The 72,089-nt window shown below is 41.4% G+C and overlaps 2 protein-coding genes across 3 annotated transcripts; one reads left to right on the top strand and one right to left on the bottom strand.

Annotated features, from left to right (window-relative positions):
- Positions 1-14,032: 14,032 nt before the first annotated feature.
- On the top strand, positions 14,033-61,906 carry col2a1b (collagen, type II, alpha 1b). 2 transcript variants are annotated; one of them, XM_084348730.1, is made up of 54 exons: positions 14,033-14,343; positions 17,738-17,947; positions 19,331-19,347; positions 19,766-19,798; positions 20,770-20,802; positions 21,211-21,264; positions 23,038-23,139; positions 24,331-24,408; positions 26,737-26,781; positions 28,490-28,543; positions 29,970-30,023; positions 30,857-30,910; positions 31,970-32,023; positions 32,131-32,184; positions 32,408-32,452; positions 32,572-32,625; positions 32,887-32,931; positions 33,096-33,149; positions 36,879-36,977; positions 37,212-37,256; positions 37,811-37,909; positions 38,034-38,087; positions 38,357-38,464; positions 38,622-38,675; positions 40,156-40,254; positions 41,393-41,446; positions 43,247-43,345; positions 43,630-43,683; positions 44,242-44,295; positions 44,666-44,719; positions 45,096-45,149; positions 45,560-45,604; positions 45,696-45,794; positions 47,743-47,850; positions 48,132-48,185; positions 48,372-48,425; positions 48,634-48,687; positions 48,867-48,920; positions 50,549-50,656; positions 51,086-51,139; positions 51,275-51,328; positions 51,818-51,979; positions 53,444-53,551; positions 55,100-55,207; positions 55,793-55,846; positions 56,361-56,468; positions 57,110-57,163; positions 57,389-57,496; positions 57,898-57,951; positions 58,086-58,193; positions 59,521-59,809; positions 60,079-60,266; positions 61,183-61,425; positions 61,639-61,906. In XM_084348730.1, exons 1-54 carry the CDS (start codon positions 14,253-14,255, stop codon positions 61,783-61,785), a joined length of 4,473 nt encoding a protein of 1,490 aa, XP_084204856.1. In that variant the 5' UTR covers positions 14,033-14,252; the 3' UTR covers positions 61,786-61,906. The 2 variants fall into 2 exon arrangements, with proteins under 2 accessions (XP_084204856.1, XP_084204857.1); XM_084348731.1 differs by lacking the exon at positions 17,738-17,947.
- Positions 61,907-65,043: 3,137 nt separating this feature from the next.
- LOC311254764 (leucine-rich repeat-containing protein 3-like) lies at positions 65,044-70,689 on the bottom strand. The gene is made up of 2 exons (XM_084348732.1): positions 70,445-70,689; positions 65,044-68,839 (listed from the first exon to the last, which is right to left on the bottom strand). The coding sequence occupies exon 2, from the start codon at positions 68,759-68,761 to the stop codon at positions 67,904-67,906; it is 858 nt and encodes a 285-aa protein (XP_084204858.1). The 5' UTR covers positions 68,762-68,839; positions 70,445-70,689; the 3' UTR covers positions 65,044-67,903.
- Positions 70,690-72,089: the final 1,400 nt, after the last annotated feature.

The raw sequence follows: 72,089 nt of genomic DNA, 5'->3' as shown, positions 1-72,089 counted from the left end.
ACATGTAAACCAAGAAAAGCAGTAAACTAGAAATAATATATTAAACAGTAGAAAATACTAATATTAAAATATATAAACTAAAATGAGTTCCCCTTGTGTGTGTGTATGTTAAATTACAGTAGTGCAATCAGAACAAGGTGATAACAACAGCATTGGTTCTTGAGATAATAATAAGTGTGTCATCATCAAACTGTCCATACTTTAAGCAACCTGTAATTTATAATCTCATGGAGACCTGTAGTAATTTAGAGTCATTAATGCCTGGATGGAAAACTTCTTCACCAGGAGCTTCCTTCAGTAACCAGTAGAGGAACTTAGTGGGCTGAGGGCCTCTGATCGCTGACCAGCCGAACATTACTCCTCCAGCTCTTCCCCTCCATGTCAGTAAGCTTAGTCTTTAGCGTCTGGTTCAACAAGCCGCAGGTGGCCTCCAATTCCTCCTGCTGCTGGTGAAGAGTCATGGGTTGTGTTTGGAGTCACCCACACATTCATTACTCCCTTGTCCTCCTTGTTAACAAGTGCTCAACCAAGTCCGCCAGCCAGCAGCTCTAATGCTCACTAATTCACACATTACTGTCACTGTTAGGTTGCCAGGCACTAATGGAGTTACTGCCCTGGGGTACATGACTCATTGAAAACCACAACTTGTAGTTGGATTAAAAGAAAATGTAACGTGTTGATTCCTGAGTCTTATAGGTGTTGGTAGGCTGATTGTTTTGTTTTGGTTTGCCAAACCAGGCTAGCTGTTTCCCCTTGTTTCAAGCCTTTTGTGCTATACAAAGCTAACTGGCTGTTATTGATAGCTTCATATTTATCATACTAACATTTGTTTCTTTTCATTTAACTCTGTGAGAAAGTAAGTGTGTTTCCCGAAAAAGGGCAAATTATTTCTCTGATGCCCACATTTTCTATTTTAGTTTTTTCCCTACTCTACTCAAATGATTTGGAATTTCCTTTTTTGGCCAAAACTTAGTTTTCCATGTGAAATTAGCATGTACATGATTGCACCACTACCCAGGACTGCCACCATCCCATTTCACAGGGCACTGAATGACTGGCATCAACTGAATACACACTCCCAACACATAACTTCAAGGGTAAAAAACAGGCAGTTCTTTGACTTAATGGCATGTTTTTGGTCAAATGTCTGTCATCTGAAGGGCTGGCGTGCTTTAACCCCACTATTACCCCGTTAAGAAGGAGACTCTGTGATTGGTGGATTACCCTAGCTACTGTAGGTTCCGTCGCATGACCCTATTATCAAAATATACAAGAATACTTGCCTCATTCAGTGGCTGGTGCTTTTTATAGGTCCCCCTGTTCAAATAAAGTTTGGTGAACACTGAAAGAAGTATTTATGTGTATACTGTATGTGTGTGTGTGTGTGTGATTGTGTGTGTGTGAGCTTTCATATGGGTGAGTGTGAGACAGAGAAAGAGAGGCAGAGGAAAAGATGGTGGGTGGGAGAACGCTCTGAATCTGTGTGTGTGCTTGTATACTGCATGTTCACTGGATCTTCACACTAATTAATCTGACTGACGGCTCTATAATTATTACCAAATGTAGGTGTGTGGAGTCAAAGCCCGGGTTGCTGTGACTTCCAATCATTTGATGGGTAATTTTATACTCAAAGAGGTGGTGGCGTTACTTTGATATTTTTCTTTTTCGTCACCATAATTGATAGCTTTAAAAAGATGCACTGACATTTAACGTCTGGGACTAAAATTAGATGCAGATGAAGGATCAATAAAGCAGAGAAGTACAGGATCTGGGAACGGTTGTCTTCCCCTCTCATTCTCAAATGTTTTGTTTCCTTGATCCTGAGCTTCCAGTAGTGACCCTGTCAAGAGTTTATCACTGCAACCTGTCAGAGGTGTGGAGTTTCTCCAATGGTCAGAGGAGCCCAGCTTGCTCAGGTCTGCTAAAGCAGCTGTTGCTCTAAAAGGGAGGGGAGGGACCAGGCCTGCTTTCTCCAGGGGTTCCTGAGGGCAAGAATGTGGATGAGAGAAAAGAGGCTAGATCATCATGCTGAGTTCAGCATAAGACTGCAGCTGCTGTCTCTTCTGTTTCTACCTGAGCACTGAACTTCAGACAACAACAATGAAGGCCCCATAATGCTTTAACTAAAAGTGTCTCAAAACAGAATCAGAGATGTTGTGTCTGACAATTTTTTTATTTTTGCATTTGGCCAGGTGCACAGATCTGAGGTCTCCTTGTTCAGTCTTCATACAACTACTTGCGTCTCTTTTCATGCAACAGCAAGAATGAGAGACTGACAGACATGCAATATAAAATGTACTTTACCATTGAAGTCAACCACATGTTAAAGCTGCTGTACATGAGATTTCTTTTTTTTAAATATTTGTTATTTGTTGATCTATAGTCCAACAGTAATCACTGTTATAGAGTGTTTGGTCAGTGACCCTGCCCACTTTATCCAATCAGGACAGAGTAAAGAGGCAGTCCTGTCTGCTCTTGAACACACGATCCAACTATCTTCCAAATTGCCCCTTAAAAGCATCTCTATCTTTTGTCATGTGACGTATTTCCAAATGAAACTGAATATGTGGCTGAGAGTTTAAGATACTTGAGATTTGACTGGATTGCACAAAATAGTGTTTACAGTGTGACACGGAGCTGAAGAGGAGTGTTGGCCTCTTCCCACATGTCCCTCAGGCAGAGGAAAAGAGACAAATTACTGAATAATAGTACAACCACACTCTCATGGCCATCCTAAAACAGTTTTTGCCACAGCCACAGCCGGTGCTGCTCAAAGCTTTTCTTGAGGGGCTTTAAATTCTTTATTTTCACTAAATCTCTTGACATGATGATCATAATTGACTCTCAGAGTGTTATATTACCTTTCAAAATCCTCAGTCTGCACAAAGAACAACACAACCTGCTTCAACTCATATTTCTCTTCTCACCAACTTCCAGATTTCACCACCTGGTTTCATCCACAGGACCACTCAGCTCCCATAAATAGGCCTATTCATGTGCCTAACCTGCAGGAAATGAGCTCCATACGTACAGGGCACAGAGACCCCACAATACAGTACCCCCTCACAAATATGGCCTCTAGTGTTTTGACTGTCTCACAACCATCAATTATGAGATGCATATCAACCAGGACATGTTTTTGATGTGTTTAACTGTGTTTCTTGTCCAGCCGCCACGGTGAAATATCATCTGGACAACGTATAATAGGGTTAGAAGGCCGGATTTCACTTGACATGTTCCCTTTTTTAATTTAAATAACTCAAATATATTGTTATAATCAAATTTTAGCTGGTGGTAAGACAACACTTGTGAAATTCATTCATTCAGTTCGTGGGTTTCTCAGCGAATAACATTTATGATGACAAAGTACCAGTGTTTAACGGAGGTGACTAAGGTCTTTCTCATTGAAGGGTGAAAAGCATTAGTTCCAACAAGGAAAAACATCCCTGAGGACAATTAATACGCTGCCAGCATCTCTTTAAATCAGAGCAATTGAATCGCTCCCAGATGGATCTCCAGAGTTTACGAGGCAGTTTGTCACCCGCCCCTCCTCGCTCGTCTTTGCTCTGATCGTTGTTTGGACTTTTATATATTGCGTACATCTTACCACAGCTGTCACTGATTAGCCACTCAACATGCAGAATATGTTCATGCACTAAGAAATCCAGTAAGAGGTGACATTTTCTAAGACATAACGTTTTCTGCATGACACAAATTTCTAACTTTTTTTTATATGCAGTATATTTTTATCTGGTTTAGTTTAATGAGGTCATTACAAGACTTTGAAGCCTTTGTAAACAATGCTACACAGGTGGATATTAGTTAGAGTTGCATGGTATTGGGTTGCACACGATTCCCCTTTTCAGTTTATTATTTTAGATTATTTTTTACTGTTGTGCCTGAAACTTATGCACCAAGATGACCGATATGTAAAATCATGTGTCAAAGTGTTGATTGTCAGCTCACTTTTGTTGCTAGTACTAATATATTTAATTGAAATTCAACCAAATATGACCAGTATAACAGTATTTATAACTGTGTTTATTTATAGTTTCAGTCTTCTCCTGTCATACACACATATTTTAAGACAAATTTCCATTTGAGAGTAGCACAGATTTGAACCAAATTCCCTGAAAATTGACAAAAGAAAAAGCAGATCAATGCGTGTTTCCATCCACTTTTCTAAAGCAAATATTAGAAGTTGGGCACATCGCCATAAACAGCTGGTGCAACTAATTCTCCAGCTGGTTGCCGTTGAACTACTGCAGAAGAAGAGGGCGCAACAAGATGACGTGATTGAAAGATCAGTAGTCAAACAATATGAAAAGTTTGATGCAAATATTGTATTTCTGTTTGTTTCACGTATTAATTTGAAGAACGTTGCAGTCTTTATACACAGTTCTGATGTTTTCATTACTATTTTTTGGCTCATCAGTGACAAGTGATGTTAACTGAAAAGAGTCATGAGATTACGTTTGTTGTGAATGGGCGCCATATAAATAAAATTGACTTAACTTCTAAAAGTCTCGGTCGAACAAGTTGTCTGATAAACTATATTTAAAGTAAACACTTGACATCCAGGATGTGAGACGAGCACAAAGAGGAAGGTAGCCGGCAGTGGACAGTTTACAGTTCAGCTGAATTCCAGCCCGTCAGATGGATGCTGTTGGAAATCTCAAGAGGCCGTTGAGAGCAGATGTGATGGATAGACACACATGTGAGATCACAGGTCTTCATGGACACTTTAACTGCCAAGTAGTCTTTCAACAAGTAACTTTATTACTGTTCACCATGATGGTTTCTAAATACAGCATCCCGGAGAAGCTGTGGTAGACTTTTAAAATTGAAAAAAAAACAGTTCAACCTCATTATCTTCAATGCAATACTCCAAAATAAAAGCTTTCAAGATGATTTAAGTGAGAAATTCATTTTAATTCCTCTAGCTTGTCAGTTATCTTTGGCTCATTGTGTCAGTGTAGCGACATGATACAATGTTCAGAGAACTTGCAGATGAAAAATACTGGACTTTTTGGATGTGTTTGAGGTATTGAAAACAGCTAGCGGGAAACCTGACAGCCCTGCAGGAAGGGGGAAAAAAAACCTTCCCAGATCCCAAAGCTGGAGCCGTTAGAGAGGTGGGAACACTGATCACACTGATAGACTAACCAGACAAATTCAGAGAAAAGGAGAGAGAGAGCAAAGGGAAAGAAAAATGAGAGGAGCTACAGAGAAAGACACTCGGACAAAAGAAAAAGTAATCAAAGCTTGATGTTTCTTTTTGGTTGAAACTGTATTTTTCTCATTCCTGAGGTGTTTTCATTGTCTCCCAGCCTTTACTGTCCACTAGATCAAGAAATCCAGATAAAGGTAACACTGCAAGTGCTTTTATTTATGAGAATGCTCATCGATGATCTCGGGATTATTATTTGACGATATTCTACTCTACTAATACTTTAAAAAAATACACTTTCTTTTAGAAGAATGTGAAGCAGTTCAATAATGTGTACGTCAGCATTCACAAATGCTCATGAAGTTTCCACTTCTTCCCCTCCACCCTTCTCCCTCATCATCATCGCTCCTCTCTCTCTGCCTCTCTTTTACTCTCCCTCTGAAAAACACATGCCCGGACCACTGAAACCAAGCTCTTCCAGAGATTTGGACTATTTCAGAGCGCTCCCCGCCCCCGACTCTGTGAAGAGATTTCCACAGATGCTGCCACATTCTGCTGCTTTCCTCTATTTTCCTCTCAATTTCTGACTCATCTGCACTGATCATGTGGTCAATATCTGAAATCTGTACCTTCCTTTTAAGCTATATCTCTTCTCACTGTTGTGTCTTATCAAAGATTATAGCAAGAGAAGGTTTTCTCTTTCCGTGGTTCTCATTTCTTCATTTTTTTAACTGGAACTCACACGTTGGTGCTAATTCAAATAGTGAGGACTTTGTGCGAGACGCTCATTGACTAAGGCAAACATAAATTGGGCCGTGTTGTTGACTGATGTGCTCCGAGCCAGACAGAGGGGTGTCTCTCAGGCTGAATCATCCGGTACACAGCGGTGGCCACACAAACAAACACACACATCAACACTCAATCACACATACACACCAATAATATGATGAAACAGCAGTGTAACTTTTTGCCCCTAAAAAACTGAAAATCAGCACATCTCAAATGTTTCTGGTGCATTATAACAGTTGAAAAACAGATTTTTTTTGTCAAAGTGGAGCTGAAGAAAAGTTAGAATCATAATATTTAAGATCATATGAGATCACATTCTCAGGTATCGGCTATTATCAATGCGGAGGAAGGATTTTTACATCTTGTGCAAAACAGGAAAACACTCAAAACACATCGCAAAACCCTCGTTGCTTACAAACATAATGAACTCATTTACTTTTAAGGCCATAACGCTCACTGCGAAATCAATAAACCACAGTTTGTTTAGTAGATACAGTTTATTTAGCCAAGCTGGAAAACCACAAGACTGCTAGTTCCCAGCCTGTTTCATGCTCCATCAATAAACATTGAAGTTCATATGACAAGACTGCAGACTTTATTGCCGCTAATTAAGGGGTGCTGGCTGATTTAGACATGATGTAATTGGTGGTGTAAAAACCAAAAGGTCATCCGAAGTCATTTTAAATGCAAAATGAGTTAAAGTAGAGAGGAATAGTGTGGCCATAAGTCCCCAAAAAACATTTATTTGTCCTTATAACAAGAATATCCATGTATAGTTTATTCCTCTGAGCCATAGAGCTCCATTGTTGCACAAAAACTATTACAACACATCAGTGAGCCACGCTGTTGCACAGGGTGGCATGTTTCTTCATTAAGATGAACAAGAGCACCACCAGAGCACCAAATCCACAGCTGAAAATAGTCCCAAACTAGAGACTATCTTGTGTCGCCCATTGACATGTTGATATTCGGACCCATGACTACTCAGCACTCAGTAGTCATTATTACATTATTACATGAAAACTCAGTACGATGGGTTGAACAACACCCATCTTTGAACTCAGCCTTCATTTTGATCCCAGCTACACATTTGTGAAGTTTCATGACCGGAAAAGAAAGAAACATCTCGCATGGCTGTGATGCTTAGTATTTATATTACAAAATCTTGTCCAGACAGACATATGAACACCTGCCAAAGTAGAGTGGTAGTTCCTGCTACATATAGGCGTGTCCGAGGCCACATTTTGCCATGATGACACACACACAGACTCACAAGGTGACCAGCTGTTTGATTTGATGCCTTTTTGTTTATACATTTCATGCGTATCATATCACCATTACTACATTGTCATTACATATATTGTCATAAGTGTCATATCACGTTCACATTAAATGTGTATGAGGTGTCTCCACCGTGGTGACCTGGAAGAGGACAGGCCAAACAAGATATTAAGCAAAAAATAAAAATCAGAATTTAAAAAGATTTCAATCTTTCAGAAGATATAAGGAGATAGTGTCTTTTAGGAGCGTCCTAAACAACGTCAGCAGTGTAGGCTGTAAATTGTGGCTATCCTCATTTGGCCTCGTAGTAGAAACCAGGCTAATGGAAGTAATGTTATTGTGGCTATAGGTAGTCTGACAGCGCGCTCTCTCACATCCAATGATGTCACGGCTTTTGTTATTTCAGTGGCGATCTCTCACATGGCCTCAGTTAACGCTTTCCATACTGTGTGCACCTCTCTCTCTCTCTCCCTCTCTCTCTCTCTCTCTCTCTCTCTCTCTCTCTCTCCTTCATCGTCTCCTTCCCACTCTCAGCAGCGTCCCACCCTCTCCTCCTCTTTCAGACGTTTCCTCCCTCACTCATGCATTCCATCTTTCCCACCCACCTTACCTCTCGCTCTCTTCTTCATTTTCTATTTTTCTGCTACTCCCCTCACTGTCTGCACCCCCCCACACTCCTCTTTTCTTTTTTCCCATACTCTCTGATTATCTTTCCAGACAGACTTCATTCCTAAAGAGCTTCAGACCTATATTCACATACTCTTCCCATAATTTTCTGCCTCTTTAAAGCGCAGGTCTTCAGTGTGCGAGCTGTAGGTTGCGCGGCAGATTGAACTTCCTGCAGCTGTAATTTGTCACCACATCGTAAATTCACAGAAAAATCTTGAGACTGCAATTTGTCGGAAGACGATCAGTGTTGATTAAAAGAAAACTTTGAAACATTTGGGAAAGTTTTTTTTTTTTTTTAAAAAGTAAAATGATCTTTTTTCCTGTCCTGATGTTGGCAGGAATGGTTCCTGAACTCTGGGGCTCGGGTGCTTTCATGACACACATTTGATACCTCAAGTGCCAGTGTTTATTTTTTCATCCTCTCTAAAGCATCAGGGACTCTGTCACCCTTCACCCCTCACCCTGTTGGAGGGGGACACGTCTGTCAGCTCAGCGCAGAGAGGCTTTGAAGAAGTAATCAAAATCCAGCCACAGGCCGTTGCAGTCCATCTCTTTTCCAGACATAATTGAGGCTTGCAGGTCTGAAACAAAGCAAAGTCTTGTCTTGACTCACTGACAGCGAGCGTTAATACTTAAACCATTCGTGCACTCTCACAGACATGAAGATGAGAAGTGCAAAGTATTGAAACTTCGCATGGACACAGGGTGTCGTTTCCTCTTCAAAGATGTCCCCTCAAAGGCATTTGTGGGCTGGAAGAGATCACACACACATGCAGCTCTACACACACCTCACAATAACTCCGTACTCACTGCTATTTCAAAACTGTTGACAAATTTACCATCCACTGGCTGATGTAGCCAGACTGCCAGTTGCAACCAGCAGTGAGAAAATAAGAAACTCCAGCTGATTTTAGGTCTCTAGCCTATGAATAGATAATTGGTGGTTAACTGATCCAGAGTCTTTGATCCCTGGATTGCACGGGGTTTATGGGCACGCCACATGATCACAAAGAAAAAACAAGTATAATGTGCTTGGATCCTCGCTATACATAGTCAGACATGTGCTTTTTGGGCAGAAAATGTCAGAATCTACGCAAAATTACATGTTGTACAATTTTCATGTAAGCTTGTAGAGGAGGAATTACATGTAAAACAAATGTTTGAGCGACAATTACGCAGAACAAACACACTTACATAGTTTTTATAAGAAAATGAAAAGTAAAAGACCAAAATTAAACATGAGTCAGCTTCAGTTTTGACCACATTTGACTCACAGAGTTGAACTAGTGTATTCAAGTCAAATTGTTTTGAGCCAAAAAAAATATTTTCCGCCGCTCGTGTTGTTGGTCCACTTGCAAGTTTTAGTGATTTGCATGTCTGCAGGTGTTTACAGCAGAGTATTTCACTGATTGGTCATTACTCCACTTGACCCTGGACTCAGTAAAAGACCCTCACAAACAAACTAACATGCAGTATGATTCGCCGACCCGCTGGACAACCACAGCTCTCCTTAGACGGCCGAGCGGTAGAGAATAGCGCTAATGCTGCACACTCAGGACGCACCAGCTGCTCCTGTTTCCAATAAAGTGTGAGAGGGTCAAAGGTCAAAGCTCACAGGTCACAACCTGCAGAAGGGTGAGCACCCTGCATAACTGATGCAACCAAACTGTCCCTTGCCTTTTATAATAGCTAGAGCTGTAGCCACGGAGTACGAGTGGCTGTCCGTGGCATCTCAGTGAGCACTCAGTTAGCTGCTGTGATTTATAACCTCAGCTACATGTGACAGGGTTAGAGCGGGGACAAGAGTGTCATTCCTGCACAAACTATGGGCTCAGTCCAGAGATCTGACGGGAAGATCAAGGCTGTTTGGTTTGGCCATGTGTTGCTTCTGTGAACAGGAGCGGGCCTGGAGATTAGCATATTAATGAGAATATAGAAAAGGATGTAGCTGCTGCTGCCGTTGTTGTTTTAGCAACAAGTAGCGCGAATACACTCAACTTTTACCCTCGATAACTTACTGTTTCGGCCACTTGGGGGCTAACAGGATCAGGTTATGAATACAACATAGACATATTGGCAAACTTGTTTGCAAACAGTTGCTTATGTACACATCCACCAGTTAAGGAGCAACAGTTGTCTGGTCATGAATTGAACTCCTGCATTCACTCTCCTATTTAGCTCTCTTTTCTAGTCTCCACAAACTCCTGAGGGAAATATTAAGGCTCTTCAGCCGCAGAGCAGGTAGTGATCTAAGGGTTTTCTAGCTGTTCTATTCACTGAGATTGTAAAACTGCTGCTCTTTGAAGACAAATTATGATACTTGCTTAATAATACACACAGCACATATGTTTTATTGTGTTCATACTATACTTACAAATGTGTTTCACTGAAGGGTAACTCCACCAATTTTCCCTATTTAAGTTTGTTCACAGGTTTAAAAAATTTTAAAAAGGGGATCTCTCTGGTTCTGCTGTATTGATTTTGATCATTTGTTTTGAAGCGCTCTAGGAGCGCAATGCTAGACCAGTCTGTTTTCAAAGCCTGGCAGCTACATTACCCACAATGCAATTTAGCCACTGAGTGACATCAGGGAAGGTAATTTATCAGATTACATGCATCTTTAATGTTGGAAGTTGCTGGAGTTAGATTAGAAAGTAGCCTTATAACCCTAATTTAGCGTTAAACATGGGAAGATTCTTTGTCTACACATTAGTTTTCGATCCACTGAAACTGTATCAGTTTATGACGAGTGTTAACAGTCACTCTCTGAGAACATGATGTTTAATAGTGAGTACACAAAGCCACTCCAAAGTAAAAATGTACTAGTAATGTACACTATAGCCTATAAATTACTGCTTTTTCATCACCAGCTTCATGATATCTGACCACATGTGTAGTCCTATAACGCAAATATACATTAAAAAAAGATTCTTATAATTAATATACATCAAGTTTCATGATGTTCTCACTGTCTGTTCATTATAGACAGTCCTGCAATGTCAAGCTCGCTTGTGTGTCGCAGCTGTTGTCCTTTAACATGCACACAGTAGAATTTGAAATGAGTGCAAAACTGACAATTTAACAAAATAAAGCCCTTCTAATGAAAATCCCTCCCTCTAATTTTGGACAGTACCAGCGAAACATTGGTGCTCACTGTCTTTTATCACACTGGATTAATAAACACACCCAACAATAACACACTGAAAATAACCTCCTTTGGAGCTCGTTTGACTCTGGTGACTGGATTATACCGTATCCTTGCAGGGAGAAAAAGTTCATTAAACTATTTCTATCTTTATATTTTTGGGCCAATTTTTAAAACCTATTCTTTCCCTCCCATCAAAACCGCCAGTGAGAGAATTTTTCGAGGTCGCAGCCACAAGGAGTAGCTCAAATGTGACTGCTGGAATCATTTGTCTGATCGAAAATCAGTGAGCGAGCAAGCTGCAGGAGGTTTGAGGAACCCTCTGTTCTTAAAGGCACATCCGATCTGACACCAGAGTCACAACACAACACTGTTGCGGTGGTGACGTGTGAAATACAGACACACAGGCAGCATCTCCTCAGAATAGTTCTGTCCTGAAACCAAACTGATACTGAGAGAAAACTGGCAATTGTAGCCCCATTCTGTCTACAGCAGGGACGGGAATATGACAGATCAGCTCTCCCCTCAACATTACTCCAGCTGTAAAGATCCATCGCACCATGTTAGGAAAGTATAAATCTAGTTAGCTCTGTTTGGAAGTCTGCGTGCTGCAGGCCTTCAACCTCAGCCACGGTCATCCTTTCTTTCCCACAGTCCTCTCAGGAATGTCACTGTACCCAACATTAGATCAAATGTCTCCCCTGAACTCCAGTCTGAGCTTAATGCACACACATTAGTTTTATTACATCCAGGAGAGTGACGACACAGTGGACACACCAGATGAGACACCTGGCTCCATCTTCTCTGACTTCTCTGTACTTCTTCAGTTTTAAAGCCAATGGAAAAAAAGGGGGGGGAAAAAGCCAATGCTCTGTTTTAGTTTAATGGTTTTGGCTCTTGGAGAACACAGGTGTTGTGCAGCTCACAGGTGTGAAAACAATCATGTATAAACCAGTGCTGCAAATGCTTATTTCATACTTTGAGCATCCAAAACAAGTCATTTCGAGCTGCAGCTGATGTTTATCTTCATTATCGAAGTATCTGCTGATTATTGCTGGACCATCTGATGAATCATTTAGCCTATTAAACATAGAAAATGTCCAGTTCACCAGGGCACAAAGTGACTTTTTTCAGACTTACATGTGTATTTATGTGTTACATGTCATTGGAGTTATTAATCTCACATAGCCACAAATATATACATTACCTCATCTCTAAGCATCCTTCAAACAGACGTGTTTAAAGGTGTAATTCGTGGGATATGGCCAGAATTCAAAGGTAGCTTTAAAAACAAAGGGCACAGCATTTCACCAGGGTAACTGACAATTGCTGATCTTTGCCAGCTACCTTTAGCTAATCAGCTCATGGCTCAATATGCAGTGTAACCAGCAGCACTAGAGTCTGTCTGGACCAGGACCTCGGATCACAGGGGGGAAAAAACAGTGTGTATTTCCTGTCTTGACATTTTGTGAGTTTATTTTGTTCATTTATAACACTAACATTTGGCAAAAATCTCCAAGCTGAAACTACAGGGGCTACATCACCTCTTGCAGGTACAAAGTGGTATTAAGTAACCAGCTAGTAGCAGTAGACATCAACACAACACAGTACATAGACGTCTTTGACATAACGTCAACACTCTTGTTTCTTCACACTCTGTTTGATATCTTAGTTTATTTTTTATTTATTTTTAAATGTTCTAAACAATTCTGGTATGTCTCACCAAATGCTTCTAAAAATAACATTAAAAATACTTGTCTTTTTTTATTTTGTCTCCAGAACAAATAGACACGCAATATAAATCCGATCTTCGAGAGGAGGCGGTGGTGCTCGTACTACTTTTGTCCACAGGGGCCGCCAGAATCAACAAAAAAGTGAAGTTCTGTGGAGCAGCTTTAACTTTCATAAATTGTTGGATCATTTAATGTGTAATAATAATCATCCCCTCGGTGTGTTTTAATACTGGACATTGTGCATGAGAATAAAATAGTTATATTGCATGAATTTTACTGTTATTGTGCCATAAGCTACATAAACAGTCTGTCTGAGTTTAAAGTGGCTTTATTTTACTTTAGGATGTTTTGGGGGTCTTAATTTGCCCCTGACATATCCCAAACATTATGTTTCTTGGCGTTTTTATTGTATTATATTGTATTTTCACATCCTAAGAACACTGTCTGGTGTTCATTATAATCTCGAGTGAATAACATTGTTAAAAAAAATGTTTTTATCACCAGAATAAACAAACATTAAAGTTCCTTGTAGCTGCTTTAACTTTCATAAATTGTTGGATCATTGAATGTGTTAGTTATATGACATGAATTCTATACTCTTGTTGTGCTAGAAGCTACATAAACATTTTAATATTACATTGACCGTGTCTGTCTGTCTGATATTAAATGAGTTAAAAGTGGCTTTTTAAGTTATTTTACTTACTTAAGGATGTTTTGGGTCTTTATTTTGCCGTAGATTTATCCCAAACATCATTTGTCTGGGTCTTTTTAGTGTATGTTATTGTATTTCCACATCCTGAGAACACTGTCTGATCTCAAGTGAATAATATTCAATCAGTGTCTGGTATTTTTCACAGAACTTTTTAAAATATGATCCCCTCTTTGCAGCAGGCTGTTTATCCTACACAGGTCCGGTGACACAATGAAGAAGCTCCCTCCATCAGCGTAACGAAGTGATCCTGACATCGCTATGCTTTCGATGAACAAGGCGGGGGTGAGAAAGTGGGAGGGCACCAAAGTTGGGGGGAAAAGTTTCAAGTTTTTTTTTTCTTTTTTTTTTTTTTTGGTTCAGTAGCAGCACGTGTGGAAAGGAGTGGTCTGGGACTGGAATAATAAAACCTGGGAGACAGAATGGGAGGGAAGCAGGGCTCAGATTACAGCCTGACGGGGGGCAAGGGGCCGGACTGATATTTGGGAATATACGAAGATTCATTGAAGGCAACGGGGACATAAAACTACAGCGTCTGGCCTGAAGCGGTCGGTGCTGAGTTTCTGCTGCAGGTCCGGGTCCTGCCGCTGGATTCCCCCCATCGTTTTTTTTGTTTTTTTTTTCTTGGGAAGGGTGAATTTCGAATGATTCGGCTTTTATAACCGGGGACACACACACCAAATACTGAAGAGAAGCCTCCGCTCCCTTCGCACCCTTGTTTCTCCCCTGTGGGCCCTGCATGTCTAATATTTAGACATGTTCAGCTCTATGGATTCCAGGACTGTACTGCTACTTGTAGCAACCCAAGTCTGTCTATTAGCCGTTGTGAGATGTCAGGAGGACGACCGTAAGTGTTTTTATTTCTCTCAAAGAGCTGTGAAGAAAAGTTGTCATAAGGTGCATAAAAGAGAGCAGGTGTCCGAGAGAAAAAAAAAAGGTTTTCTATCCATCATCTCAACTTTGGACAAGTTTAGAGGCTTGTTTTGGTGCTTGGAGGAGGTTTGGTTATCCCCTCGCAACTTTTACGCACAGAAAGTTCATGATCGTTTGGAGACTCGTTAAAAAAGTTATCTAAATGATGGTAGCTGCGGACCTTCCGTCTACAAAGAGCGCTGATCTGAAAGTATCTGTAAGGTGTGATAAAACTGAACATATCAGAGTTGTGGAAGTGCGTAAAAGTGATGCACTGGATGGAGAGAAGTGGCACGTTTACGCAGAAATAAGGCGCACAGAGCAGGAGCGGTTTTTTTCTTGCTTTTGTGAAGACATTTAAGTTTTCAGCATTTATTAAGTCTCGTTGAAGTTTAGATTCGTGGATTTTGATTGGAAAGTGAAAATCATTTTGTAAGATTCAGATTTGGATCCCCTGCCATGGAGCTCTACCTCCCCCTTCTTTCCCAAGTTAAGCTGCCGGACACCTGTGGGTGCTTTAGGGGCCTTGACAGGCTCTCCTTTAAACTGCAGATTCACTTAATATAGAGGGTGAGGGGGGAGGAGGGGATGGGCAAGAAGTGAAAGGTGGTCAGGCTCAAGGGCCTTTGGTGAAAAGTGTTCACATTCCATTGCTGTCAGAGGGCATCCAGGCGAATCCTGGCTTGTTGAGGCGGAAAGGTGCACTAATAACCCAAATTTCCATAAAATCATAATCAAACGGCTCCTGCGTTCATCTTCATACCTGCAGACTTTCTACTGTCTCTGCAGTTTTTTGGGGATTATTCATCATCAGTATTGATTTTAGTATCCACAAGAGAGTGAAGGTATGCCAGCAGATTGGGGCCAGAAATAATGTTCCATATGATTTCAGGCTTTCCATCTGCTTAAAAGATTACCCATAAGCAGTGACAGTCAGCCCAGAAAGTGACAGAGCCAAGGTGCAAGAGAGAGGTGATTGGAAAAATATAAGACAGGGGGAATTTTTATTGAGAGTCTTCTCAGTATACAATAGGTCAAACGTTTTCAAGCTTTTAAAGCAAAGGAAAGGTGTATTTCACAGATGAAAGTGGAAAAAAAGGGGGAAATACCAACACCAAAGCAATTGGAAGTCTCAGGTTACCCTTTCAGAGAAATATGCCCCTTGGATATAATGCGAGCCCTTCTTTCTGCTGCATTTTTCTGGGAGACGCCGAAGTGGCAAAGAGGTCTGAACGTGACCCCAGCACAGCAGGCTCAGTGGCCCTCAGAGGGGACAGGGGTCACTTCTTTAACTCTCAATATTGAAGCCACTGACTGTTCGTGTAGGTGAGGAGGTCATAAAGCCAATCAGACAGAGATAGAAGAGGGCTCAAAGTTACTAAATACACTGAAAGCAGAGTTGACTCGACTGTCCTCCACCTGGCTTCACTTTTGTTCATTTTCATTTTACTCCCCGGTAAAACAGTATGGCTGCCAACATATGGGAGAGGAGACGTACAAATTATCCCCAGTGGCGAAAAGCCAGCTTTCTATCAGCTCTCCAGCCTACAGAGGAGCCCTTGTCCCAAAATATCTGGGGAATCTTACATATCTGAGTCAATGAAAAGGACAGGTGCATTCCTTTGATAGAACGTCCAGGCCTGTAAAACTAAATGTCAGAAACCACAAGGTATGTGCCTGAAAGCTGACCATTTTCTTTTCTCTGATGTGTTTGAATTGGCATCTGACACAGCTATGGCTTCCAGATGGGGTTTAGAAATGCGCCCCGTGTTTATACAAGGCAATAGTTTGTGAATTGCCCACTCTGTCCCTTTCCAGAAAGACCTCATTCATAGCTGCTGAGGTCCGCTAGGTTGCCTAGACTTAAGCAGCGCTCAAAGGTAAATATAGCTACTGTACTTGCTCCTTCTCCTCTCACACTATCAGCAGCCTGTACCCCGAGGCCTTTCTTTCTTCTGGAGCGTCGACCACTTTCACCCCCCGGTCCAGGTTCACTGGCTCCAATCAGAGCATTTCTTTGAGCAACTGTTTGGCCTGCTGTTGACTTTTTCAGTGAGCTGCCAGACTGGAAAACGAAACAGGAATATGGTTAATTACTGACTTCATTGTTGCATTTCTTTGAGTGGTGCGATTTAGACCAAGTACAGTACCTGTATTGAAACATGCCCCTCCTCCATCACGTTCAGCGTCCATGCACCCTTTGCCGAGCTGTGGTCAGAAAAAATCCAAACATTTTTCATTTACTGAATGCAAAGTCTGTCCCCCTTTGCAGTAAATTAGGGAGTCTCCCGCAATGTAAACTCGCCCTATATTTAACTTGTCGAGGAATTTAGGCGCAGGGTCTCCAGCTCCTGTGAAGTTATTGGAGGTTTCCTGCAGGTGTTGCTCAGCCGCGCTGTGATTCTGTTATGTTACACTGCCATCCTGTGGCTACCGGATAGGTTGCAATGCTTTTGTATTTAGACTCACTGTTGGTTATTGATTAATGGAAGGATGGCACTAGATATTTTTTTGTTTTTTAAGATTATTTTTGGGACATTTTAGCCTTTATTTGGTTGTGTACAGACAAGTGGACAGAGAGAGAGAAAGTAGGAGCAGACAGGGGAGTGACGTGCAGCAAAGGTGCAACAGCGAGATTCAAATCAGGGGAAGTTGAGCTTTAGATGGAGCAGAGCTGTTACAGTTAGTCGATTAATCTGTTAGACAGTCGACAAAAAGTTAATCAGCAATTATCCTGGTGATCAATTACTGGTTTTAGTAGCTTTTCAAACAAAAATACCAAATATTTGCATCTTAAATGTGAAGATTGTTGCTTTTCTTTGTCATGTATGATAGAAACTGGATATCTGGAGTTTGAAACTGTTAAGGAATATCACTTACTTGGGCTGTGGGATATTATAACACACATTTTTCACTATTTTCTGGCATTTTATGGGCAAATCTATTAGTCAATTATTCAAGAAAATAATGGGAGGAATGATCATTAATGAAAGTAATTGTTTGTTTGTTTGTCATCCACTATAAAAGGTAAATGGCCACAGTTTGAGTCCCATCTGTTACCATCTGCCCTGCTGAACAACACAGCTCACTCTAACCCAGTGAAAGAAATATCAAATTCAAATGTTTTTTGGGTTATTTTTTTGTCTAGGTTTAAGAATTTCAACACCATTTTTAAGTATTAACACTTTGGACTACCTGTTAACGCACTGCAAATGTGTTAAATACAAACGTTGTTGTGTATGAGTAACATGTTGTCATACCTGATGCATAATCTCCTTTTTTCCTCCCACCATCTACCTGCCCGGGCCTTACTATGACCTCACACACAGAGGAAGATGTTTTTAGCTGTATGCAAGACGGACAGCGCTATAGCGACAAGGACGTCTGGAAACCAGAGCCTTGTCGCATCTGTGTGTGTGACACTGGAACCGTCCTGTGTGATGAAATTGTCTGCGAGGAGCTAAAAGACTGCCCCAAACCTGAAATCCCATTCGGAGAGTGTTGCCCCATCTGCGCAGCTGACCCGTCTCCGCCCATTGGTCGTAATTTATTTATCTCACACCTCTCATAAATAAATTACTCTTCACGAGATCATGTTGTTTAGTTTGGGGAGAAAATGACACGGGGAGTTTGGTATGAATCAAAGGTTGGCCCAGTTTAACCTCTAAAATCAGGCCTTTACGTCAGCCTTTGATTTCAATACAGTGTTTTGTCCCCAAAGCAAACAAATGATGAAATAAACGACAACAGTGATGCTTCTGAGCTGATTTCAGTGAAATGCTACCTCAACGTCATTTTTCCATCGCTGGCTCACCTTGGCCCCATCTTGTTTGAATACTCTCTCCTTCCCAGAGTATCATGAAAACATGTGGGAGTCATTAAGGAAATACCTCAGTCAAGCAGACACGGCCTCGCATTTCTACTCTATATCCTCTCTGTGGAGTTCTGCAGATCTGATGGCAAGAAAAACTGTGACACTCTCCACTGAGACTTTTTGAAGGAGCTATTCACCATATTTAAAACGGCCTCCTGATAAACAAGGAGCTCGTTGGCCAGCTTTGGAAATGTAAACAGAGTCAGTTGAGGAGCACGCGTGAAATCAGAAGTGTCACTGTTTGCAATGCATGCTTGTGGATTCAAATACTTTATTAAATGCTTTTCTTTCATTTAAGGCTAAATGAAGTGCTTGGTAAGAAGTATGCAACATGTACAGCATCATTTTAAGTTAGTAACTATCTACAAATAGGGCTGGATGTCGAACCTATATACATTTTTATACTACTTATACACGATGTGTCCAGATTACCGTCTATCAAAGACTGTCAAGTAATGAAAGTTGAAGATTCATCATCTTGTTAACTTATTTTTGGATCAGATAGTTTCTGATTTAAAGCCAAATTTTTCAAATTTTAGTCTATTTCATTGAGGCAAAGGTTTTGGAAATAGGGTAAAATGTAGGTTTTGTATTGTAACTAGAAAGATAATTTCAAACCTCATCGATACTCAGCCCTGCCGACAAAATATGCAGTCAACACAATAATCACAACAATGCTACTTACTGATGCTTATTATAATGCTACAAAGTATAGAAATGCCATAAACATAAGATTTGATGTTAATTGATTAACCCGAGGCAAGTTATTCCAATTCTTTTGCTTTTTATCTGCAGCCGCTTTGCTTCTGCTTTGAACTCTTAAGATGGTGATTTAACCAACACTTTTTCAATCCTGATGGGCTCTTCGGGTACCACAAACGTGATTTGGTGGTGGTCTTCAGAGTAGTTTAAATTAGGATGGTACAATTAGCCATCAGCACTTATAGACTCTCTTTCAGGGGAAATACTGTGCTACCTTCATGGATTGTTTATTCACTCGCTAACTGTGGTCTGTTTCTCCCCTCTAACCTGCTTGACCACATAACAGGAGCACCTGGAGCTAAGGTGAGACACTGTAGGATGTTAAGATGCTCTGCTGCTGTGTGTGTCTGTGTATGATCATCTGTGTGTGAATGAAGCTCGCCAGCATCTACAATTAAACCTGTATCCATCCCAGACTGATGTCAGTGCTGCCTGTAGTTTATGGATTTAGACTTTGATATGAAAGAGCTTCGCCAGACGGATGATTGTTATTTCCTTCTCGACACTGCGTGCCATATTTATGTGTCTAATGATACTGTAGAGGACATTTTGCTGCAGACCAGTTTCCTCAAAATTGCTGATTTTCCATCAGATGTACTTTGCAGACCCTGCCTCTTAGAGGCCAACAAAGAATAACTGGAAAATGATTTGAAATCTGAAATCTTTTTGTGCTTTTTTAATCCTAATTGGTGTTTTTTATGTTTTATCTTTTCAACATCAGGGTCAGAAAGGTGAACCTGGAGACATCACCGATGTAAGTCGACACCACAGTCTAAGACAACAACTAACCAACCTTTTCATTTGAAAATATTAATTTTGGAGTTTAAAATCTGAAGTGATCAAGATCTCTTTCATCCTGACACAAAATGCTTACAAGCCTCTATTGGTAGCCTGTAGTGGAGGAAGTATTCAGATTCTTATTAAATGTACTTAAAATCTATAAAGCAAAAGTACAAATGACCAAAAATTAACCATGTGGGTGTAAATCTATTAGATATTATATTATACACTCATCATACTCCCTGAATGTAAAATCTAACAAAAGCTGTCAAATAAACGTTACGGAGTAGTAAGTTTCAAGTAGCATAAAACAGAAATACACAAGTAAAGTACGAGCATTTCAATTACTTGAGTAAATGTACTTAGCTACATTCCCCCACTGTTGTTAGCATTTATTGCCTGGTTGTGGGTGTAAGAATAGTTTGTAGTAATGTGAGAAATAAGTAGAATAACCAGGACTTTAAGAAAGAAAGCAGCGACTCAGAGGAGGAGGAGGCAGGTCTGTCAGCCCACTCATCAGTGCGACAGCCGAGCACAATAAGGCCTCCATACGAACCTCCATAAAGATTCTTATAGGCCAGTGAAGAAGAAGAGGGAGAGAGTAAACTCCCCACTGCTGCTGCTGCTGCTGCTGCTGCAGAGCTGCACCTGGAAATGCTTTACAACTCTGAGGGAATACGAGTTCACGGCAGGAAATAAGAAGGCATTGTTTATTGTATGTTTCTTATAATGCTGTGCCCGAAGAGATTAGCAATTAACGGTAATGGTTCCTCCCCCCGAGTGCACAGAGACTTAAACCTCACGTGTGTAAATACATCTGGTTAATGTAAGCCTTAGTGTTTAGTTTGTGTGCTTCATATGCGACATTTAAACATGACTTCAAAAGACTGCATTTTATAAGAGATAACTGACATCTTGACTGTTTTCTTTCCTTTGCTTGCACAGGTTGTAGGACCAAGAGGACCAGGTGGCCCAATGGTACGCACACATTTCAATCATCTCTGCTGTTTGAAAGCTTATACAATCTTAATGTATGAATTCAAGATAGAAAGAGACTGCATCTAAGATAAGATAAGATAAGATAAGATAAGATAAGACAAGATAAGACAAACCTCTGTTGATCCCCAGCAGGGATAATGACAGAAAAAGGTACAGATAAATATAGAAAGTAAGAGAAAAAGTAAAAAAGGTCTATATAACTTTAATAAATAAAGAACACAAAATAGAAACCATACAAGAGCATTTAGAGACATTTCACTTGCCAGCCGCGGTGACAGGAAATGGAAACTGATCTGACATAACAGCAGCAGAGTTCAAAAGCTACAGCTGTTTCTTCTGAGGAAACACCTGAAGTCGCTGACTCCTTCACTGTCTCCTGTTCACCAGGGCCCACCAGGAGAGCAAGGACCCCGTGGATCAAGAGGAGACAAAGGAGAGAAGGTCAGTTTAAATTTAAAGAAAAAATAATCGCCTCTCTTGACATTTTCACGCCAAGAACTAAACCAACACGCTGCTGCTCCTTTAAGAGGTACAGTATGTCCTATTGAGTCTGATAGCTGCAGGTCTTCGGGGGGTGAGGTGGGTGGATCTGCTCTGGCTTGCAGGTTTGCAGAATGGTGGCCTTTCATTGAGCAGCTCAGTCTAACTAGTCATGTGTCGTTTCCATTAGGCAGTGCGGTCTGGGTTGTTTAACAGATGTGGGACTGTCGGAGGCTCATAATGTAAACCTCCGAGGCCTCAGTCAGCCGGTGTGGGAGATCATGCGCCACCGCATTCGCCTGTCTTTCATCATTGCATTAATGTAACAACACTTGGATGTGAAATCGGGTTCTGGCGAGGAGATTATGTCGTGTAGTTGTCTTTTTTATGCAGATTGAAGCACAAGGCTGATTTTGGCGAGCAGATGTTTGAGCAGCTTTTTAGGTGTTCAGCACATTCTTTGGCTCAGGATCCCCTCGCAGGGTAATTTGTCACTACATGCACAGAGGTATGCCAGGTAGTCTGATTTGCTCTGATAAATCATCAGTGGGGTTTACAACCTCTGAGAAAAAGCAAATGTACTTTGTTTTGTATTGTGTATTAATTATTAGAGCTCTTTTTTTGAGCTTTTTAAACCTTTATAATGTCCAGTTTGGCTGAAAAAGACAAACTTTCATCGTGATGGATGGCTATTTGCAGATCAGGTTTAGTCGTGTTCCCTCATGTAGACTTTCATCGCAGTTTGGAGAAGGTTCAAGTGAGCATTAGGCTTCTGTCAACAGTATCTGACACATGTAGTCCAGTGGTGCATCGTCTGCCAGCAGCTGTGTAATGATTTATCCAAAGTACAACTGAGCTCAAATATTGGCTCAAAGGCCTGGAATTAATCAATAGTGGCTTGTAACTAGTATTATTTAACACTTTACTGCGCTCGTACACTGTAAAACTAACAACCGAGTTATTTACTGAGTAAAGTAGGTAGATACACAGGTTGCACAGTGTGTGTGATTAATAGGTCTGTGCTTTATGTGTTTTTGTGGTTTATGTGGGGCTTGTTGATATAAAATAGGATTAAAATTAACGAGGATTTCTAGTCAAGTATATCTAATTTACAGTAAAAGGAATGGTGTTCTCAGTTGTCAAAAAGCACATTGCAGATAGAAAAATATAAATTTGAGCTGCATATTGAAGTAGAGTGAAATTGTTGTATAGAATAATCGATAGGTTGATCAACAGAAGATCAGTCGACACTATTTACAGTCATTTTGTGAGTAAAATTTGCGAAAAATCTCCTCAGATGTGAATATTTGGTGATTTTATGTTGTTTTCTGTGATATGAACTGAATATCTTTTGGTTGTCAGACAAAAAAAGACAGAATGTCAACTTGGGCTTTGGGGAATGTTTCTTTACTTTTATTTTTTTCCTACATTTTGTGGACCAAATGATACCAAAATCTGACAAAATCACTTTACTGAAAAAAAAAATCAGGTAAAGTAGACTAATAATTTTAAGTTTTTAAAACTTTTTAGCTCATAAAACTTAAATTTGATCGTCTACTTTACTTGGGAATGGTTTTCTGACTTTTTTGAAAGTTTTCAGTAATTTGGAATCAGACTGATCATTTGATGTTAGGTCATAGTAATCACACTGACCCAACATTGGGTAAAATTCTTGTCCTTTTAATAGATTTAATAAAAGATTTTATTAATTTTAATGTTATCTATCCATTTCAGGGAACCCCTGGTCCCCGCGGCAGAGATGGTGAGCCTGGTACCCCCGGAAACCCCGGCCCCCCTGGACCTCCAGGACCTAATGGACCCCCTGGCCTTGGTGGAGTAAGTATCCCATGACAAGTAGGGAGTTAGCATTCACTGCAGACACAGGGGCTGACAGGTCGAACACTGACGCAAGGCCGAGAATGGCTTCACTTCGGCGGCGTGGAATAAGCACAGAGAATGAAAGAATCCGAGAGCACAAAAGATGTGGGAAATCGCCGGCGTTGGGTGGAGGCAGAAAGACAACAGGGAGTAGATGCAGAGAGAGAGAATAGATCGAATGCCTCTCATTCTTTGCAGGAGAAAAGGAGGGAGGAGGTGGATTGAGAGGAGGGGAGGTGGAAGGGCAGGAGGTAGTATGAGTAAGGGGGAGACAAGGAGACTCTTTGTGAAGGCGAGAGAGATGAAAAGTGTTCACATGCCCTCTGTCTCTCCTCTGTCTGCATCAGGATTCACATAATGAGCTCTGCTGCTGACAATCTATGAAAAAAGCTGATCATCTCCCCTCTGCCAAAGTGACACAGCATCCTCCAAAATCAGTGACAGCACATCTGGCCTCCAAGATAAATCATTTTACACCATGAAACATCAGCTGTTAATTTTTTTGTTGGCCTTTAGTGTATTCCAACGAGATGCCTCGCCCTGCAGTCAATGTGAAACCTTCCCTTTTCAATTCAGCAGATCACGGATTAGTAAAAGTAAAAGGAGACAAATGTAACTTCGAAGAAGAAAGAAAACGCTCCCCAAGCACCGTACCCAGGCAGAGTCAGATAATAGAAAACGGCTGAAGTGGCCGTAAAATGGCAGATAAGTCCAGCAAAATGACTCAATTGAGCCATTTGGTCCAATAAAATTTGGAAAGTCCAGAAAAGCAGCACGATGAAATCATCATCAAGTTAGCCGGGCCCAAAAACGGAAGTTAGCCGTCGGCCCAACAACTTGAAAGATCTTGGTAATTTTAGAGCCAGAAAGTCGAGCCATTTTGGCTTCATGTGCCACTTAGGAATGAATGGGGCTCCGTCTCCAACACTGGTTCCCTGTTTTTAATGTAACATCCTTGCAGCTGACTGAGCTAACTAGCTAACGGCAGCTACAGTTAGCAGCAGTTAGCGATTACTTTAGCATCAAGTGAAGCTATGTGTCCATCAGGAAACTCTGTAAAAGCAAACATCTGTCTCGTCACTCTGCATGAGATTTTGGGAATTATCATGTAAAAAGCCTTAATGCTCCCTCTTCTTCTGCCTTTTCCAGAACTTTGCTGCTCAGATGGCTGGTGGATTCGACGAGAAGGCTGGCGGCGCACAGATGGGTGTGATGCAAGGACCAATGGTGAGCGAGCGATGATGAGACCTGCTGCCACTTATTATTTTTAACAGTCAGATGGTTATGAATCTGCTCGGATGCTACACTCTCGAAAGGAATCGAGAGCGAGGAGAAATGATTAGACAGACCGTCTTTCCGTCTGAAGAAGAAGAAGAAGGCCTTTTCGAAGTGTCTTTGAACAAAAACTCTGAATCCCTTCCGGTTCCAGTGCCTCTGCACTTTTACCTCACTGGAGGGGCACAAACAACCAGAGAAGCATCACATGGTTATCAAATATGAAAACTGCAAGATGGACACGGTAGCATCATCATCGTTCTTCACCAGGAGAGGAGATACCCATGTAGGATTTAAATTCATCACGGATGAGAGGAAACAAGGAAGATTACCGACTCAAGACCTGTGATTTGTAGCATCAGCTATGTTTTTTCCACTTTTTTTTGTTTTTCCAATCCATTTCCACTACCTGAACCGATATTTTCTGTATTTTGAGACTAAAATATCTCCAAACTAAGGACATGTTGGGTTAGCTTACCTGCAGACGGCCTCATGTCATGGCAGGTTTACCGTCCAGTGAGAGCTCTGCCTGAACGGAGTACTGGATATTATTATATATTAATAATTCATAAAAACACAAGTATGGAATCGGGATCTGTATCGGCACTCGATAATAACATTGGATCGGATCGGTCCTGGCCAAGTTTCTCTCCCTCCTCTGTTAATGGTTTTGAAGGAAAAAGTCAGGGATAACATTTAGCCTCCCCTGTGTTGGATAAAAAGACTAAGACGTCCTGATGGAAAGTAAACATCTCACACGGAGTACAGAGGGGTAATTTTCTAAACTGAGGAAACAGCCATTGATCTTTATTATATTTCAAGCCCATGAAAATGCACCGCTGCAGTCAGTTAGCTGGCATGGCAGCCCGCCGGAGAAGGAGTGAGGAGTGAAGAGCACACTGGGAGCTATTTTGGTTTAGCAGCTTGGCAACGACTCAGCCCAGCAGAGGTTTGAGACGCCAGGAGGTGGAAGGGGGGGGTAGGGAGGTGGAGTCGATTAGTTAGCAGCAGTCTGTGTGGCTTCGCTCCTACTGACTGTCCTTCCACATGTCTGTCTGGAGCTCGCCACAATACTGGCTCTTTTTGAAGCCGGTTTACTTTGGCGTTTACCAGCCTGCTGGGGGAGAGTACAGACCGGACTGATGTTAAATCACAAGTGAAGCTTATGCACCCCCTCAGAACCCTACACCTACATACCAGCCAGTCAAACAACGCTTTCACTCAAATGTATGCATGTCCCTCAAACACACACTCCGACGTCTTGGCGATATAGAGCCCCATTGATACGTTTCTGACCCGCTGTGGCGAAGGCTTCCCACACCCACTGAAAGGGGACTTTGATTCGCTTCTGAGGACCACTGTGTCGTGCTGTGACTTTTCTTTGGCTGCCATCCTCGATTTTTTTTATAAAGCACAACCATGATGCTAAAATGTGGGCTTATAAACGCAAGTCTACTGAAAGGAATATGTTTTTATCCGAGAGGAAAGCTGTCACAAGTAATCAGAATCAAGTCGTTTTGGAACTTTTTCGACACCAACTTTTAAATCGTTCCTTTTACAGCTGATCTTCTTTGTGCGTGTCTGCGCGAGGTATAAAGTCGCACGGAGGGAAACGGCAACGGGGGATTTGGCTCATCACCTTCACAGAATGTGATTTTCTCCTCTTGAGCAGTGATGCATGAAGTTGAAGTAGAAATTACTTTGGCGTGTGACTCCAACCAGAAGCTCTCGCAGAGAAGATTAACATTCAGCCACAGAGAAGAAAAAAATCTCACCTCCTGTTCTGATGCCTGAAACACTGAAGGATGAAACATTTGACGAAAACCAGACAGTTTGGGGTATAGTGTTGTTTTTCGTTCTGTGTCAAGGTGTAAAAAGTCATGTAGAGTTCAAAAACACTTAAGAGTACAGCAGTACTCCTGGTGACCTTTGAACTTTAGAAACACACAGCGGGTGGGAAAAAGAGCCGAGGGAAGAGGAGGAGGGAGTTGTCAGTGAACAGAGGAGGTTAGAGAGAAAAGTCTAAATGCCGGTGAGGAATTTCAAACGATTTATGGATTTGACAGGTAGAGCTGTTGAGTTTTGTGGAGCTTGAGGGCAAAGCAGGTGATCATTTTTGGGGAGCTTCTGACAGAAGTGGACAAAAATGGCTCTTTTCCCCTTAACACCTCCTAAAGAACAAAAAATAATTGTGATTCATGTTCGTGTTGTTTAAACTGTGTGTATTGGTCAACTATTTGTCGTTAGCCTGATGTTGTGTCTCTTGTCTCTTCCCATCAGGGCCCTATGGGTCCCAGAGGACCACCTGGCCCCACCGGATCACCTGTAAGTACCTCCTCTACACTTCAGACAGCACACAAGCCAGGTGCACCTGTAGACGAGCTCCTGTGCTCGGTCACAGACAGGAAACTCCAGGCTAAATCTCATAATTGTAATGTGCTTGATGTCTTGTGTGCACACTTCCTCCGAGTGTATTCAATAACAATAATGACCTCAAAATGACCAGTGACTTTAGCAACAATGCCGGCAGACAGCAGTGTTTACACACAGCCCTGTTTTCCGGAGGAAGGTGGCACACGGAGAATACTTTCGTCTCACAGCTGCAGGCTGCAGGGCTTTTTCCGATGCCACAACACGGACATACTGCAGCAACACCTGTCAATTTACCGTTCATAGAGCCTATGGGCTTACACCTCCACACACACACACACCCCACACTTTTCTGCTCTTGCCCACAACCAAGCTCCACCTGTAGCCCTTTGAGCCCTCCCAGCCTTCTGAGGAGAGCTATTAAGTTGGAGGTGATGCCAGCTGACTTGCCTCAACTTGATGGCTTTACTCACCCACAGTTAAAGAGACGTGCTTTCTCCTCGGACACCTTTGACTGCTTTTAGACAGGATTCAAACAAAGGAATGTCTGTCTCAACCAGATGACATTTGTAGGGAGGTAGCTGCAGATTGTAACGTAGACAAACAGACACAGGGATACAGTGTGAATAACTCTATAACTGTAGTTTTACTCAACACTGCTGCAGGTGTATATGTACCTGACTTTGCAGGCCTATATTCAAATAACTTCTCATTTTTTAAACTGGAAATTAAAGGTGCATTGTGTAGTTTTGGGGAAGAAATTTTAAGAGAAAAGGGGAAGAAAAGCATCAGTCACGACTGAATAAGCGGAATAAACAAACAATTTCATACTGTTTTACTTCAGGACGGCTCATTTATAATGAAAGAAATATTCCTGAATTTGTATTATTTTCTTATTAATATTGTGAATATAAACTTTTTAAGATTTATTTTCCAAAACTACATAGTGCACCTTTAAGATAGTAAAATTAGCTACAAATTACACAGATTTACTACATAACCGACCAATCCTTGTTTTCAGTTGCTTTGCTTATTTGATTATTCAGTGATGAATTGATTCTTTGGTCGATAAAATATCAGAGATTAACTGTCAGAGAAGATGATGAAAACCAGCAAAAAATCGAATTTAAGAAGCTGCAGCGTATTGTTTTGTAATTTTGCTTAAAAAAATCTTGGTGATTAATTTTCTGTTCACATTAATGACTTTTTAAAGTCGGGGCACCGCATGTAAAAATAGGTTTGGTTTAGTTTAGTTTTTTTATTTGACAGGGGCCATGCACAACACAACCTTTGAGCCAGAGTTAGCTGTAAATTTAATATACTGTATATCTATCCCTAGACAAGAAGATATAAAAAAGGAAAACATACAATACAGTAGAATACAAACAATATATTATAAATTCTCAGACTGGGAATTGAGTTCTGTTTATTTGCTGCTCTAATTGACACTGCTGATTATCCAAAAGCAGCCGAGCAGTCCCCTCTGGCTGCCGCCCTGGTCTCCTCAGCGTTGTCCCTGCAGAATGACACACATTGTTTAAGTGGTGAAGAATGAATTCATACACCAGGCACATATCTGCAAGACCAATAATGAGAGGAAAGAAGTGAAACTCTCTCTCGCTCCCTCTGATCTAACAGCTTCTGTCTTCTTTCTACATCCCAGGGCCCACAAGGTTTCCAAGGCAACCCAGGAGAGGCTGGAGAGCCCGGACAATCTGTAAGTGTCCCACAGAGTTCACACTACGTGGTTTATTATACTGTACATACTTTAAACCTCCTCTCCTTTTTTATCTTCTCTTCTCTCTCTCACCTGGCTACTCCCTCATGTCTGTTGGGCTCTTTAAAAGATATCACAGAAGCTGAGGCAAGACCACATTGTGTTTGTTCCTCTCTTCGTCATGTGGAAACTTCAGCCACTGTAGCTGTGCTACATTCCCAGAAAGTCTTCTAACACTTTCTAACCTTTCATTGCTCACCGCTAACTTCTATATCCTGCTCTATTTGACCAGACAGCTCCTTCAGTTTCAACATTTACAGCCCTCTTCAGTCAATGCTTACACTGTCTCAAAGCCAGTGTGCTGAGCCGGCTGTCGTGCTCACTCCTGTCGTGCTTTGTGGGGAGCAGATTAACAGGTTTCTCATGATAGTGCCTCCTCCTGCCCGGTTAGATGATTCCCTGCCAGATAGAGGACCATACTTTTAGTGCTCTCCCCCTTGCTGCCCCAGCTCTACCGCCCTCTCTAACCTTCCTCACACCTCCTGTAGTTTCCACCCTGACTCACCTCTAAAGGAAGCTTCCAGAAATCAGACTCCCCAGTAGACAAAGCGGGGTCTCCCCTCTGCTGTGTTAATCTGCTCCTGTGGAGTTAAGACGTGCAGCCTCTGGGGTCCTCTCTCTCTTTTAAAGGTGTTCCAGGACATCATTATGTGCGATTAAAATCAAGCTTCCTTCCAGAACATAACCTGACAGTTGCTGAAGGGTCACAATGTTGGCCGAGTGTTTGTGAAGAGCGGAGACAATTTTAGCCTTTGAAATCACGGAGATTGTGTTCTCCATCAGAGCATAAGATTACCAACAAGATGCCTTCAAGGAGCCAATTCAGATAAGAAAGAATATTGATATTCTTAATACACCATCCTTTTTGTTTTGCCTGCTTTGTAACACAGAGAAAGAGAGAGAGAAAAGTCATTTAGATGGAAATACAGTGGCAGGACCAATAGATATATCAACGCACATGAAGTGAGAAAGCTGAGAAAGAAACTGGCAGACAGAGAGAAAAAGAGACGGAAACATTTGAACTCTGTACTGAGGATTCTGGATACAGATACCGAAGCATTTGTTCCATCTTTTTGGCCTAGTCGTGCCTATAAATCCTGCTCATTCTGACGTCTTCTCATTGAAAACCACTGTGATTAAGAATCGTAATACTATCATGTCATGTTGGTTTGTTAAGTTTGTTAGTTCATAACTAATGCACCACTCACTTATACAGTTGGAAGGATAATTAAAGTCACGTGCCGATCTTTTTTATGCCGCAGCTCTCTGTTGGCTGTGACAGAGAGGTGAAGTCTGTAATGTCGCCCTCTGTTGGTCCGGACTGGAAACTGTGTCTCACCTTTGCTTGTTTTCTCTTCACTACTAGGGCCCCATGGGTCCCCGTGGCCCCCCTGGACCCTCAGGAAAACCCGGAGATGATGTAAGTGTTTCCGTCATTACTTGTCAAACTGTAAAGACATTTCCATCAAGCAGGGACTCTGACGAGGCTGAGACACAATGAAACATAGTTACTGACCTCATATTACCTGTTCTGGGTGTAAAATATATAGTGTAGTATAGTATCCTTTAAATTTGCATTATCATGTAAAACTTTTGCAAACTCAACTAAATAATTCTAGTTTACCACTCTATGATTTTGTATTATTTAACTCTGAACGTTAGTCTTTCAAAGCTGTATTCACAGTGAATCTGGTGGTAAGATACGTAGCACAATACAGGGATCATGATTTAATATATTATCGAGCACTATCTGCATAAAATGAAACCAAGACTCTCATGGTGCGTTCATGTATGAATCACTAACTGGAGCTCACATTAATTTCTCTTTTTAATTTAAGAAAGGCTCCTCGGTTCGCCAGCATTATGCATTGTGAGAAATATGAGAAATTGACACTTTTTTATATGTTTTTTATACATTACTATTTAATCCATCCATACATATATTTTATTATATCTACATTGTGTATCATGTATTATTTTTTCAGTGTTATTTTGTATTTGTGATGTTTTTTTTCTTTCTTCCATCCGTCTGTTTATCTTACTGTCTTTGAATGCAATTCGTACTTTGAGCCACATGATGGCAGCAGACATGTCATATCACAGTGTGTCCACTCGGAGTGCTCACTCTCACATCAGCCACATTCAGTTTAAAGTACTTTATTTTACATTTTAAAAGGAGTGCTTACTTGCATAGAAGTCAGGAATTGTGTAATAAACTTTAAGCATAATTCTTCCTCTCTGTCTCTGTCTCAGGGTGAAGCTGGCAAACCTGGCAAATCAGGCGAGCGTGGACCTTCTGGACCTCAGGTGAGATTTCTGCGACTGTTGATTCACTCTGTTTTTGAGTACTGAGCAGCTCACTAAAGGGGAGTCTCTCTTGATATACTGTGGGTTTTTATTTTGCTTGTCTCTCCTGTGGTCTGTGCAAGATGAGTTACTAATGGCAGCTCACAGACTGAAGCAGATCCTTTGGCTATAAATAATCTGATTTGGGAGAACTGCACAATCTTCATCTGAACTTTTATATAATGGACTTCACATACAGTTATAGTGGTGCTGTCACTTCAGAATAACACACTCAACTCAATTTGTCAGTTTAGTCTCACATTTTACTCTACGTTGATTAAACAGCAGCAGCTCTCGCCATGACTGACAGTAACGATGGATTAAAGGAAATTTAATTAAGAAAATTAAAGAAATTAGTCATTTATCATCTCGAGCCAAGAATAAGAGATTTTTTCTTTTTTTTTGGTCCCAAGTGGTCAATATTAGTTGGATCCAAATTTGGACTGAAAGGAAATTATTGCTTTGAAACTTTTTGTAACGCTTCAAGGAAACTCTGTGTTTTATATGTTCAGCTTCTTTCACTCTCCTGCAGGGTTGAGGGAAGTCAGTCACAGTTGAGGGTGCCGAGGGGTCAGTCTATATAATGACGTCATAGTAAATGGTGCCCGACATTCATGTTTTTTGTATTCATTTGATTGGCCAGGAAAACATTAACAAAAAACCTACACCGATTAGAGAACGTTTTGCACGACAGCAGATGGCAAACTTGAACACAAACATATTATAGGTCGAAGTAGCCACATCTACAGCGAAAAACAGCAAGGAGATGAAGAGGGAGAGAAATTCCCCAGACTCCCTTAAAAAATCGCTCAGTTTTGTGAGTTGTTGAGTGAGAAGAAACTTTATAAACTTTGTTAAGTGTTTCTGACAAATTTTTATTTATTTGGGTCTTCTCGTAAATTCGGCATATGTCACAGCCTCATTTTAGGGGCTGCTGCAGCCCCCTCAGTGCCCCTTTTTCCTGCATCCATGCCCTCCTGTATATTAATCTCCTGTATCATCTCTGCTGTTGCATCACAGGGAGCTCGTGGATTCCCAGGAACTCCTGGCCTGCCTGGCATCAAGGGACACAGAGTGAGTGTTTGTTGTCCAATAATGATCTCCGGGAATGTTACGTTATTGATTGAGTTCTTTTGATTGTTTTCCTAACTGTGCACCATCTCTCTACTCGTTCTTTAAAGGGTTATCCAGGTCTTGATGGTACAAAGGGAGAGACTGGAGCTGTTGGGTCTAAGGTAGGATTTTATTCTGTGTGTTTTACATTTAATTGGATACCTCTCCATGTCGATAATTGTTAATCAAGTTTAAAAGATGCAGCACAGCAAAATACAACATCAGTAACAACTGGTATGTGATGAGTTTTCATTGGGCAGTTGTTGCCAAGATGACCAACCATAGACTGTCTTTATTTATGATTGCCTTGCCGTGCTAACAGCTGCATGTTTTCCTCTACTTTAGGGTGAGGCTGGTGCTCCCGGAGAGAATGGCGCCCCCGGACCAATGGTGTGTAACACTGTATATCACAGCAACAACGCATGAAAACGAAAGAAATGCAAACCCACTCTCATTTATAACAGTAAACTGATTGTAAAGGCTATTTCACCTCTTCCTCACCCACACAGGGACCTCGTGGTTTGCCCGGTGAGAGAGGCCGTCCTGGACCCAGTGGCGTTGCTGTAAGTGTCGTCCTTCTATTGAAAACTAGGATTAGATGCTTCACTTTGCTTTATTAGTGTCCAATTCAGCGTTAGGGAGCCCAGAGTATGCTATTACTCAAAGGTAATTCCTCTATGTGTCAGGTGTATTCTATTACACCCCTGTACAAAACTCCTGATATAAATACTTTTTGTGTAAAAGTACTTTTATACGATTATAAATAGGAAAAACTAGGACCTAAGGTTTTGATGCCTTGTGCTGATAATGTGTTGTTCATTCAGGGCGCACGTGGAAATGATGGCTTGCCCGGTCCTGCTGGTCCCCCAGTAAGTATAATTTTGTCTCATTTGAATCATTTTTAATAATTTGGTTTGAGAAAGAAATACTGTAAAGGAAATCCTTCCCGACTCCTCCACACCGTCTGCTGTATGATAGCAGCCTCGTCGCCTGGATGTGTCAGTGTTTAACAGCTGTCTTTTCCTCTCTGCAGGGCCCTGTCGGACCCTCTGGAGCTCCTGGCTTCCCTGGCTCTCCTGGTTCAAAGGTAAGCCTCAATTTACCTAAATAGCTTCCTCTTAATCTTCCGCTTTGTTGTGTCCATTCTGTGATTGACAGTGATTGTCTTGTGTCCCTCCCTTCCTTTCTATACGAAAACTAATCAGCATAACTGAACTGTCCTCCGACTCAGTTTGGACTTGTCGTGTGAAGTTGTGCGTATGACAGGTGCAGAAACGTGGGTTTTCTGTATTCTGCATTGTTAGAATAAAACTTTCTTGAATCAAATAAAAAAGTAAATCTGTAGGAAAATGGCGGCACACAGCTCAGGGAGGATTTTGTGGGGACAAGTTGAAATGCTTTAGTGAAATCGGAGAAGACTGCTCTGCATTGAAAAGTGCTTTAAGCCTCCATCTGTGTGGAAAATTAGGGAGGAGGGGGTTTTTTAAAAGTGTTTTTCTCCCTCTCTCACTCCCTAGTACTGTCTTTTTTCTTTTCGTCTCTCTGTCTCTCTGCTTTGCATCTGATTTATTCCTCCTGCATGGCAGGCAGGCTCAGCACTGTGCTCGAGGGCCCAGTGCTGGTGGTTTGCTTTCTTCTTTGAGCCCCTTGATAGTTTGGGAAATCTTTTAGGAATTACAAGCGGAGTGTCTCTTTACAAAATCCAGGAGTTTCCCTTGAAGTAATGAAGGCAAACTCAGCTCGAGACGTGAAAATGTGCGACTGTGTGTGTGTGTGTGTGTGTGTGTGTGTGTGTGTGTGTTCATTTATGGTATCAACCTACATACATAAGCACTTTATGCTTGTCTGGAGAGTCTGTGAACCTGTGACTGAAAGTCTGTTTTTCTGCGATTTCTATAATATTCTAGGAAGTGTCCCATGGCGAGGAATGTTAATAATCTCATATTACGTTTTTGTGCTGTACCTTCGCTTGCCTGAGAGCTCATGAAATGCAGCCTCGTCTTTTCCTCTGCGAGCAACCTAACACAATAAAAACAACACAGTTACTGAACCTCGACTGAATAAACTGTGCTCCTGAAGATCTAACAGAGACAACTTTTACCCGGCTCCAACTGAGTCTCAGCATTGTGTTATTAAGCATCAGCCAAGCTATCGCTTCTGAAATGCAGAGAATTTTTTCCAAAAAACGAGCAGATGTTTCTCCCTTTGTCCAACGTTTTTATCGCAGTTTCAGAGCCAGTAAAACGTTGGCTTTGATCGCAGGCTGAGGAAAAAGGAAAGGTTCAAAACACTACATCACAATTTTTGTAAACACTTACAAACTGTGTTATGTCATACGATCGAGTCTGCAAAGTCGACAAAGCTGCAGCAATAGCAAAGGAATTCCATTCACCAACATGTTTAAAAAGGCTGCACACCACCAGTGTGGTGAAATCTCTGGCTGGTGTCCATCATTCCTCTGAACGGTGGCCCAAGTCCTATTTTTATACCGAACCAGATGGCCCGCAAGGCATGATCCACCTGGCTTCGGATAACACAGTTTATAACAGCAGTTAAGATTGGTTTGTTCATTTAAACGCTACTATTTTATAAGCATTTGACTCTAATTTCACTGGTTTACCACAAAGATTTGTTTGTGTGCACTGGTTTCTCTTCTGTTTTTTCTCAAATTAAACCAGATGCAATTTGTTGATTTTAGTCAGCCAGTTCACACATTTATGGTATGCATAGTATTGTATATATAGTAGTATGTATTTATATGAATTAATATATGTTGTCCCTGCTCTGCCCTTATTTGTATAACACTTAAAGGTACTATGTGTAACAATGTGAAGCAATTTATATATACGAATTGCTTCGTATTTCCAATGTCTGAACTAAAAAAAGATCTTCTCTGACTTGTTGGTTGCCTATAGCAGCCTTCTGAGCTCACTTTAGTTAGTGTTGCACACTGTTGGCACTGTAAGGGAGCGTAAGAGAGGCAAGGCACAAGGGAATGTGAATAAACGTCACATCTTTTGGATTTTCTTGAACAAAACGTCCCGAGTCCTTTGCATAAAAATCAGTACACAGGCTGTAAAAACAAACCAAAAAAGTTGGGGAAGGTCTTAGTTTATAACTTTTGTTACAATCCGTTCACGCTTTGCTAATACAAAGCGGTTAATACATATAAATTGCTTCACATTCTTGCGTATTGCACCTTAAATGAAACCCAGGCAGGTGAAAATAGAGCAGAATTTAATCACTCAGATGATACAGTCATCAAGTAGCAGGCAGCCTATCATTATGAAGCAGCATTATTTCTTGTGTGTGAAGAAAATGTTGATGCGACTGTTTATTATATTATGCGTGACAGGGAAAATCATTATGTGAATAAACGGGCTGCGTGCGAGATAAGTGGTGTGCTGCTGTTGCTCATGTCCCCAAAACAACAGAAGAAAGGAGAAGACGTGCCAGAAAACCAACATATTTCATTACTGTGTAAACCAACAGCATGACAGCCTCACAGTGCACACACCAAACAGCAACCAGCAAATAATACTTCATGCATATGAGCAGAAATTAGCAGCCAGTAAATAGAGCAATAATAGCTGCACTCATAAGCACACAAACTGGCAAAACAGAGCCAACCGACTTCCAGCCATGACATGTTGTACCCGACATGTTAGCAGAAGACTTGATTCCACTGGCCGTGTCTCTTACCTGGCGTTGTTTTGTTCCATCTGTCAGATTGTGTTTTTTTCGTAACTTTACCTTGATTGTTGCGCTTCTATTGTAGTAGAGTAGTCTACGTAGTTAAATCGTATCCTTATTTGTTTTAAGTGTGTTTATGTGTAGTTTTTAGTCCTAAAAGCCGGAAAGCAGTTAGCATTTTTGCACATCTGGTTCCCTCGTCTCAAAGTCTATACACCTGAAATAAGATCTGTGGTGACCTCAGGCTTAAGACATAACTAACAGGCTTAAACTATTATTAAACATTATTAAATGTTCCCACATTTGAATTATAAAGCGCTAACATTTAAGTCATGCAACCGCAATGTTGTCTGTTTATAGCCTAACATTAGCTTTTTACCTCCAGGGAGTTAATTTAACATTTGGAAATTGCAAAAGTGGTGTTCATCTTGCTGAACAAAATGTGTAAGTATCACATGAGTTTCTTTTCAGCAGTAATCCAAAATCCAATTCAAAAATCTCATAGGCTTTTAATCGCGGGAACCAGGGCGATGCTAACTTTCGGATTAGCCTACAAAAGACAAAAATACACCTAACCCACTCTACAGGGTCCGCCATGTTGCACAGCTGTGTTTATACAGTAACTCAGAAGAGTCAAACCAAACACTGGCTCTAGAAAGGGCCTTTTGTGTTTTTTGCGGTCAATGTAAGGGAGGGCGAGGCGAGGGGTATTAAGTTGGTTGCAGTGTTTGAACGACGCCGCTAGATACCACTAAATCCTCCTCACTTTTATATCCCCTCAGTTTAGGTAATTCATCATGATTGACTAGACTAGTCTGCTTGTTAAATGCTACATGAGCAGGTTTAGCATTAGCATACATGTATATAGCAAAGTTAAACAATATGGAAGTGGGATAAGAAAGCATAACAGTGGACCAGTAGCCATAGAGTAGATGAAACTGTAACTGTTGGCTCATTCATCTATCAGAGTTCAAGTTTGTTTTATCTTGGACTGCACTTGTGTTTTTTGTGATTGACAATATGGCTTTGTCTTTTACTTTATATATATATTTAAACTTCACAAGATCCTTGCTTACATATTATTTAATGTCACCTTTCTTCTTCATTCTGTATCGCTAACCAGGGAGAAGCTGGTCCTACCGGTGCTCGTGGACCCGAGGGTGCTCAGGGACCTCGTGGAGAGTCTGGCACTCCTGGATCCCCCGGACCTTCAGGCGCTTCTGTAAGTGATGCTATGAATGAATATTTAAAAGGAAAAAGCTAGTGTCCTATAGCAAAGTGTTCCTTAGAAGAAAATACACAGTACAAAGTACTTTGAGAGTGATGTATACTTTTTAGTGCATTGAGAGAACTTAGCTGTAGAAAGGCTGTTAATCACTTCCAGAACAATAACTGAATCCAGACAGGTTATGATCACTGCAGTGAACTGACTTGTTTTGTCTCTTCTTCTCTACAGGGAAACCCTGGTACTGACGGTATCCCCGGATCCAAAGGATCAGCTGTAAGTACAAAACTAATATTTGTCTGCCACCTAGTTGCCACTTATGTATTTTTCCAAGTAACTGTCAAACATTAGACGTGCAGGTGATGGTTTTCTTATACGCTCAGTTTCAGAACTGATCTGGAACATATAATTTGTATGTCTACAATTTTCTTTTAAAATACAGAAAGCGACTGCATTGTCAGTGAAACTGCAGTTGGTGTCAGATCACCAAACTACAGACTCTACTGTCTTAACAGAACTGGGTCAGCCAATGAAATATAAAAAAGTGGACAGCCAAATTCAGAGGCGCTGTAGATGTATCTGTCCCATGAGCAGCACAAACTCACTTTGAGCTCCCTATCGCATCTTGAAACTTGAGTTGAGACTCTTTTTAGTTTTCCTCCAACATTGTAGTCGTATTATAGTTATAGTGCAGAATTTATATCAGTTCACCAGCAATTGGCCAGAATTCAGTTAAATTAGCAGTGATGTATTTCAGACTACATCCACTGAGATGGATGGTTCACTGTTCAAGTATGTCAATCTCTCTCCCGCTCCTTCTTCCTCTGTAGGGTGCTCCTGGTATCGCTGGTGCTCCTGGTTTCCCTGGACCTCGTGGGCCTCCCGGGCCTCAGGGAGCAACTGGACCTCTCGGGCCCAAAGGAACATCTGTATGTTTTCACTGTATCTTTCATTAATTAATCATTCATTTCATGTTCTACATGATAAACATATAGATATAACCTGCTGCTTTCTGTCTCTCTCTTTCTTGTCTGTGTGTCCATTACTGTTTAGGGAGACCCAGGTATTCCAGGGTTCAAGGGAGAGGCTGGACCCAAAGGAGAACTTGTGAGTTTGTTTTATTTTCTTTGCTTCTCTCTGTATTTCCTGGTTGTTCCCACACTCAGCTAAAACCCAACAGTTGATATTTGATGTAAAGACAGTATCTAGCCAGATGATAACTGAGGATAGCAGTCACTTCAGAGGGTTTCTCATGTGGTGTAAATAGTATTGGGCTTTTCTCCCTGGAAGTCATCAATGTGTATTTAATTCCTCTATATTTTGAAGTCTTTCATTCTTCCTGTAATAACCTGGTCTGTTACTGATGTGTTCTCCAGGGACCAGCTGGTCTTCAGGGACCTCATGGCCCACAGGGAGAAGAAGGAAAGAGAGGACCCCGAGGTGAGCCTGGTGCTGCTGGACCACTCGGACCACCTGGAGAGAGAGTGAGTAACATTTCAATCATCAATTTTAAGATTTTTTGACACTTTCTTTTCCTCATTTTATTTGGCACCCGGTAACCTGTTTAAGGACCGATATGAAATTCAGGGACTTAGATATCGCTTTCGTAATCATAACTCTGGTTTTGTGTTTTCTCTCCAGGGATCCCCCGGTAACCGTGGTTTCCCTGGACAAGACGGTCTGGCTGGTCCCAAGGTGAGTTTTAACAGTCAACAGTTCAAGTCGTTCCTGACAAAATTGCTTTATTACATCTGTAGAAAGAGAAAGCGAACATGAATGCTTTTAGAGGACGCAGGCAGAGGAGGGAAGAGACAAATAAATGAATGCAACTGATGCGTCGGTAGTCATGGGTGTAAATCTGTGAAACTGACAATTAATGTTTTCCATCTGCTGCCTTATTGCATTTGGAAATTGCTGTAAAGAGTGACGTGTGCCAATATTCTCACTGGTTTTCTGTTTGCTTTTGACTGCTGCAGAGAGAAAATAACATTTCTGAATCACCTAATCACAATGTTGTCACACACTGTAGGACTCATGCCACAAAAATTAAATCACCACAGCGTCTAATTCAATTTTACTCTGTTTGACTCGGTAACCTTTAAATCCAGCCATGGAAAAGATACTCTTAACTGTAAACCTGTCTAACATTGTAAGTCTCTGCACAATTTGACAATTGACATTATGCAGCTGTAGCAGACGGTCAGTACTCCAAGATTTTTAAGGCACTTTTGTTTTTCACTCAAGTATCTCCTCTAGATAGTTACAAACTGACCTAAGGCGATCTTTATATAGTTTTTAATTTGAATGCAGAAACTGTTTTGTCTCATGAAATTGTTTATACTAGTCATGAGATATTTGGCAGGTCTTCATAGCCGACAAAGTTTCACTATTTTCTGCCATGGATCGCACTGTCTGCCGTAGAAGCTTTTCAATGTATCTGTAATTTAGCAGTGAGATAGTTTATCAGCACTCAGGGGAACAACTTGGCCTCAAGAATTTAGGAATGACTTGAAAGCGTGAGTCGTTAGTCACATCTGACCACCGTGTGCTTAAAAGGCGAACAAGAAAACTGAATAAAGACCTTGACATAATTTTGGCAAATGATTTCACTGAGCATTTTATTGACTCATCCCCCCGAGGGCGTATCCAAAAGTATAATTTCACACCTCATTAAGTCCTAATAATTTTTAAATCAAGCTAAATTGCACAAAGTGTTGTGCCTTTTTGAAATAATGTGTTTGATCAGGTGTGAAAGTTCACACTGAACTCAGATCAGCATCTTTACTGACGAGTTAATGAAGGACATAATAAATCATATTTCCAGTGAGGACACTTCCTCTGAAGCTCATGTGCAGGCAGCAGTGAGACATGTAACTCCAGCGTGTGGCCACAAGATGGCAGCATTACTCAGAAACCCGTCACGCACTACTGACCTACATGTCCCGCATCAGCAAAGCCAGTATCTCATTTCACATTATCTCCACCTGGACAATTTCATTTATCCTAAAATGAATCTGTCAGAATTTAATCTTCTCATCTCCAGCAGTTCAATAAAACTCCTTCACACTATTAAAAGGGAAACTTATTTCCTCTGAGCTTTGAGAATTGAAGTGTCGCCTTCTAAGTGATTGACTGACTGACCGACCGCTGTTTTATTCTCTCTCTCCTAACACAGGGAGCCCCTGGTGAGCGTGGACCTGCTGGTGCCAGTGGTCCCAAGGGTGCCAACGGTGACCCTGGCCGCCCTGGAGAGCCCGGTCTGCCTGGTGCCAGAGTAAGCACTAATCTTTAAGAGTATTGATCTGGATGTTGCCGATCTAAGGAGAGTGAGGGATTTCTAGATTGACTCAAATATATTTTTACCAGGTACACTTTTTTAACCCGACTTCCTTTTCTTATTAAGGATAATATGTTTCTGGTAATATTAAACACATCATGATGTAGCTGAAGGTCAGGGACAGTCCTGATTTGTTGCTGGAGGATGAGCACTTACACAAATCAATGGATTGTTTATTCCCCACAATGCAAACAACTGCATTTTTTCCCATTAGATTCTACCTGAAAGAATAAACACCCTCATCTTTTAATTTCCAGTTTGCAACCATGGTATCCTGTTAAAGGTGCAATATGTAAGAATTGGCCGGCTGTTGAATTCCCATTCCAAACAAATAGGGGGCAGCATGTAAACAGAGTAGCCTGTCTTTAGCTAGATAGCTTAGTTAGCAGTGAAGCTAGCAGTCTGGACTGGGAGTTTGGGTCAACTCAGGTTGGTAACCTCCTACATTAGTTAACCCTTAATTGGTTGTATTTTCAACCTTTTTGACAAAGATTTGATTGTTATTGGGTGAAAAGAATCAAATAAATGTCCAGCGATTACTCAAATATTTCACTACTTTTAGTAAGATTAGTTGATAACTACTAAAATGCTGTAGGCGTGAATGCCCTAGCTTCAGCTGATGATGACTAAAGCTACACAGCCAATTCATCAGACTTTGCACAGCCCTCTCTGGAACCACAAAAGAATAAGAATAACCTTTAGTCTTTAGACAGAGCTCCTCCAGAGCCACAGAAAACATCAGCTCATCCTTTGTTCTATCTGAAAAAGTCACAGTTGACTTAATTTCCTCAAAGCAGCACAAGTGGCTGTTAATATTTGTTTACAGTCACTTTGGAGGAAGTCATAAAAAAGCCCCTGTAGAGATTCTATTAACATCTACATCCTGACGTGTTCGTGCTCTCATTCATGATTTAGTTCTTATTCATTTCCATCAGGAGGTGTTGACCTGTTGTTTGATACACACAGAGCCAATCAGAGGTGTAAATTCCCACCATGCCATATGTTCCCACCTTTCTCAAGCACACATGTCTGCATATAGATGTCCGATGACTCATCTGTCTCTGTTCTCTGACAGGGCCTGACTGGACGCCCTGGTGACGCTGGTCCTCAAGGCAAAGTCGGACCCTCAGTAAGTGCACTTTATCTTGCGCCTTTGTGAATCGATAAAAACAAACACGCAGCATGTCTCCTCACCCAGCATGAGCGGCTGGGGTTTTTTTTTCTTTTTTAATATCACACGTGGACTAAGCCGGGAGAGGCTTGTAATTTTAGTAAATGCGCTCTCATCACGTAATGACTGATAAATGGTTTCATCAAATTGAATTGCGGGAGATTTATCCACCCATTATCCTGCAGGCTCAGCCCCAGTGGTGTTTGTGTTTCTAACAGGCTTGAATGTCTCAGCTTTTAGAGTGACACAGTCAAAAGCACTGGCGTTTTCTCATCTGAGTTGTCTGTCCAGGCTCCTATTGTTCGTAATAGCTGTTAACCCAGGGTTTTCAGTCAAAACCCAGAGTATAAAGTCAGAGTATAATCTCCCTCCAACCCGCCCGCCATCCAGGTGACCACCATCAATGTTGTTCATTAATATAACAAAAGTGGAAATGCAGAGATGTATGTGTCCAAATATAATAGCAGATTAATGAAAATAAAGATCTTTTAACAGAAATACAGACCAAATAAATAATAACAGTTACAGAGTACATGACAGTCATAATATATAGTCATGTAGTCACAGTCACAAATCACTGCCAGAGTTACATGTTTCCTTTTATCTGCATCTGTCAGCTGTCATGGGAGAGGTAACTTTGGGACATCCATAGAAAATGATGATCAGGTTTTGTTATATTTGAGTTATATTTATATAGTTATATTTGTTGTAGATATTGTGTTAAAATATTACTTTGGTAAAAGTGAAAGTCCCTCATATGAATAGCACTTGAGTAAAAGTCTTCAAGTGTCTGATATTAAATGTGCTTTAGTACTGACAGTAATTTCCTGCCAATGAAAGTATCAAAAGTACAAATAAAGTAAACTATATATAAAACTACATGTACTGTGTATATACTGTATAGTGTATACGATGGGTCAACCGGTAATTGGCCTGTCTGATTATTGGATCCCATACTCAGCTTTTTTTAATTATTGGAATCAGGGTTTTTTTTGTTTCTGAGGCAGCAAGTAACTAAAGTGAATCTATTAATGTAATCGAGTAAAAAAGAACAGTATTTTTCTCTCGAAATGCAACAAAGTTGAAGTATAAAGTAGCAGAAAATGGAAATATTCAAGTAAAGTAAAACGTATCTCAAAATTGTATGGTACTCACTAAATGTACTTAGCTACATTCCATCACTGACTTTGCTTCCTTCCCTCTAATCCATTTTTTAACTGAATGAAAAGTCTTTTAAATACATTTACACACATGATTACACTTTTTATTTCATATTTCATGTTCTCATATCAGCTATCTGAACGTACATTTACATATTTGCTTTTCAGGGACTATGTCTCATTAAATTAAAACATTCACTCACTGACAGTTTAAGCAGGATTTCATGTTTCGAATGACTGGCGGCCGGTCAGACTGATAATGATTGATGGACTATTTCATCTGTATTTCTTTCCTGCCTGGCTTTCCCAGTTTAGCCCTGAGGGGTTTATCTGGTCAGGAGCAATGAAAATTTCAACAAATTGAGAAACTGTTGCATACCCTTGGGCCATGCTGGACATTTCTCTGCTAGAAACAAATCTAAACCTCCAGACCCAATTCTGACCAGATCCTCGAAGCAATTACTCCTCTCCTTTTCTGATTTCAGTAAATCCAACCGTGGATTAGCATTTTTCATTGTTGGAACAGTTTACCCCCCCCCCCACTATCAGACACATCTGGTCTTGTAGATTATATAATTGTATTGTTATTTTTTTCTAGGGAGCTCCTGGTGAGGATGGTCGCCCAGGACCCCCCGGCCCACAGGGAGCCCGTGGACAGCCTGGTGTCATGGGCTTCCCCGGACCAAAGGGAGCAACTGTGAGTACTAATATAAGTAGCATGTGACTGCATAACCAAGCTAAAATTGTTATCTGTGTAGGCACAGTTTTCCGCCTTTGTTGTTTTCATTGTCCGTACTAAAATATAAGTCTGTGAGTCAGAAATAGAAACTACAGACCTTCAACAACCACTGCTGAACAATTTAATGCCATTTGATATGCACCATCTAATGCACCCTCGCTCCTCCTGAAATAGATGCAGGACTGAACCAATCAGCCACGGTCCTGTGACTAACCGCTGCATTTTGTCTCTGTTGTGATTAGGGTGAGCCCGGCAAGTCTGGCGAGAAAGGACTGGGTGGAGCTCCTGGACTGAGAGTGAGTCATTGCACCTTTCACTGCCTTTTATTATCTACTGTAGACACCAACATGAATCTTTCATCTACTTTAGTTTAAAAATACAAAAGTCCTGCAGTTGATTTCAGCTTGTTTCCATTTTGTACCATTATAAAGTCAACCATTCGCTGATTGACTGTACGAAAGATCTCAGTGATAAACTGATTTCAAAATATAAATAGTCATTTACAGATTTAACAATAGAGAGAAAACACTACTGAAAGATCAGAAAAATACAGTTAGCTGCAGAAGTCGCATCGACATGTTTTCATGTTAATTATAATATCCAAATGATTAACCAGATTAAATTTAATCTTTTCTTCGGTTGTTTTTTATTCTCTGGTTGCTGTGACTCACGACTGATCTCCTGTTATGTCTGTGGTTGAGCTTCCAGCTTGTTCAAGAGCTCAATTATAGCTATCAGATGTCTGTCTACTTAATAGCATCACCTTTGGCTTAACTGTTGATATCTATCTGTTTGTCCTGCCTCCCCCTCCCCCCTCCTTCCTCCTTCCTCGATCTCTTCCTCCCTCTCCTCAGGGTCTGCCTGGCAAAGATGGAGAAACCGGACCTGCTGGACCCCCTGGCCCTGCTGTACGTATCCCCGCCTCCCCCCCGTCCCACCTTTGTATACCTTCAACACTGATATTATCTCAGTCTGCACTTCGGTATCTCCATTTCCCAGACTGTCTCGATGATAGCTCTGTCTAAGTCCTTGACACACATGTCTGGACGTTGTGAGATGTCATCACTGACTCACAGTTGTTTTGAAGTTTGTGTTTAAACACACACACAAAAAAGCTGTTTAACCTGAAATTATCCCGACGTTGTTTACTGGTATCAGAGACACATACATGGACACAAATATAGATACTTCTTCCCACAATCTCACACATCAAAATGTGAAGTTCCTTACGTTCAGTTTATGACAGAAGTTGATTGTGATTATGTTTTTTCTGTTTAGGGCCCTGCTGGAGAGAGAGGAGAGCAAGGACAGCCTGGTCCCTCAGGTTTCCAGGTGAGTCTGTCCTTTACCTTAAATCACCTGTTTATGAATGACCACAGCTGTTTGTCTGACTAGAACTGTAAGTGTGGTTGTAATTATGTTGCTGTTTTGACTTTTTGAAGTAATTTAATTAGTCAGTTTATCTCTCTCACTTAGCTGACTGAAGGTCAGTACAGACTGACCTGATTCTTGTATTGTGACTGTTACATATTTATTTTCAACATTTTTATTTTATTCTTCATTACATTCACATGAAATGGAAATTTGTCTTTGGAAACATGTCATATGGGACAGCCTACAACATGCACATCAATACATACACAATACACAATAACTGAACATTAAGGTAAGATTCAATCTTAAAGTGACTTTCTTTCCTGTGCCTCAGGGTCTACCTGGACCTCCTGGCCCCCCTGGTGAGGGAGGCAAGCCTGGAGACCAGGTGAGTGCACTTTTTAGGTGAAATGTGTCTTTAAAAGTACCATAAACTCATTGTTCTATCACAGCTGTTACTAAAAGAAGCTGGTCCTAAGTAATTTGATGGACGCTGTTATCCGAATGATTTCACAATGTAAAAGCATTGTGCTTTAACTAGCTGTTATTTATTTACAGTCATCTTACTGTTCAGATCATTTCCGTAAAACTGTGACTGTAAAAGTGAGATGTTGTTTACCAGGTCCATTTTCTCGTAAGTGTCAGTCTATGTTTTTATAACAAAGCCTGAAAATCTCTCCCTCTCACTAATAATTTAGCGTTAACTTGGCCGCTGCTGTTGCCCAGTCTATACTATAACTAAACATATCAGCAGTACAGCTTCCTCATTTATTCAAACTCCTCATTTTCTCCTCCCAGGGTGTTCCTGGAGAGGCCGGAGCTGGTGGTGCTACTGGACCCAGAGTAAGTTGAGAGTCTTTATTAAACCTCACAACTCATTATGCTGACTGATTATTAGACCTGCTGCTGATTGTCTGGCCGTGTCACCGTACAGGGAGAGCGTGGTTTCCCCGGAGAGAGAGGAGCTGCCGGCCCTCAGGGTCTGCAGGGACCACGAGGTCTGCCTGGAACTCCCGGAACTGACGGACCCAAGGTGAGTCCAGCGTTTGGTCTAAAACAAAGAAAAGACAGATTTTGAAATCTGAATCGCCTCACACCACTGGCAAATGTGCTGCTGCGGGACTGCAGCCAGTTTTCTGATTCAGTCTTATCACATACAGCGGCAACACATTAATGCAAGCGTATGATTAAATAATAATCACCTCAGGTGTCTGTGAGTTGAGCTGTGTAGACAGCATCCAGTGTTTACTGGAGATGGTAAGCCACCAAGATCCATTCAGTTAGTAGATAGCATCCTGTATGGTATTTGATGTATGAAATAGCTTTTTCTGAAGGTAAATGTTGTGATGTTGTAGGTGCACTGGTGGCCTAAGTGGTTTCCCAACCTAGGGTCCGAGACACCCAGAAGGGATCAGAGGTTTAATCTGGGGGGTCACAAGATGACTGCCAGAAGTGGAAAGCAAAAAAATGTTTTTCTGTTATGTAAAATTTGACTATTTTCAGGACTTAAGAACTTTGTTCAATTAAGACAACCTAAGAAGAAACTGAGAAACCACTGGTCGAGGTGTTTGGACCATGAACTTAAACGTCTCTGGTTCAATTCTGTCTCTAAAAAAGGCAACCTAAACATTTTCTTTCCCCTGTTTTTATTGGTGCTAAGAAAATGATAAACATACAAATGAACATACAGTATATACCTAGTATCATGTATATCAACTTGCACTATCATATATAGTACAAGCATACATACTGTGCACACACATCTGGATATGGTATTATTATAGGATTTTGTTGAATAGTATTCATTTTTCATGATATTATACTGCATATTATATGGGATACAGTCTTGATCCCCCCAAAAAACACTTTGGGAAACCCTGTATATTTATAATTTGAATTGAAGACTGCATTATTACCACAATTTGACTCTTCACCTGCATCAAATACTATATTTTTAAAGATAAATACTATATTTTTACACAACTGGCAGCTCCGCATGGTTCCTATCCAGCTACAGTAGACAGTCACTTGCTTATCAGCTATCACCAAACTCCAGCCAACTGCACTGTGAGTGGAAGGAGAACTCAAAGCGGCTTCAATCCTCACTTTTGGTTTGTTATCTGGTCAGATTTTAATCCCAGTCAACAGGTTTCTTTTCCCTTAAGGTCAGACAGGAGCGGATAGAGAGGATGAGGATTAGAGAGCTGACATGAGTGTGATGGAGGAGGGATGAGCAGACAGTTTGTGGAGGGTGAAGCTCGATTCTGAGCAAGATGCAGGACGATTTGTTACAAGGAATAAATTCCACATGTGCCCCCTTCAGTAAAAAACCCAGTTTGAATGAATTCACAGCGAACGTCATGGCTGTGTGAGCCCCGTGGTTACAACTTAATGACTGCAGATGCAGCAGCAGGAGCAGCAGGTGGTGTTTTTGTGCATCTCATCTCCCAGTCTGAGGCTGATAAGCCCGACACACTTTGACCACGAGTGGGCCTGCTGGAGCCACTTAAAAAAATCAAAGTCGGACTTTCCCCCCTTTATCTTGTCTTTTGGATTTGGAATAAGAATTGTGTCATGATAAAACTCCCATTTCTACTTAAAATGCAGGATTAAAGGTGGAGACGTAAAATCAAAAGGAACATGTCGAGCACTGGTCGATCAGCCCTTGTTCATTTGCAGTGTAACAGTCCTAACCTCAGACAGAGCATGCAGAGACAAATATGAGATTTGGCCTCTTTTGTTGAATTAGTAGACGCCTTCTCACTCTGACAGCACTAATTTTGTGTTTCTGACACGTGTATAAATAAACACAAAGCGATCTGAGATAAGACAACAGAAATATTCACAAATGTCTCGGCTGCTTCTCCAATCTTTAGTTACTGCTTTCACAGTTATTCAGTATACAATAACCCTGAAGTGCCTTTTCTGTTTGTTACTGTCTCTGTATAACATCCTCTTCATTTATTTCTGCTCCATAACAGGGAGCCATCGGACCTGCTGGCACCGCCGGAGCTCAGGGACCCCCTGGCCTGCAGGGTATGCCTGGAGAGAGAGGAGCCGCTGGCATTCCTGGACCCAAAGGAGACAGAGTAAGCCACGATACGGACAAAGTCTTGAATATTTATACAGTTGATGCAACTATTAATTAATACGTGTCAAACTAGTGGTACAAAAAAGGACCCAAATGTGACACCGAGGCAGGAAATCGTTAAACTGACACCTAAAAACATGACGGGAAGACAATCATAGTTATTGTTAAGAACATGTTACTTACGTGGATGCTAACAAGCAACTAGTTAACGTCTTATTGAATTGTCTCTACTTGATGTGAAGTGACTGACTTGTATTTTTTTTTTTTTTATCCTCATAGGGTGATATTGGAGAGAAAGGACCCGAGGGTGCTTCTGGCAAAGACGGTGCTCGAGTGAGTGATTTTCAGCCATTTTGTTTTTCTCAAGCAAGAGTTGTCAGTGTTGAAAATGGCAGAAGTTATCAGAAATGTTCAATCCTTTTAATCTAAAGAGAGATGATGTCCTTTGGTTTTTACAAAATAGAAGCTGATCTCAAACTTTTGCACGTCTTTACACTCTTTTGCTGTTTCCTGTCGCAGGGTCTCACTGGTCCCATTGGTCCTCCTGGTCCTGGTGGTCCCAACGGCGAAAAGGTGAGTGTTTTATCATTTAATTGTAATGGTTTTTGGCAAGTTATCTTTAATGTGCTTAAAAGGTTGTTAATTAAGAAAGGTGTTGAGTTGAATTGAAATGTCGTGCCTGTCTGAGCTTATCTGATTTCTGTATTTATTTTGTTTTATTATTGGGATGTATCCAGCTGTGTTCATCTGTGTTGCTGATGTTACTCTATTTCCTTTACAGGGTGAATCTGGTCCTGCTGGTCCTTCTGGAGCTCCTGGTACCCGCGGTGCTCCTGTAAGTGTCACAGAAATATGAATTTAGTGCATTACTGTAACTTGTAATCGCCTTCTATCAGTCAGTTTGACGGAGCATTCTTTTGAGATGGAAAATAATAAACTATAGTTTTTGCTTTCGAGCACTGCCACCTGAACTAACCTCTGAGTTTTTCCTGCCTCTCTTCCTTCCTCTTTCAGGGTGACAGGGGTGAGACTGGACCTCCTGGGCCTGCTGGATTTGCTGGACCCCCTGTAAGTAAACATAACAACACTGACCAGCTCTTAGCTCTGCAGGAGTCTGAAGAGCATGACTCCAGGGCCATTGACTAAATGTCTGGACATGTACTCTGTGGCCCCGGAGTCATGTCTCATGTCTAGACTTGGTGGCAAGGTTAAGAGAGGTGAAATTTGATTTTTTTTTTCAAAGGAGTGTTGGTGTGATATTTATGTCTACATGTGTCTCTATCCAAAAAGCACCTCCAGTAAACTAATTTAAGTCCAGAAGGCGCTCCTACCCTTGGCTGAATAACACTCATATATGTAGTTAAAATCCACTTGGAATATAAAATAGACTTACATGAACTGAACCTTAAAATACAAAAAGTCACACACTTTTACAAACTAGTAAGTTAGTCAGTGAAATATTAAGCACAGCCGTTAGTAACTCCTCCGTTATTGAAAATAAAAAAGATCTGATACACAATTATTGGATCAAAGCACATTAGATACACAAGAGATAACGTCAACACGTTGATAATAATCAAATCAAGTTTCAGTCAAAATGTAGCTATTTTATTCTCTACATTATAAAAGGGCACCAAAACCAATTGGTGTTTTGTTCCCTGAAAAAATGAGTCTGAAGCTTTGAAAATCTTTCAAATCTCTCTATCACCACTATCTGGAAACACTTTGATATCTAATTGTCTGTACCTCTGTTTTACACCGCTGTGAATCATTTTTTATCTCAATGCGTGTCTTGTCTCCTCTGTATTATTCTGTGGAAAGAAAATGAGTGCGCACAGTCGGCAGTCTTTGCATCAATCATCCTTTTAGTTCCTCCCAAAGACTCCGGGCAGACATCAAATAAATGTTTTTAATAAGCTGCTTCCTTCCAAAAGGATCTTCGTCAATATTTCTGTGAGACAACACGCAATTTATCAAACTTTCTTTCCTCCAGGTTGTGCTGTGATTAATTATTGAATTTATGTCAGGATGAATAACACTACAAGGTGTCTGAATCATTTTTGGTTCACAGCTCAGAGACTGTAACATCGCAGCCTGACACCACACAGACTGAAAATAGACACGGGTGCTACATAAAACATCAGCAGCTCTTACTAAATATTGTTAAATCTCAGTTTGCTCTTCTACACTTTAATTGCTGTTGAAGCAGTGATGTTTTGTGTGAAAGAAATGGAAGAAGAAGAAAAAATAAGGCTTTTTCTTTATAGTTTATAATATGGTTTAGTTGAGTATAGTATATATAAGATATATTTTAATATTGAATGGTCTTTTTGGTGCATTAAAGCAAGTTTATAACGTTTGCAAAACATCAGCCACTGTGACCACAACTCACATTATATTGGTGTATATATATTTTATGTGCTTTCTCCATCTTAAAGGGTTACACCAGTGCAAATATTAAAAAAGAGCAAAAGATATCCCGACTTTTAGTCCTTAGTATAGGTCAGGCTCCAAAAATGCTGGATCCTACATTTCCCATAATGCAACTCACAAGCATCTTTGCATTACATGTGACTGGTAAATGCACTAACCTCTAGTTTGCAACGCAGGCTTCCATTAAAAATTCATTGTCAGACAATATAATTGTTTTTATATCATGAGTAGTACTAAACAACTGTTTCTGTCTCTTCTCCCAGGGTGCCGATGGTCAACCTGGAATCAAGGGAGAGCAGGGAGAAGCCGGACAGAAGGGTGACGCTGGTGCACCTGGACCCCAAGGACCCTCTGGTGCCCCTGGACCTGCAGTGGGTGTCTTTCTAGACTTTTTAACAAGAACCCAACAGTATTTTTTCTGGCTTTTCCCAAGTCCATAAATAATGAGGAGCTCGAGCTAAACCTTGGATGTTTACAGCTTAGTGAGGTTTTTGTACGACAACAGGAAAAACACTGAGTGACAGTATTTTTGATGAGCAGAGAAAATTGTTACCCATGAACAAATCAGCAGAAAATTCCTCTAGTTTTTTCATCCCAACATTTGTGGCGGAGTTAATGTCAGGTCAGAATGAAAGCTGTCCTTGTCACAGATTGTGGCACATTCGGCAAAATAAAAACTAGCAGAGGCAGACAAACCAAACTTCAGAGCAGCTGAGTGTGTTTTTGATGAGTTTATATTGTCGCTTATACAACACAAAATAAATGTCAAACAGTAACATGCAGTATCTGTTCTGTTGCAGGGTCCTACAGGTGTTTCTGGACCTAAAGGTGCTCGTGGTGCTCAGGGACCTCCTGTAAGTGGCCTTTTTAAATCCCTTTCTATTCATTTATGGTTTTATTTTTTTATCTCACAGTAGCACATGTAGCAAACATCTTTTTGTTCCAGAGTTTTTTTAGAGGCTTTGTCTAACTTAATCTTTCTCTTTCAGGGAGCCACTGGTTTCCCTGGTGCTGCTGGTCGTGTTGGACCCCCTGGTCCAAATGTAAGTTCACAACTACAGCCTTCAATCACTTCGCTGATATGGTCTATTATATTTTAACATAAAACTTCAGAATTATTATAAAGTCACCCAATGTGAATGTGGAAATTAGAATGAAAATTGGCTTGATTTATGTTTTACAAGCAAGAAGCAGGTGCGGCACAACAGATACAGGAATGTTTTCTAAATGCCACCTGATTTACTGTCACCTATGAGTCCTTTTTAATTTGCACCTGTACGTTTTACTCAGCTTCACACCCACACAAGTCAGTGTCTCAAGTCAGAGTGCTAGTTTGTTTTGAGCATTTGTACAGACTTGCTAAAAGGAAGTGCAACACATTGTGAAAAACAACCCTGATCCTGTGAGACTGTTAATATGAGATAAGTGTTATTGAAAGTTATTTAAAGATGCACAGATGTCCCCTGGCTCATATGAATAACTGAGACTATTCCACTGTTTCATTTCATGTATGTTTTGTCATCCTCCTCTAGGGTAATCCTGGACCTGCTGGTCCCGCCGGCCCCCCTGGTAAAGATGGACCCAAGGGTGTGAGGGGAGATGGTGGACCCCCAGGAAGACAGGGTGATGCTGGGCTCCGCGGTCCTGCTGGTACTCCCGGAGAGAAGGGAGATCCTGGAGAGGATGGTCCCCCTGTAAGTTTATTTTGATCATATTCCTTCATAGAAAACTGGGTTTTTTTACATAATATCTCACTTATTGACATTGGGACACTTGAAAAACCACTTGATATCTCTTTAGCACCCACTCTCCAGACTGCCCATCTCCTTGAACACCGTCAAGGTGAACGCAGGTGTCCGTTATAGAGAGAAGAAAAAGATTAAATGTGTTTGTTTTCTACATTTCTGTTGACTTTTACACAGCTCTGTCAGCCCAAAGAGCCAATTTCACCAGTAATGGACAGCCGCCGAGCACACTCTCCATTAATACACAGAGCTGTCAGTGTCCATCACGGACTGTAATAACAGACCACGACATATGACAGCACAGGGCAGCACAAGCCCAGTGACAGGCTAATGACAGGACCCCGGGCTTTTACCTCTCCCTTGCACTCACAGTGCGACACAGAAACCACGACGCATGACGACAAGCCTGTCAGCATAATGACACATCACAGATGAATTGTACTCAAACATGAAGGTAGACGCGGTGTCGAGACCCATCCTACCTATGGATTGCATATATTAAATCTTAAACGATGTATCATCACATCAAAGTCACTGTCAGCTGAGTGGTGTGTCTGAAGTGTCACTTGGAGTCAGGCGTTTATTGTGAGTGTGAGCTCTCGCTGTTGCACCGCAGCATATGTGACTGTTGTGGATGAAGTAAACCAGAGAGGTGATGGAGAGATCGATGTTGGTCTGTGTAACTGCAATAAATCAAGTAAGGAAACGTAGAAATAAAAGAATACAAACGAAACTTGCGAAAGCGAAAACCATAAAGACGCGAAGGCGACAAAAGTCACTGCCAAGAAACAGTCTGGCACATAACCTCCCCTATAAAGCCATAGTTTATCTAATTGGACCAAAAAATCATTATTCTAGCGCACACCACAATACCACTGACCCTGTTACAGTATATTAACAATTACGTTAAGGACATCAAGGCGAGCTAGATGTTTCTCCATCAGCTTCGATCTGTGCTTGATTACCATCCGGTGTTTCTTTTAATAATCAGGTGCTGATTAGCAGAGAAGCTACTGCATTTACATTTCCCCAACACACTTTAAAAAGTCAACAACAATGGGCGTAGCAACCACTGAGCTCGCCCTGTGAATTAGCCACGGAGAGATGTATCGTCTGATATTAGCTAATTGCAGATGTGTAGTGAATATCGCATCTGTGTCAGCAACAAGACATTTCAGTGCAGAGATTATCTGGTAATAAGAAACAGTGTCACTGTGTCAGTTCAGAGCAACACTGAACACCAGAGAGCTCTGACAAGTAATTTTTTCAGCTCTAAAATCTTTCCACTCAGTACATCTTAGTAACAGTTCTTTCAAAATGTAAGGATCCTCTTCAAAGATACCAAATGACTTGGCTCCTGATACCCTGACCACACATTATTAATGTTTTCATCCTCTTCTTTTCCTCTCTTAGGGTCCTCTGGGTCCTTCAGGTCCTCAGGGTTTGGCTGGTCAGCGCGGTATCGTCGGTCTGCCTGGACAGCGTGGTGAGAGAGGCTTCCCTGGTCTGCCTGGACCTTCTGTAAGTAACATTGTTCACATTGTAGCTTTTGTGACTCAGTACAAGAGAAAGTAGAAAACCCACAGACAGGCTCTGGACTGTCGTTCTGCTGTGGACTAATTGGATCACATTGAAGTCACATCTCACAGGGCGTCTCTCCTGCTGAACTGACTCCATCTGATGCTCAGTACGACATGTGACAAGAAGGCTCGCCTGCTTACATCTCACACCATTTGATATGTGACATGAGCCATGTCCCCCACTTATAGCATCTCAGTGGGCATGTCCTGAGCATTAATTATTTATCAGGACGGATGAAACGGGAGCCAAGAAGGAAGCGGGAACTCACACAGTAATATTTCAAGCAGAGAAAATGCTTTTGATATCAGAAGTGACGCATGAACTGCAGATAGTTTATGTGAGCATCTGTAGTTGTCTTCAAGTTGGATCCCTTTAAGGCAGCAGCTGCTCAGAGTTTGAACCAGTGCTAGTACCAGTATTACTGCATTGACGCAGTGTTTCGTGCCATATTTCAATGTTTCAATCCTTAAATTTGATCATTTTCATCAAAAATCTAAAAAAAATAATTCAGTTTTCAAACAGTATGAAGATAAAATAGTTTGCGGTCATTTGCCAGGTAACTCATTGTCATCTGGTTTAATGGTGGGTGTGAAATTAGAATTTCAAGTGGACTATGTGATAGATAATTGACTCATATTCCCAGGGCTGTGATTGGTCTTTGCTTCCAGTTTTATAGCTGATAAAACACAGCGGCCAAAACCATTTTGTAAACAACTCTGAGGACAGTAATCGGCCGAGCATTTGCAAAATCATGCTCCATTTATTTATCTATTATCTATTTATCTATTTTTAAAGAAATTACATCTGACGAACATCCGACCGAGATTGAAATAGATTTGTGTTTTGGTGTCAGTGTGCAGCTGCGGCTCTTTTCATCAACGTTCTGGAAACTTTGCCAAAACTATTGACCAGATTCAGAACAGTTCCTAAATAAATCTGAGGAGATTAATGGGCCAATCAGTTGCAGGAGCATGCAGCATTGAATAGCTGCAGCAGCTAGTGATAGCTGTAGCTAAAGATGAATAGCTGTTAACAAGGTTTGGCCGTCTAGAGAGGCACGTCTGCTGATTGATCTGCTACCCACAGTAACTGACTGGTCTTATTCGATATCTGAGTGGTTGTTCCACTTTTGATTTTGCAGCAAAAACAATGTTTGTTTTGAGATAAATGTAATTGTTGTTCTTGTGGGAAAACCCTCTGAAGAGTCACCACTGATTGTACAGAATGCACCATATGAGAATGGTTTTAAAAAAGTCTGCATTTCCATATAAGAGCTCTGCACACAGTATCTGATTTTAACTGTGCCTTCGCTGGACCGGATACATCAGCCAATTTCTCAGGTGAACGGTGATTCACTGGGAGGCTAAACTGAACATATAATTACAGAAGAGTGAATGAATGTACTAGTGGGTGAATTACATGATGAGATGTAATGCATTATGCCGTATCATTTATGGGGTAGTAATGAGTCATCTCCTCTCCTCTCAGGGTGAGCCCGGAAAACAAGGAGCTCCTGGTGGCAGTGGAGACCGTGGACCCCCTGGACCTGTCGGACCCCCTGGACTCACTGGACCTTCAGGAGAGCCTGGCAGAGAGGTCAGAGAGTGGCAACGCACAGCATGTGTGTGTGTGTGTGTGTGTGTGTGTTAGGAGTCACATCTGCCACACCGCATGTAGCCCATTACTGAGACGACAGAATCTTAGTCTGGAGGCCAAGTTGATTAAAATGCTCATGATTTAGCGCTGGTCCTCTACTAATCTGAAGATCGATGGTTCGATAGTTGCATGTCGAAGTGTCCTTGGGCAAGATTCTGGACCCCAAATCTCTCCCAATGGCTGTTCGATCAGTGTGTGAGGACAGAGATATTGTAGCGCTCCTGATGATCAGGCCTGATGGCAGCCTCAGCTATCAGTGCATGAATGTGTGTGTGTGAAGAGGTGAATGTGGCGCGTGTTGTAAAGCACTTCAATTTATTACTAGACAAGGGAAGCGCTATTTAAATTTAAAAGTCCATTAACCAGCTATTTTTCATCATGTCTACATGCATTGTGTTTGCACCATATTATTAATACAATTTGTTGGAGCAGGGTTCATTATGCAGCTGATCAGTATTCAATAGGACATCTGGCCTGTTGGAGGTCGAAGCTATTAACATTTCATGTTCGTCTGTTATCTGACAGGGAAACCCTGGATCTGATGGACCTCCTGGTAGAGATGGTGCCACTGGAATCAAGGTGAGAAAAACACAATCACACTGCATAAGATTTTCAGATCTCCCTTTCAAATATGCTATTGTTCAGGGAAGAGATTATACTGTTATTCTTCTTGTTATGTTAAGATTTGAATTGCATTAGTGACAGGAATACATTGAATGTTCCCCTTCCCTGATTGGTTAACAACACTCTCTAATTCATGTCATGTAAACCAGCTGTATGTAGGGTTTCCAATCAGTGTATCACTCCTAATTTACCAAAACAGGATGAATATTAGTTATTAGGACTACAACCCTGAATCGAGTTTTTCTGAAACTGCCTGTGAAATCTGAAAAAAAACTGATGCATCAGTATTTGACAACCTGGGAATGAGACTCAACAATCAACGTTCTCACAATATGCACCTTTAAAAGTGAGCAATTTGCAATTTGGAAGTTGGTTGCTTGTTGAGTCAGAGCAGGCTAAAGGTAAACACTATTGCATACGGTGACACTTTTCTGACATGACTGACTTCCTGCTGTTCTCTGTGCCGCAGGGTGATCGAGGTAACACCGGTCCTGTTGGTGCTCCTGGTGCTCCAGGCGCTCCCGGCGCTTCCGGCCCTGTTGGTCCCACCGGGAAACAGGGAGACAGAGGAGAGTCTGTGAGTAGTGACGCCAACATAAGTGAAACAGCACTGTTGCCTCTATCTATTACAACGTGTTTGTTGAGGTGAAGATGGTGTCTCACTGATCAATAAAAAGCAGGGGTCACCTATGCTAGTTTCCAGCAGTGGAAAAATCCACCTTATGTAATAATATGGTCTGAAAGCACACAAGTACAGGGGAGTATGTCTCAAGTGTTTTATCCTTGGCTAACTGAGCTGTGGTTGGAGTGGAAAATTGTCCCTCTATAGCCTATGTTCCTCATTTACAAGACATTTATTCAGTGTGTTTCAGCAGAGATTGTCCACTGTTTTAATATTTTTAGGTGCTTAAATTCAGCTTATGGGACAATTATTTTATTCAGATGAAAATTTTGACCTTAACGGCTCCCAGAATGCTTTCTGTTCTGAAGTTACAATAGCACTGATGTACTGATAGATGTAGAGGATTTAAACAGTGTAAAAAGACACAGTATATATATGCACACAGCATGTTAACAGCCACTTTAAAGAAAGAAAATAATGGTAGCAATAAAGAGACATTTTCTTAATCATTTAAACATTAACAGATAAGATGTGTGCTGCAGTAAGTAACGTTTCCGTTGTAACCTCACCACCTTCTTTTGTTTTTCCTTTCACAGGGTGCACAAGGACCTTCTGGACCTCCAGGACCTGCTGGAGCCAGAGGAATGCCTGTATGTATCTTAAACATGAATTCGCACACATGTACATGTTCACTTCTGAATTGTTTAAAGCGTTCACAAACCAACGTGAAAACAGAGGAGGTGTATCAACCTTTTCTAAGACAAAATTGCTCAAATCATTCTTAGATTTTGTAAAAGTTCCGTATTCATAAAAGAAAGACAAATATTAGATTACCGAACGTTTTCCTAATTCGGTTGTTGTCCACTTGTTCTCAGGGACCTCAAGGACCCCGTGGTGACAAGGGTGAGGCTGGAGAATCTGGTGAGAGAGGACAGAAGGGACACAGAGGATTCACTGGTCTGCAGGGTCTGCCTGGACCTCCGGTAAGCATCCGGACTGAATGTGAATCCATGTGCATTCAGACCTTTGTGTTGCACTGGTCATATTCATCAAGTGTCATCATCCCTCTGATATTCACTATTTACAATCTGTATTGTATGTCAGAGCCGCGTACAGATCCAGTTTGCATTCATTTCATTAATTCATAAGAAATTATTGTTAAACACGGCTGAGCAGTGCAGAAAGAAATTATATTATGATAATAACTCCGGGCCATATTGTCCCCATTGGTTTTTTACATCGTGCCTTTTATTGTGGACACTGTGACTGTGAAACAGCTATTAAATTATAATCTATGTGGTATAAAAAAGGTTTTACAAAGTCTCAAATTTAACATGAACCCTGCAGAAACCCTGAGGAATCACTGTAATCATTGTCTGTTTAGGGTCAAGCTGGAGACCAGGGTGCTACTGGACCTGCTGGACCTTCTGGACAAAGGGTGAGTGCCAGTGTTTCTAAAATACGGGGGAAAAAAAACATTTCACGTTCAATTCAAAGACTAATGAAATAAGTTTCTTGCAGAGTGTCTTTGGTGCTTAACATCAAGAGTTTTTCCTCCATCTGTGTATGTAGGGACCACCTGGACCCGTTGGCCCTGCTGGAAAGGATGGAAACAACGGTATGCCAGGACCCATTGGACCCCCCGGACCTCGTGGTCGCAGTGGAGAGACCGGTCCCTCTGTGAGTACACCTGAGAACTTCCTCTGCCTGTGACAATGATCATGACAAGCTGAAAATACCTTTTAGCCGACAGATGTGACTCATATAATGTTTTTTGTGTAGCAGTTTATTATAAAACTACGTGCATGTGATCAATTATGTAATCAGGAATTCAAAACGCCCCCAGAATTGAAATAGCAACAACCTGATTGTAAAATTGACACCACATGATAAATATCATGAGCACCAGGTGCAAGTCATGCTGTCACTGGGTTAAACTGAACACAGTGGTGTCGCCGAGCTCGTACACATCCCATATGATGTGACCTGCTAATATACACATTACTAAGTCATCTTTATATTCAGTGTAACCCTTATCCTTCCTTCCTTTTCTGTTTGAATAGCACTGTCACTGTACATTATGTGCGAAATATCTCAAGTTAAATCATTTAATATGAATTGAGGGAGGTCTTTAATGTTTCTTTTTTTTAAGTAATCAAAGATCAAATGGCCACAGTAAGACATTAGGAAAAATATTGAAAAATATTAGATTGTCCCCTTGACTTCTCAACACAACTGTTCCTCAAATACACAGAAGTCTGTTTCACTGATAAATCAAAAGATGGACTCGCTTGAAACAAATTGCTCAGTTTAAACATCTGAGTAACATAAGGTTAAAATTTTGCTACCACTCGAAGATTTAAGAGTCGAGTAAAATTATGTTTCACATATTGAAATACTGTACGACAGCTATTTTTAGACATATTATAAATAGTTCAGTCATTTAAGACATTCATTATTTTGTCCTTATGTCACATTGGCACCACACTAGCCAATGCTTGCAAGACATTGAAAACAATAGAGAAAAACTTATCACAACAATTTCTTTGTATTATGCATATATATACAAGCTATCATGTCCTTTGATACTAAAGGGAAAAGATCACTAAGACTTACCCATAAATAAAAAGATCAAAATATATATATAGCAAATACAGCTTTTAATTTATATTTAACTGGATTTCAAAAACAGAAGGGAAGGGAAAAACTTCATTAAAGGTCAAAATAAAAAACACTAAATAAGATGCAGCAGGGACTCCAGTTGGCTCCTCTTGAGCTTGTTTGGAACGTGTGCATTGTTGAAACTAAGATTGAAGTCTCAGACAAGACAACTGAAATGAGACGAGAGAACAGACTGCAGAACAGATGGCAGTATTTCCTGCACCCGTTGTGGGAGACGAGGAGGGAGAGGAAAGAATAATCCATCGTTTGTGAGAATAGACAAGTTAAAAATGTCTAAATGACTTGTAGTGCCAAATATAACCCATCTTTCTTCTTTTCCTCTCAGGGTCCCGCTGGAAACCCCGGACCCCCCGGTCCTCCTGGTCCCCCTGGTCCTGGCATTGACATGTCTGCCTTCGCCGGTCTGGGTCAGACTGAAAAGGGCCCTGATCCTCTCAGGTACATGAGGGCCGACCAGGCTTCCGGAAACCTCCGCCAGCACGATGCTGAGGTCGACGCCACACTCAAGTCTCTCAACAACCAGATCGAGAACATCCGCAGCCCCGAGGGATCCAGGAAGAATCCGGCTCGCACCTGCAGAGACCTGAAGCTCTGCCATCCCGACTGGAAGAGCGGTGAGTGACACTGAGAGGAATTGGCCAGATTGGGATGAGACAATGAAGCAGACAGGTTTAAATTAGGGGACATTTTGGCAGCTCAATATTTAGGTTAAATATAGTTTGTGTAGTCTACGAGTGTTCAGATGTGACTGATTCATAGTCTATTTGGAGATGTCAGAATTACACCATATTCCATAACATATACAACAGATTTACAATAATTTTTAGAGGGAGTATATATAATCCTTGAAGCTGATGTGTTTTGTTTTGTTTTTTTCCTGCAGGAGAGTACTGGATTGATCCCAATCAGGGCTGCACCATCGATGCAATCAAAGTCTTCTGCAACATGGAGACAGGAGAGTCCTGCGTCATGCCCAAGCCTAACAGCATCCCTCGCAAGAACTGGTGGTCCAGCAAGAGCAAGGACCGCAAACACGTCTGGTTCGCAGAGACTATGAATGGAGGATTCCACGTAAGTAGCGCCATCAGCTGAGCTGAATCATACCCTCCTCTGCTATGAGTGCTGTAGATATAATCACAAACTGACGCGTGACAGTAGCATTATATTATTAATCTGGGGTGCAGTCTTCTTTCATAAAAAGAAGTAGTGACCTTTCAAGTACCCTCGTGTAAACTGAAGATACAAAGTAAAACCAAATCTCTCCTTTAGTGGAATTAACGTATGATTATGTGTATCATTGTCATGACGGCCCATACAAAGCTTTCAAAATGCACAAATTCACTGGGCAAAATTAGAAAACTACTTAGTCAGCTTTTCATGTTGTGTGCGCATAATTAAAGCATCATGTTATCTGCTGTCATATCTGCAGACATGTTTGTTTCTGGCCAACGCCAGTGTGTCATTTTAAAGCTGTTATTAGCCAATACCAGTGATGTGCCTGACATAAATGCGCATCCATAATTATAGGATCTGCAGTAACATAAAATCTCAATTTTTAGTGGCAGTTTAAAAAAAGACACAGTGGCAGGCAGTACGCTGCTAATCCTGCCCTCCTGAGATTGCCTTTTTTTATATACAAACGAAAACTTGTACCATCAGAATAAAACTACAATCACATGCAAAGTCTATATATAGGGTCTTTCAAAATAGCTCAGTTGGTGGATTGTTCGCCTGATGTACAGAGGCTGTGTCTTCACCACTACGGCCCAAGTTTCAAATCTAATCTGTGGCCCTTTCCTGCCTCTCTCTCTCTAAGCTGTCATATCTAATAAACCCGTGAAAAGGCTCCAAAAAATGTGTAATTTCTCCAAAAATAATAAGCCTCACCCACCAGTTCAAATAATTAAAAAAAACATACAACAGCCATGATAACAGAGAAGTAAACCATCACTCTCACTTCCTCTCTCTCACCTGCTGCCCAATGCAGTTCAGCTATGGTGACGACATCCTGGCACCCAACACCGCTGCCATTCAGATGACCTTCCTGAGGCTGCTGTCCACCGAGGCTTCTCAGAACCTCACCTACCACTGTAAGAACAGCGTGGCCTACATGGACGCCTCAACGGGCAACCTGAAGAAGGCCGTGCTGCTGCAGGGCTCCAACGACGTGGAGATCAGAGCCGAGGGCAACAGCCGCTTCACTTACAGCGTGATGGAGGACGGCTGCACGGTAAGACAGGACAGATTCATCATAATACACATGCATGTACTGAATCAGGTGTAAATGATATTAAAAATTTGTACATGATTCATTTTCCCTTTATGATGGACGTCGCTAAAGTCTGTCTCACTCTCTGGTCACCAAGCCAGTCTCATTCTCTGCAGTGTCAGAGAACGTCGTAGGTCATTTAACAGCCGTTGTGATTTCCTTCCCTCTGCACAGAAACACACGGGACAGTGGGGCAAGACAGTGATCGAATACAGATCGCAGAAGACCTCTCGTCTGCCCATCGTGGACATTGCCCCCATGGATATTGGTGGAGCAGATCAGGAGTTCGGAGTGGAAGTTGGCGCAGTCTGCTTCTTGTAAAGAACGAGGGATAGAAAAATAAAAGAAGAAGAAGAAGTGGAAATTTGAAAAAAAAGAAAAAATAAGATGAAAGAGGAGCACACTTCAGATGATGGAGGAGAGAAAGAGTGAAAAAGAAAAATCAAGACACTTTTTTTAAAATGGGACTTTTTTTCTAAGTAAAAAGTGCTTTTTTCCAAGTCGAACTCCGTAGGATATCTGCACTGATTGGCACCAGCAACTGTCGTCTGTGATTTCATCCAGCATTGCCTCCAGTCAATTCCCCCCCCTTTCTATGGACATATTCCCCCAAAAAAGCCCCCCACTTCTTCATCGTGGGTGAACAGCAACCCACCCCCACCTACCCCCACCCCATGAACAAGAAGGAGGAAGCATGAGGAGAGTACGGGAACATACCAGGGAACAAGAGAGAGAGAAAAATGTGTCGGTGTTATTTATTTATTGTTTAGGTTTGGGTCCCAGGTGTGGTAGGACTGAGTTTGTTGCTAAGTAATAAAAAGCCCACTTACACATATTTAAAAAAAAAAAAAACATTACCCACCAACTTCCTCTCTTACATCCTCCTCTTTTCAAATCCCCCCCATCACTCCTGTACCATATCCACTAAAGCATACATATCTCTTTGAAACCAAAAAATCTAGTGACGTAGAAAGTTCAGGTGTTCCTATTTCTACCACCACAGTGTGTATCGAAAAGTTACTGTGTATTATAATAAAAGTCAATGGTGCTATTGTTGTAAAACAGTCTGTATTTTTTAAAACAACCAGATACTCATATGTAGTGACGTGTATATATGTATATATATGTATATGTGTGTATACATATATATACAGTTTGTCGGAGAGAGCATTTCACCCTGGGACTTTGGATTTCAGGGTGGTAAATGTCCCTGCCTCACCCCCACCCTCCTGCTTCAACCCCCTTATGTAAACTATCGTACCCATGATAAAACCAATTTGGATTTAATACAAAATTTAATTTACTTTTTTATTTTGTTTTGATATTTTAAAGCTACCTCACACTAAAATAAACCTTCACAAATCAAACTAAGGCCTTTCCCCCCTGTCTCTCTGCATACAGAACCCCATGTTTTAGATGAATATATGACCAATATCTTTGGTGCTGAAAGCCCAGTCTGCTGCCACCTGCCCATTTGCTGTGACCTTTGACCCCCCTCCCATCCCTCTCTACTTCCTCTCATCAGTGCCCTCACACAGGGCGTGCCCTCTGCCTCGGCGCACACCCTCACTACACACACACACGGTTGAAGAGAGAGATTCGGGGTGTGTTTGACTTTGTTGCTCCAGTCCTACAGCCAGCGCAGAGGGCTCATTTGTGTGAGGTTGTGTATATTTTTTATTATTAATAATAGTATTATTATTAATAATAATAGCATTATTATATTATTATGATCATGACTTGTTTTTGTTACGTTTTAATTAATGTAAATTGGAAATAAAAGACAAAACCAAGTAACAGGCTGAAGTTGCTTTTTATTTATACCCTGTTTTGTTCTCCCCCATGTTGAAATATCAGGGGCAATGGTTTTGACTCATTCCCCCCCCCCAAAGAAAATTCCTTTTTAAAAAAAAGTCACATCTAATCATTTCACTGTGCCGTGTGTTTTTGTGGTGCTATATTTCCAGGGGGAGAAACACCAGATTTCAAGAAAAGGCAGTGGAGAGATGGATGAAATGTGGGGTCATTTTCATTTTTGTTTGGTGAATTGTGAAAAACAAACAAAGGAAAAGTTGAAGGAGGAGGTGGTGAAAGTTCCTTTCATGTACTTTTTTAAAACATATGTAAAATAGTTGTTTTCAATCATTTCCTTTAAACGCATGGTCGAGCAGAAATAGGAAACGCTGCCACGCATGATCAGCTCATTCTGTGAATCGTTGTCTTCCTGTACTTCTTTTTACTTCATCTTCTTTTTCAACCTACTGTAGCAATAAAAGGTAGAAGCATTTCTCTGAACGAAGTAGAGCAACGTTTCTTTAATGTTTTATACATTTTTTGTTTTGTTTTTTTCTTAAAATCACTTTTTTGGTAGATCATTTATTATTTGATGTAATGGTTTCCAATCTATGGCTTTAACCTTGTTTGATTAATTATCGACATACAAACAGGAGAGAATACAAATCACTGGGACAGAAATACATCAACAATAAAAAATACCTACAGAAAAAACAACACACAGACGGCATGCTTGGTTCTTGAGTTCTGGATTATCCGCATCATAGACCATATTCACACAGCAGCCATTTTCCTTTGCAGTCATACTCAGGGCGCGAAAACGCAAATGTCGTACTTTCAAGTTCAAGGTTTCAAGATTTATATACGTGAAGGAATCTGACAAACTGTTATCATTTCATTGCTTTCTGATTAGCAACTGTAGAGACAACAGAAAAATGTTTGAAATACAGACGTATTTCAAACATTTGATAACCAGTTAGCTTTCATTAGAAAACAGCTAACGTTAGCATTTAACCACTTTCTGGCTAACATTACTATCTAGTGTTACACCTATCTTGGACACATTTATATAAGCCTCAATGTAAAAAAAAACAAAAAAAAACACACTGGATGTGATCAAACTGTAACGTTAGCTGAGAAGTTATTTAATGCTAACGTTAGCTAATGGGTTGCCAATAGAGTCCCAGAAATCAGTTAGCATTTATGCACTTCCAGTTCCCTCTTCTCAAAGTCAGAGGGGTTTTTTTCATGGGTTTTCTGTTAAATGCCTGAAATAATGTCTGTGGTTACTTCAGGCTTAATATATTTACACGCCTTGTTCTACGACATAAAATACATCCATAAATGTCCCACAACTGGATTATAAAGCGATTACGTGTCTTAAAAAAGGCGGTTGCTAACAAGCGGCAAAATGAGACTGAAGAAGTTGCCACGGACATTAAACGTCATCACAGAGACTCATCTACTCAGTAGTCCGTCTTTACAGGCCAACTTTAGTTACAAACAATTTTAACTTTAATCTAACAACTTGCAGATGATCAATTCTTTGAAAATGTGTATAGTAATTGTGCAGTAAGACACTCAGTGGCGTTGACTTTTAAGTCATATGAGTGCAGTGTAGTCTGTTTATAGCCTGACATTGGCTTTTTACTTCTAGCTTCCCAACCTGAGTGTGTAGTCCGAGGAAAATGGCCACCATGAGAATATGGTCTACTGTACCTTAACAAGCTAAAAGGGGGTTAAAGATCAATGGCATTACGTCATTTAGGAAACTGAACTCTGGCACAAGATTAGATAAATGATTTATAGACAGATAACATTCAGGACATACATGAATTTACACCAACAGTGCTTTACATGTTAATCAGTTTTCTCCTGAAACTCACAGAACAAATGTCCGACACCGTATTACAATCTTTTAGCCTGTGTTCTACCAACCGAGAACAGGTTTTAACATGAACCAGTCATCATAACAATATCAAGGTTTAGTTTAACTGCATCTAGCTCTAATTCACAGCATCTCTTCCTCCTGAACAACATGAACTTAGACCTGCTTTCCTCTGTAAATTACAAACCACACACACCACATTTAGCACATTACAGTACACAGATAGTTGTCCTATTCTACGTTGTGCCTTGGCTCTTGAAAAATTTCCAACCCAATTGTTAGATAAAACTGGGGCACAGTCGTGTTTTATTACACCTAAGAACAATTAAAGGGTTGTAACTGTACACTTAAACCCATCACAGAGTAAAGACACATGAGTACGATTAAGAGTGTACAGACATGCTAACGTCTCTGTGAGGCTGGAGTATTTAGGCACGCCGGTGCTTTGAGCTAAATGCTAACGTAAGCATGCTAACTTACATTGTGAGGCAGCTAGGTTTGCGAGATTTGTGACCTCACAAATCCATCTTGCCAAGATTTAAGCTCTGAGCTCGTGGCCGAACCGCGGTGGTTCAACCTAGTCACCAAGAGGTGACTTGATAACAACAATGGCGGCCCCTCACAGGTTAGCACAGATGCTGATGTAGCATCTGTTATATCAGAACTGGAATGAAGAACAACACTGAAGGCTTTTGTTGATGGAAAAGATGTCTCTCGACTGGCTTCGGCAAGGGTTTGGTATACCAACGTGCTCTGCTGGTAGCGCTCTCCTAGTACATCATATGGCTTGATCTGATTGGTTGAAGTCAGCCTGCAATCGACGGTGATAGACGGATGGTTCATCCGATCACCTGCCAAGTATTTTTTGAAAGTGCCTCCCCCTTTTCCAAACAGTTTCGAGGGGCCACCTCCAAAACAACCATCTGGCGTGTCAGGTTACATGCTAACATGCTCACAATGACAATGCTAACATGCTGATGTTTAGCAGGTGTGCAGGTGTTACATGACTGTTAACCATCTTAGTTTAGCCTGTTAGCATGCTAACATTTGCCATTTAGCACTAAACACAAAGTACAGCTAAATCTGACGGGATTATCGTAAATTTCAGATGCATTAAATTAGAAAACATTTGGCCTACAGGATCACCAAAGTCATTAAAATACATCCAGAGGGGAACATTATTGTCTGTGCCGCATTTTTAAAATATCCATCTAATAGATGTTGACCGACACATCGAAAGACTGTCATGGCCATCCCAGAACATCCTCTTAAACTAGTGTTTCCCAACCTATTTGGCTTCTGACCCCTAAAAACGAAGCCTTTCTTTTCAATAATATTTAAAAGGCTAGAAGCGCCTGAAGCTATCATTTGCAAGAACAAAAACATTAAAGACCTGGAAAGAAGTTTTTAATAATCTCATGACCCCTCAGATTGAATTTGTGAGCTCTTCATAGGGTCCCGACCCCAAGGTTGGCAACCACTGAACCTAAACACACATTAAATGTTGCTGACGATCAAACAGTTTCTATTTGTAACAGTGAAGTATGACAAACACTCATACATTAAACACACCATACACCCTCCCCTGCTACAGTAAATACCATGACAATGAACTCAAGCAAACTGAAAAAATGTGTAATCCAGTCAGGAGCGGCATTTATCTTAACATTACAGGCGTTCAATGTACTAACTGAGAAAATGATTCCATTTATTATCAAAGTGCTTTGCTTATTTTTACAGTTGCTTGAAAAAAGAAATCAATTTTGCAACAGCGTATGTGGAAAATGGGAGCAAGTACGATTTGTACACAGCAATCAGTGCGGAGACTGAAAAGCAGGACTCGAGAGATTAATTAAAGCTTAACTAAACCGCTTCCCTCAGGATAAATGGTTTTACGTATCTAATTTATAACAACACTCCACTTCTAAATCAGGAATCTACAATTTCTCAGTGGCAATCATGAACACTTGGCTGTCCAGATATTTTAGAGCTGATTGCTGCAGCTTGGAGACAAAATACTTCACCTCCAGCTCTAATGGCTTCCTGAGAGTAAATTTAGATCAGCACTTCCCCGCTGGCACCGAAACAACTGGCTTAGTAACCGCGTATTGGTAGAGGCTTAAACAGCAACCGTGCAAAGTCAGATTTATCAAAGTAAAACTGGTTTAAAAAATGCACAAAAACTCCACATGCACACACAAACAAGGAATTAGATGAGGACAAACACTTGAGTTTCTCCTATTCGACCTTATAAACACACTCCAGCTGATTAGTGCCTTTCATGTCTTCATTAAGGGTCAGTTGGTCAAAGACTCCTAATTAGAGCTTAATGAGAGATAAAAGACCCCAGCATGAGGCGTGCTGGGAGACGGAAAGAAAAGGAAAGAGGGACTGCGGAGGGAGATAGAAGGTTATTAAGTTCAAACAATTTTCTCTCTATTCTTATTCCCTTCTTTCATCTTCTGCTGCACATTTTGTTTCCACTCATTTCTCTCAGTGCACACGGGAGAGCAAGTGAACGATCACACACTTCCTATCAAATTTAATAAAGGTAAAGAAATAAAGGGAAAAAATGGGGGGTCTCAGCCGTAACAAATGTAAAGAAATGTCCACAAAACACAGCTGTTCCTCTTTATCAGCATCCTCCACAGTCATTTTACGGTAACTCAACACAGAGTTTTTATAAAGTTTATCAGTCGCTCTCCACAAAAATGGGATTAGACTATTATTCCATTTAAATTACAGCTGAGCTGGAGTTCAGAAGCCAGTGCTCAGAGTGTCTGTCTCTGTCGGGGTCTTGCGAGGGCTGGGCAAACTCTTCAGGTACTCCAAATGCCTCCGGGCCTCGGCTTGGTTCTGCCTCACATAGTACACCACATATACAATGACCATGAAGAACCAAACGAACATTGTCACCAGCATGGCCACATCAGTGGTTTTCCTCTGCAGGCTGCAAAAGTTCACCCCAGAATCCAACAGTTTGACGAGCGGTTGACCTGCGTGCTCGCCCTGCGACCCCGGGTCCTCCCACCTGCTCCCCTCGCCCAACCCCCGCACAGAGCTCTCACAGATGATCCCATTCACCGTCTCGGGCTCCAGGTTCAGAGTCTCCATCAGCTCCTGGAGGGCGCAGTCACAGTGCCAGGGGTTGTGGTAGAGGCGTGTCTTTGCACGAGTGGAGCCAAACTCCTCCCTGTTGGCCTGCCTCAGCTGGTTGTGTGAGAGGTCCAGCAGACGCACCTCAGGGCCCAGATGCCGCAAGGCCCCTGAGGCCAGTGAGTCGATACGGTTGTGGGACAGGTACAGGTCCCGCAGGTGGATGAGGTCGGTGAAAGCCCTTTCAGGGATGTTCCGGATATAGTTGCGTTCCAGGTGGAGGGAGACCGTTTCTGGTGGGATCCCCTCTGGGATCTCCCGCAGCCCAGCATCTGAGCACAGCACCGTGGCCGTGTCCCAGGCACAGTGGCAGCTGTCCGGGCACTGGGGGGACACTTGGCCCCACAGGGCCGAGAACAAAAGCGAGACGCACAGCCAGGAAGGAAGATCCACTCCTTCACCTCTCCGTCTTCCTCCACTGCTGCTGGTACGTCTCTCCTCACACCAGCCTGTACACATCGCCTCACCATAGCCCCCTGAGCCACACCAGGTCCCAATCAGACACCTCACACGGTCGCACGAGGAGAATCTGGCAGACTGGAGGAAAAAAAGGGTCAGTCTGGAAAAGATTACTCTCTCTGCACAAACCTGTCAAACACATGCAATCAGAATGAACGCGGACAGGAGATTATGATGTTTAGGAGGACGAGGAGAAAAAAGGTCAGTGCGCAGAGATCGACAATGAAATGAGCTTAAGCCGGTTTATCTGAAAAACACTGCGAATACAGACGCTGTGATGCAAAATACCAAAGCATGAAAGAGGACAATTTCTGTGCAAGTAATGATAGTTTAAACAATCTGATAAAGGTTGAACTAACTCTTGTATTTCTGCATTAAAAGGACATTAATCAGACATGACTATCCTGCTTTCTCTGCACATCTCCGACTGAAGACCAGAAGAAAAGCATCAGATTACACTCATCAATACATGTTCATCTCATTTATCCTTCTATTTATTTTCCCATGATGCCATAGCCCCTTAATCATAATCCATTGGTGGAGGGGTGCATTGTAGGGATCGATAGCCCAAGTATTGCCTGCTGCCTGCTCTGCTATTAACAGAGGGAACATCAATCCTGCCTGTGTCCCACAGCGTCAATAAGTGACAGAGCTGAGGGGGGAAAATAAACCAGCAGTCGTCTGGGTGTTAGCATCTGCTCACTACGCCTGCAGTTAGGTAGGTGGACGACCACTGGAGAATACATTACATGCCTTATGTGTGTTAAGTTATTTCCATCCGCCTGACCTCCCGTCTATGTGGGTCTGTGAATGGTGTCAGTTTGTTCGGACAATCCAATCAGACGTTGTCAGAACGTTTTTCTGAACAGCAGCAGAAATCCCCTCCCTGAACCTGATTACAACACCATCCTCTTAAATGTCAAGCACTTTCTGCTCTTCTCTCCCCCCCGTCTTTATAATAAAATCAAAGCTGTGGTGTGTTTTCTGTTTTCATGCAAACACTAAAGAGGCTTCAACCTCTGACTAACACTGGCCTAGATTTGGCTGATAAGCCTAAAGGTGACAGACGAGGCTGACTGACTGACAGACTGGCAGCACTGTGCTGTCCATCAAGTGGCACAGTGTGTCTCACCACTCATTATCCCTCCCTGGTATTAACATACTGAATGTAGATGCATGCAAATCCCCAATTAACAAAAAAAACAATCATCTGCTGCATAATTATGAATGGGAATTACAAAAGGTTGAAAGAGGAGGGACACAGAGAGGCTCAGTGTGCTTACAGCTGTCGCTTACAATAAGATATTTATAACATAACTTCATTTAGAGGCTCCGTCTGCTCTCTGGATCCGAGTTCAGCTCAAGAGCAAACTGTACCTTTATTTTTCTTTATCGGATTAACCTGCGCTGATAACATTTCCGGGGAAATTTCATTTACTTTAAATTAACATTGACGTGAAACAGGTCAGATGGTCGCGAAAGCCAGATGACGGGAAGCAAACGCGCGAGCGTTGGACGCAACTTTATAAAAGAAAAAGTCATAAAAATTAAGTTTAAAGTCGCTTTAATATTAAAAAGTTGATGAAAATAAAAAAAACACAAAAAAACCCCACGACAAATGAATCCCCGAGACGCGTTATAATAACAATTTAATTAAAGATTTTTATTTTGAAATAGACTTACCTGTAAAATGGTTTCCTGTCTAGTTTAAGATCCAAAAAGTGAAAGAAAGAAAATCCGTTTCCAGTTTTCCTCCAGATTTTTTTTTTTTCCCCGACAGCAGAGACTGGAAATCCTCTTCTCTTCCTTCTTCAGCGTGGATAAATTAAAAAAGGAAACTATGTGGACATCCTCAGTAGTGGATCCGCGGTGTGTCGCCTGCAGACGGCTTCATCACTGACTGCCGTTAACAGAGGGTAGTTATAGCAACAAAGATGTGGGGCAAACTATCCCTCCCTCCCTCCCTCCCTCCCTGCATGTGTGACCAAAAAAAAAAAAAAAAAAAGGAGGTGTGCCATCATGAGTCCTCCCTTGTTCTCACTATCTCTCTAGTTTCTAGAAGACATTGGCTCTTACAGGAGATATTAACTTAATTACCTGCAGGTACAATTAAATCATGATGCTCATCTTTTTCTGTGAAATGTCATTGAATCCATGGCAGGTGTACACACAGGTGAGGAAGACAGAAAGAAGAAAGACACAACAGCTTTCATTCACTGAAATGTGAAATGTCAGACAAGAAACATTATTTTCCATCAAAGGAGACAAAAAAAAACAGGACTACTGCCTGATGGAGCCCAAAGAAAACAACATTAAAAGGGAAGACGCGCCTCCCTCCATCACTCATGTCTGGGTTTTTTTATCCAGGAGGAGGTCAAGTGGAAAGAGACCTCATCTATCACCGTGTGGAGAGCTTATACACTGTACATCAAGTACAAAGTGAGGATTTATTTCAACATGTGGATAAAGAGCACATAACGCCTCCATGTGCATGCGTTTACAAACACAGGAGAGGTCGACACAAGGCAACCTTGAGACTCATGAGCACACACACTCACACACACGGTGATGGGAAATGTTATTCATGGAGGTTTACTCTTAGGGACGAGCACCGTGCCCTCTCTTTTGCTTTTTCTACTATGAGCAGTGGGAATATCTGCCGATCTACAGAGGAGCCCTCGGGGGAGGAGAGGACCGGGTCTGACAGCCCTGATGGCACCTCGTCTCCCTGCTCTGCCTCACCCCCCCCAGCCTGTCCCGCTCCCATCAACCTGCTAAAATACGATGACATTTCCCCTCCTGATAAATATAATACAGAATGCTGCAAGTGTAATAAATTTTTTGTGAATGTTCTGCCCTTGACAGGTGATTGTCTCCGTGGTTGCCAGACACAGGGCTGCAGACAGGCAGTGTTGTGGCACAAAACGGGGGATAAAGGGGGCGCGTAATGAGACCGCACATGATTGCAGAGAGGGAGAGGGAAAAAAAGCATTGCACATTGTGTGTGTTTTTTAAGGTCCCCAGACTGAGAGTGAATGGCTGAGAAGTTCAATTTGCAGCAAGAAAAAATAGAAATGGGAAAAAAGAAATGAGTTGAGTTGACGACGGCGGTTGCAGAGTGTTTATTGTGGGGATGTTCTCGGAGGAAGCCGTGCTGAAAGATGTACATACGAGGAGCAGTTTGTTGTTGATGACAATGTGAACTCTCCTGGAAAACCTGACTGCGGTGAAGTGAAGCAGTTTGGCATCATCTGGTTTGGTTGTAGTCCTCCGAGGGAGAAAGCTGACTGAACCGTACATGAATTTGTAAACTTGATGGGAGGCAGCG

The sequence above is a fragment of the Pagrus pagrus genome (assembly GCF_965226575.1).
Source record: "Pagrus pagrus genome assembly, chromosome: 3".
Taxonomy (NCBI): domain Eukaryota; kingdom Metazoa; phylum Chordata; class Actinopteri; order Spariformes; family Sparidae; genus Pagrus; species Pagrus pagrus.
The sequence above is the reverse complement of the archived record's forward strand: the minus strand, read 5'-3'. Positions and strand labels throughout refer to the sequence as shown.

What these genes read in the sequence shown, in the direction of transcription:
- col2a1b (XM_084348730.1), top strand. Translation starts at nt 14,253, where the DNA reads ATGTTCAGCTCTATGGATTCCAGGACTGTACTGCTACTTGTAGCAACC. An exon ending in CTGGTCCCTCAGGTTTCCAG is followed by an intron (nt 44,720 to 45,095) that starts GTGAGTCTGTCC and finishes CCTGTGCCTCAG; the next exon opens with GGTCTACCTGGACCTCCTGG. An exon ending in CAGGAGAGCCTGGCAGAGAG is followed by an intron (nt 55,208 to 55,792) that starts GTCAGAGAGTGG and finishes GTTATCTGACAG; the next exon opens with GGAAACCCTGGATCTGATGG.
- LOC311254764 (XM_084348732.1), bottom strand. Translation starts at nt 68,761, where the DNA reads ATGTGTACAGGCTGGTGTGAGGAGAGACGTACCAGCAGCAGTGGAGGA.